This window comes from Atractosteus spatula, chromosome 8, assembly GCF_055471065.1.
Source record: "Atractosteus spatula isolate fAtrSpa1 chromosome 8, fAtrSpa1.hap1, whole genome shotgun sequence".
In the NCBI taxonomy this organism is placed as follows: Eukaryota; Metazoa; Chordata; class Actinopteri; order Semionotiformes; family Lepisosteidae; genus Atractosteus; species Atractosteus spatula.
The window spans coordinates 3,005,983-3,074,478 of NC_142713.1; the positions used below are offsets into that span (position 1 = coordinate 3,005,983).

At 52.9% G+C, this 68,496-nt stretch overlaps 5 protein-coding genes across 7 annotated transcripts in view; 3 read left to right on the forward strand and 2 right to left on the reverse strand.

The window, feature by feature from the left end:
* The first annotated feature begins 1,066 nt into the window (after nucleotides 1-1,066).
* On the forward strand, nucleotides 1,067-8,741 carry LOC148829083 (aldo-keto reductase family 1 member B1-like). The gene is made up of 10 exons (XM_088922735.1): nucleotides 1,067-1,132; nucleotides 2,437-2,604; nucleotides 3,376-3,492; nucleotides 3,684-3,761; nucleotides 4,050-4,172; nucleotides 5,088-5,194; nucleotides 6,463-6,544; nucleotides 7,159-7,242; nucleotides 8,128-8,210; nucleotides 8,699-8,741. The coding sequence occupies exons 1-10, from the start codon at nucleotides 1,067-1,069 to the stop codon at nucleotides 8,739-8,741; spliced, it is 951 nt and encodes a 316-aa protein (XP_088778861.1).
* Nucleotides 8,742-10,496: 1,755 nt separating this feature from the next.
* LOC148829084 (aldo-keto reductase family 1 member B1-like) lies at nucleotides 10,497-24,809 on the forward strand. Its single transcript, XM_088922733.1, has 10 exons — nucleotides 10,497-10,748; nucleotides 11,814-11,981; nucleotides 13,100-13,216; nucleotides 14,314-14,391; nucleotides 15,397-15,519; nucleotides 17,273-17,379; nucleotides 18,785-18,866; nucleotides 19,814-19,897; nucleotides 20,932-21,014; nucleotides 23,359-24,809. Exons 1-10 carry the CDS (start codon nucleotides 10,683-10,685, stop codon nucleotides 23,399-23,401), a joined length of 951 nt encoding a protein of 316 aa, XP_088778859.1. The 5' UTR covers nucleotides 10,497-10,682; the 3' UTR covers nucleotides 23,402-24,809.
* Nucleotides 24,810-27,529: 2,720 nt separating this feature from the next.
* prdm4 (PR domain containing 4) lies at nucleotides 27,530-45,175 on the reverse strand. Of its 2 annotated transcripts, XM_088922727.1 has the most exons (11): nucleotides 45,105-45,175; nucleotides 43,638-43,771; nucleotides 39,326-39,514; nucleotides 37,823-38,452; nucleotides 35,136-35,285; nucleotides 34,227-34,345; nucleotides 33,543-33,628; nucleotides 32,495-32,622; nucleotides 31,354-31,692; nucleotides 29,569-29,737; nucleotides 27,530-28,506 (listed from the first exon to the last, which is right to left on the reverse strand). In XM_088922727.1, exons 2-11 carry the CDS (start codon nucleotides 43,768-43,770, stop codon nucleotides 28,191-28,193), a joined length of 2,259 nt encoding a protein of 752 aa, XP_088778853.1. In that variant the 5' UTR covers nucleotide 43,771; nucleotides 45,105-45,175; the 3' UTR covers nucleotides 27,530-28,190. The 2 variants fall into 2 exon arrangements, with proteins under 2 accessions (XP_088778853.1, XP_088778852.1); XM_088922726.1 differs by lacking the exon at nucleotides 45,105-45,175 and having other exon boundaries at nucleotides 43,638-44,180.
* Nucleotides 45,176-46,604: 1,429 nt separating this feature from the next.
* On the forward strand, nucleotides 46,605-53,159 carry LOC148829086 (achaete-scute homolog 4-like). Of its 2 annotated transcripts, XM_088922751.1 has the most exons (3): nucleotides 47,837-48,125; nucleotides 48,271-48,425; nucleotides 50,866-53,159. In XM_088922751.1, the coding sequence occupies exon 3, from the start codon at nucleotides 50,962-50,964 to the stop codon at nucleotides 51,397-51,399; it is 438 nt and encodes a 145-aa protein (XP_088778877.1). In that variant the 5' UTR covers nucleotides 47,837-48,125; nucleotides 48,271-48,425; nucleotides 50,866-50,961; the 3' UTR covers nucleotides 51,400-53,159. The 2 variants fall into 2 exon arrangements, with proteins under 2 accessions (XP_088778876.1, XP_088778877.1); XM_088922750.1 differs by lacking the exon at nucleotides 48,271-48,425 and having other exon boundaries at nucleotides 46,605-48,125.
* Nucleotides 53,160-62,241: 9,082 nt separating this feature from the next.
* The window catches only part of smc1b (structural maintenance of chromosomes 1B), a 29,649-nt gene continuing 23,394 nt past the window's right edge, over nucleotides 62,242-68,496 (reverse strand). Inside the window, exons 17-25 of the mRNA XM_088922724.1 lie at nucleotides 67,816-67,961; nucleotides 66,643-66,796; nucleotides 66,422-66,520; nucleotides 66,156-66,312; nucleotides 64,915-65,069; nucleotides 63,472-63,623; nucleotides 63,020-63,089; nucleotides 62,410-62,520; nucleotides 62,242-62,325 (exon numbers count right to left, since the gene is read on the reverse strand). Coding sequence (XP_088778850.1) covers nucleotides 62,263-62,325; nucleotides 62,410-62,520; nucleotides 63,020-63,089; nucleotides 63,472-63,623; nucleotides 64,915-65,069; nucleotides 66,156-66,312; nucleotides 66,422-66,520; nucleotides 66,643-66,796; nucleotides 67,816-67,961 — 1,107 coding nt within the window. The 3' untranslated portion in view covers nucleotides 62,242-62,262. The remainder of the gene's footprint in view (nucleotides 62,326-62,409; nucleotides 62,521-63,019; nucleotides 63,090-63,471; nucleotides 63,624-64,914; nucleotides 65,070-66,155; nucleotides 66,313-66,421; nucleotides 66,521-66,642; nucleotides 66,797-67,815; nucleotides 67,962-68,496) is intronic.

Sequence of the window (68,496 nt, forward strand, 5' to 3'; positions counted from 1 at the left end):
CTGCTGCGCGACACGGGAGTCCCCTGAGCCCCCGTTGCGTTACTATATATATATACAGATCACAATACATGGGTCAAAGTTGCTTCACTCTGAATTCCACAGCCCTCTCAGATCTCGTGTACAGGGTCCAGTACTGATTCTCCACGAAAAAGCATCATTAATGATGGAAATAACACTCCTGAAATTTCCAGAATTCTGCAGGGGCTGATAACGCAGCTAATACAAATAAATGAAACAGCTTTGGATAATCATGTTTATTTTAAACATTCATACAATGACTTGATTTGGAATTATAGAGTAATCACTACATGTACATAAAACCAGGAAAGAGGTAAACAAATAAAATGTAACGATCTATTACATTGATATTATTTCGTATTTAAAAAAAAGATCCTGCAGCTTAATTATCAGTGTTTTTCTTCCCAGATGAATTACTTCAGATATAATTTCTTGCACTGTACTAATGCTCTAAATAGAGGTGTCCATCTTGACTCTTTGAATGTTAATAACGTAATCGATCCCGATGAATTGATTTGGCCTCTGTTTTATTAACAGCAGAGTTCGTCTTCATCATCAATGAGAAGTTAGAAGAAATAATTAAAAGAGCTATATGATGCAAGGGATTGTATTATTATTATTATCAACGATAATATTAATCTTCATTAGTGCTAATGGGTCGAATTAATCGCCTTAATCAGTCTTTGGGAAACCTGTAGCGTTTCTTTCTGTGCTTTCGAAGAGACAGCCTGCAGGATTCTGCACACTGAACAGCTGTTTCCGCTCAGCAGATCTCCTGGTATCCCCTGTACCCCTGTAATCATTTCTTGACGGCCGTCAGACGCCTCATTAAGTCGTCACGATTGGACCGCTCTGTCCTTGAGGGGCCACAGTCATTCCTGCCAATCAGAAGCCATCGTTGTCATTAAATCTCCACGCCGGTTCCCCCACTCGCTATCCTTCACGCACCGGCTCCACGACGGCCTCGAGACTTCAGCGGACCGGCGCCGGTTTCGAGTCTGATAAACGGGGGGGGGAAAACAATTGAGGTGCAAATCAGATATTTGCCATGGCAACGTGTGTGGAGCTCTATACCGGCGCCAAGATGCCCATCCTGGGTCTTGGGACGTGGAAGGTAGGAGAATATGAACTTTGACAACAGTTCGTAAGATCAACACAGCGGGGTGGGTTAAAAAAAACCAAAAAGCGACCGACAACAAAGGTCAGAATTTAAATATATATATATATAATTGCAGCTGTGCAATTGTCAAAATTGCACAGCTATTTTGCAATTTTGACCATTTAGCAATTGTGACGAGTGAGCGCTAGACAATGCCTGTCCCGTTGCTGTATCCCCAGATGGTGTGGCCCGGTTTCACGTTTCTGGGTATATCCCCAAAGAGATCGGACTCGCAGGACAGTGGAGGGCCTGCCGTTTATGGTCGAGTCCAGGGTGTCTTGTCGTGGCTGGACTCGGGCGCCTGCGACCTTTACGAACTGCTGTTCCACGTCAATTACAGTCTTAACGCCGTGGACATCCTGACGACTTGTGGTGTGAGGGGATTTAGACCTGGGCTGCTCTGTGACTTGAATTCAGTCTTGCATATCGGTTAGAAGATGAAATGGGTCTTCATCACTTTCATCTCGTTTACGACTGCTGCAGCTGCTTGCGAGCGATGTACTGTCGCAGCCCGTAATCCGTTAATCGGGTTCTGGGGGTTAAACGTGCTCCTTCTTACTTTTTTTTTTAACGTTTTCGTCCGAGTTGTAGCCACACCCCCCACCGGGCGTCATTTGCTGATCTGCTCGTCTGTCGTGGACGCGCTAGTTCAGCTCATCGATTAGCGCACAACTCATGCTCGGATGTAGGAATCGGACCCCTGAGCTGAGCTGAGCTGCGTGCCCGTCTGTTTAAACTCGTCAATTAAAAACGCATCTCGCAGTGGGTTTTTATGGATTGTTGCATTGAATCAACTGAAGTCTCCGTTCGTTTTTTTGGCCGTTTTCAATGCCCTATTCATCTCCCTTGCTGTTTTTTTTTCCCCTTTGAATTCTCCTTCTCCCTGTTCTAGTTGACCCGTTTTGGAATTATTGGGTAGGTCCTTGATACCCCTCTCCTTGAGATAACGCTCTCCTGTACAAGATGAGCTTCCGGCGGCCAGGAAAGCTGAGGCCTCTTTCAGGCAGCGCTGGTTTCCAGAGGGAGGGTGATGACGTCACCGTGCCCAAACTACAGTAGCTCCGCTACATGTGCGCTAGAAATCGTCCTGCTGAAGTAACAGACTTTAACGGGCTCATGCACTCAAAAGCACAAGATCTGACCTGGCGCTGGCTCGGGCAGACCCGGAGTGGACCGGGCTGCAGTCCAAGGGGATCTGTGTCCCCAGCTGGGACTGCACCATGGGGGTCAGATTTTATGGCACGTTCTCCCGTCGCTAGGCCAATCCGGGCGAGGTGGCCCAGGCGGTGAAGACCGCCATCGACGCCGGGTACCGGCATGTTGACTGCGCCCTGTTCTATGACAACGAGGGCGAGGTGGGAGAGGCCATTCAGCAGAAGATCCAGGAGGGCGTGGTGAAGAGAGAGGACCTCTTCATCGTCAGCAAGGTAGGAGTCAGCCTGGCCCGAGTGCATTTTAGACGGACCCCTGTTGGATGTGAGACTGAGAATACCTGAAAGACGGGGGGTAACCTTGTCAGAAACGGCCGTTGTGTGCGGAAGTATCTTGTGCAGGCCCTGATGCGCACACAACGGTCACTTCTGAACACCCACTCATGGTAGTAACAAGGTGATCTGGGGATGTGGGTGACCAGAGCTACACTTGGACAATAAACCTTGCAGAACTGCTTGGATTCAGAGCACCACAGGGGATGCATTCTGTGTCTCCAGTGTTCTCTGGAAATGGCCTTTTACCATCACAAATTTTAAAACTTGCAAATCTCTTGCATCTCTGCACTATTATGCCATTGAGGCAAAACGGCCCTACTTGATATTAAATTTATTTCTTAAAATTGTATAGCACTTTTCTGGACCCTCCACTCGCAGCTCTTTCCAGGTCAGGGGGAATCCCACTACCACCACCAGTGTGCAGCCCCACCAGCAGCAGCCTCAGCTTTCCCAGGAGTCTCCCCTCCAGGTACTGGCCAGGCTCACACCTGCTGGGCTCCAGTGGGGCTGGCAGCTTTGAAAACCCCCCAGAGAAGTGACCGATTTTGACGTTCTTGCCTCCAACCCCTCCTCCTCCACACGTCCAGCGTGGTCCAGATAGCAGGACCGGTTGGTGCGGTCCTTCCTGTATCGGGCTGATCTCTCCCCGCGTGATCCGACGGGCCAGCTGCCGGCCCCCTCTGACGCCCCCCCCCTGTCTCCTCTTCACAGCTGTGGTGCACCTTCCACGAGAAGCAGCTGGTGAAGGAGGGCTGTCAGAAGACGCTGGCCGACCTGAAGCTCGCCTACCTGGACCTGTACCTGGTTCACTGGCCCATGGGCTTCAAGGTGATCTACAGCCAGGCTGGCTCCACACATGCAGAACCGGTCCCAGTTTGAAAAAGGGTTGTGGCATCAAGTGACAGCCTGAGGAATGTGTGCACTAAAATGTGACCTACTTTGTCATTTCTGCAATTGCTCTGGCTGCTATCGGTTCGGTTTAAGTCTGCTCCGCGACTCCATTTTGCTTTTTGTCGTAGTCTGGTGGTGAGCTGTTACCTCTGGATGAGAACGGATTAGCCCTGCCAGACAACACTGACTTCTTGGACACCTGGGAGGTGAGATTGTGCTCAGAGCAGAAACAGGAGCCAAGCACTGTCTGAAGGAGGGGTGTAGAGTGGAGATGGTACAGTCCGTCAGAGGACTGTGACACTGGGAGGGGTGTAGAGTGGAGATGGTACAGTCCACCAGAGGACTGTGACACTGGGAGGGGTGTAGACTAGACATGGTACCATTTGGCCATAACCAAATGGGACGTACCAAGCTAATGCTAATCGTGGTTTTGGGGTTCAAACTCTGCTCCGACTGTCTGAGGAAGAGCATCACCCTGGAGTCTGTGTCCTCAGGGCATGGAGGAGCTGGTGGACGCTGGCCTGGTGAAGGCCATCGGAGTATCCAACTTCAACCACGATCAGATCGAGAGGTTGCTGAACAAGCCCGGCTTAAAGTATAAACCCGCCAACAACCAGGTAGGAGTCTTGTTCTGGGGTTTGGAGTTCTCCATTCTGGCAGTGTGCAGCGTATTATAACAGACAACAACAGGCAGGGAATAACCAAGCATTATGAAGAGCAGGTTTTGTGAATTTATTCGGTTCAGTTGAGAAGGCAAGCCCTGATCTGTCAAAGACAAACTGACAGTGTGCAACAACTACACTGACGTGCACAGAATGTGTGGGAGCCATAGTATTCTGCCCTTGGAATAGAGAAGTGCTTTTAATAGAAACATAAAGGATCATTCTGTGCTGAAAATATGAGGTGAAACGTTTCCTTATTTTCAGTGTGGGATGGACCTTGAGCTGTTCCTTCACATTCTTGTGCAGTGCTCTACTCAAGCTCAATAAAACTGTAGTTCTGTGTGCCATCTCCCTCCCTAAACACGGATTGGGGTATCCCACCAGTGAATGGGGACCGGTGCACGTTCAGAATCGAGAAATTGGTGACGGGAGTACGTGTTTAGCCCGAGGATTCGGCGCTCTCGTGTTTTGCTGAATCACAAGCTGCGAAGATAAGATCACTATAAAATCACTTTATTGGCCAGATAGTTTCTTGCATGAGGAATGTGTCTTCTCGCAGACCCCAGCTTGCTCTCCATGAGACACACAGACAGGGAGAGAAGCTGGGGGTCAGAGCGCAGGGTCGGCCATCTATACGGCGCCCCTGGAGCAGCTGGGGTGAAGGGCCTCGCTCAGGGGCCCCACGGAGTAGGATTCCACTGCCGGCCGCGGGATTCGAACCAGCAACCTCCCAGCCACAGGCGCAGATCCTGAGCCACAGAGCCACTACACCGCCTAGGAGACTGAAGCAGCTGGAAACCATCTATTTACACAAGCGTTTCCCCCCCCCCAACACAGTATCTAACAGATCACATGTTTCCTGTTCTGCAGATCGAGTCCCACCCCTACCTGACCCAGGAAAAGCTGATTGGCTACTGCCACTCCAAAGGCATCACTGTGACCGCGTACAGCCCCCTGGGCTCGCCTGCTAGACCATGGTGAGCTCCTCCGCTGCGATTTTGCCAGTGATCCCGAATATCCCTGGTAAAGCGGATTTTAACCAGATTTCCCATGAGGCTCACAGTAGACTTAGGGGCCTACAAAATTCTTAAAGGCCCACGCAGGAGGGAAACACGAGCGACTGATGAGAAACGAGCTGGAACAACAGGCTTGCGGTGGACTCCAGGTGCTCCAGACCAGTGATCGGACGCGGTCCAGCGGCTGTCCTAGAGACTGGAAGTGTCGAAGTGACGGGCGCTCGACTCGCTCCGTCAGTCGCGCGGTTTGGCACGAGAACAGTTCGAAGTGCGTCACGTCCGTCGACGCCGTTCAACTGGCGTTTCCCCCCTCTCTCTGCGCATGGCGGAGTGGAAGTGCCCGGGGGGCCTACGGACACCACAATCCGGCCCTGGTCATCATCGGTGCCTTCTTACGCTGGGCACATGCAGGCCGATCTCGAACGGGGGTGCCGGGTGTATTTCGTTGTTGGGGATACTCTAACCCTCCCATGCCTGCTGTGCTAGGCCATATCGATTCTTTTAAATGGGGGGGGGGGGATGTAGACTGGAAACCAGTAAGCCTTTTTCTAGTGTACAATACCTCCATCACAGAAATGTACACCCAATTACTTCATGTATAACCCTTGACTCCTTTATGCAGTTTTGAATGTGGGAGCGCCTGCTCTTCAGTTAAAACGAGTTGCCTTGCTGCGCTTCTCAGAGTGCGCTCTGGCGTTTTATTCTATCCAGACCGCGGGGTATCTAGATAATCCTCACGTACACCCGTTGGCTCTCAAATTCATCCTAGAACAGTTTGCACGTGTGGTTTCACGGGGAACCATTTTGGAAATAATGGTATTCATTGTTCGGAGCAGAACATGAGCCTTCAGTGCCTGTCGATTCTGCTCCTGTGGTCTTTGTGTAATTACATTCCATCCAGGGTGATGGCTTTTGTGTACTGTGCCGTAGGGCTTGGATGAAATCCTTTAACCTTGTTTACCAATTGCTAATGAGAAAGCTAATACAATTGCATTGTCTGACTGTGGTTTCTTGCTTCTATCCAGGGCAAAACCCAATATCTTGGTAATCTGCCACTGAGATTTCTAGAGTTTTTCATTACGGTCACTTGAGTTTTGTTCCACGTTTGGTGCGTGATGTCCAGTGCACTGAAAGAAAGGAGTTGAATCGCTTTTTTTTTAAAAATGTAAATACCGAGGCTTCGTGAAGCCCTGCGTGTCGACCGTGATCTGCGTTTGGGGTTCCCCCAGGGCGAAGCCAGATGACCCCTCTCTGCTGCAGGATCCAAAGCTACAGGTCATCGCGGAGAAGCACAAGAAGTCTACCGCTCAGGTGAAGGCAAACGTTTCCCCGAGCGTTGACGGAAATTGGACTATTGGGAGTTCAGGGGTCGGTGGGGAGAAGCAGGGAGAACACGTCTGGAAGCTGCGATGCCTTTGTGCGGCTCGGGGCACGTCTGGTGACTGATCCAGCGTCGCTGGTGTCAAGAGCTGTGGGCTACGTCCACCTTAGGACTGTGTCTTACTATAGGACTGGACTGATTCGTCAGTCACTATGGAGGAAATCGCAAGGAAATCTGTGGTCATCAAAAATCCCAGGGTGTCTCTCGACAAGAGTCGGGGTGTCACCCCGGTGTCCTGACCAAATTTCCCCCCTGGCCTTTACCCCTCATGGCCTCCTAATAACCCCCCTCTCTGAACTGGCTCCATCCCTCTGCTCTCCTCCCCACTGAGAGCTGGTGTGTGTGAGAGGACTGGAGCATCATCCAGGTGGGGCTGCACACTGGTGGGGGTAGTGGGATTCCCCCTGACCTGGGAAGAGCTCGGAGTGGAGGGTCCAGACAGGCGCTGTAGAAGTGTAGGGAATTATTATTATTAATGTTGGTGGGGGAGCATAACAGTTGCTTGAGAAGGAGTCCCAGATCGTTTCCGTTTTTGTCTCCTCAGGTGCTGATCCGCTTCCACATCCAGAGGAACGTCGCCCTTATTCCCAAGTCCAGCAACACGGAGCGCATCCGGCAGAATTTCCAGGTAACGATGCTGATAAGGCTGCGAGGATGAGAAAGCGAGGTGAAAAAGCCGAGTCTTAAGATGCTGTGGGGCAGGAATATCGGGGCTATTTTTCTTCCATCTTGTTCCGACCCAGTTGGGGGTTGCTCCTGGTTAACTGGACTCGCCACCCCACCTCTCGTGGGTGGAGGGGAAGAGGGGCCCGTGCTGTCACTCCTGTGATCTGCTGAGTGGCTGTTTTGACACCCTGGCAGTACTATAGAGCCTTACTGGGTTTTCTTTCTCATGAGGCTCAAACAGCGGTTGGGGCTCCTCTGGAGTTTGGGGGGGGCCAGGAGCTGGGATCCCTGATTGGACCAGAACCAGCAAATCTGGTGCAATACACCAACCCCACTCCTGACTACTGGGGAAAAAGAGGTCTCCCACATCCCGTATTTAGTGGGGCATCAGGTCAGGGTATCTGTGCCCAGCTGTAACCTCCACCCACCCACAGTGTTCAGCCACCTGCGTGGGAATCCTAGGCACAGACAGCTATGGATTAAAGCAGGAAACGGCTCCTCCTTTCCTCTGAACAAGAGGGGCTGTTGGGTGGAAGAGCAAGCGATCGGAAGTATTGAATTATCCTAGAGGTAGTCGGAGCATTATTCAGTGAAAGCAGAAAATTCTTGTTAGATTTTATTTTCGTTATGCCACTGACAAGGAAAAAAGAAATTCACTAAGCTTTTTGCGGTGGACTTGAACGGCCCATAACGTCACACCGGTGTACATCAAGCCTTATCCGTCCGCCAGACGAGCGCAGTCCTATAACCAGCAGACATTTGCATCACGGCATGCTCCCAAGTCCCACATGCTGCTGTGGGACCTGTCCCGCAGGGGCGCGGCTGAATTCTTCCTCTGGCGCGGCAGGTCTTTGATTTCGAGCTCGACGCGGAGGACATGAAGACCATCCTGAGCTTCGACAGAAACTGGAGGGCCTGTCCGTTGCACTGGTATGTGGAAAAGGGGGGTTTAGCGTCCCAGATCTTCAGGTTTATGGACTCCTACCACAGCCAGAGATTAGCTACTGCTGGTATAAAAGGCTTCCCCCCCCCCCGCCACACTCTAACGGGGTTGGTTATTTTGTTTGTGATAAACCCATTTGGCAGCTTAGAGCTGTTAAACTAGGGGATCAGTCTGATCTTAATGTTGGATCTTAAAGGTTTTAGTGACTTATTTATGGGGATGGTGGTTCTGTGTTGAACTGCAGTAGGCATTCAGGGTTTCTAGGGGATGAACTATCCCAGCTACCAGATGCTGGAAGAAATGGGTGGCCAAGCAGTTCATACGAGATGGGCAAGAAGATTTATTCCTTCTGTCCCGTTTTCAGGATCGCCCCATGCCCTGTTCCACCCACAATTCATGTGACATTTTGCTCACAGCTGAAACCTCTCTAGGATCCGCCCTGCGCCGGCCTCATCCTGCTTTGTTTTGTTTCCAGGGGTGTGAATCACAAGGACTATCCGTTCAACACGGAGTACTGAGCTGTGACAGTGCAGGATCTCTTCTCCCTGGGCCTTGGAGACCGATTCCTTTTCCTGCAGGCATAATGCTCAGGCTGTATTTCACGGTGTTGCAGGAGACCGCAGTATTGCGCGTTTCACTTCAGTAGTTTAGTTGAGGGTTGCACGCAGAAGATCCCAACTCGGACGTACTCTTGAACAAAGAATGGCCCCACTGGTTTTTTTTTTTCCTTCCTAATTCAAGGGTGGCTTTTAATTTAACTGAATCCAGCAGGGGGGGGAAATCTACACTGGGGGGTGTGGGCTGTGTCCTGGTTGCGAGGAAAGCTCATTTCATGCTGCTTTTGACCCCTGACTAGCGAGTCATGTGAGGAGGCTGTGATGTAGAATTGCACAAGGGGAGAGGAATTTCAGCAGCACCTCATTTAAAGTAGCACTTGTTTACAGCTCCCTACAGAGCATGGATCGGCACAGAAACCGTCCTGTGTGAAAAGCACTGTTGTGGAAATGTTTCTGTGCTCATTGAAATAAAAGCTGGGTTTCAAGCAGCCCTCTTGTGTGCTGTACCCCGTGTCCTGGAGTTTAGGGTGTGGTGAAGCTTTCCCATCCCTGACCTTCTGTTATAGGAGTTAGGCCCTGGATCTGAAGATCTCATCCAGCCATCTCTGGAAACGGATACGCTGGCTTCTTTCGAGCACCTGGCTGGGCGGCTTGTTCCATGCTCCCCCCCACCCTTTGCGTAAAGAATGTTGCGCAGGGGTAGCGTGGGCTCCCTTTGCGGTCTTCTCCATCCAGATGGGAAAATGGTTCAGCTCCTTCAGCTGCTCATGCGTGCTTCGAATGGTCTTGAAGACGCTACAACCCGCCGATCTGGGGAAAGCTGGTGTTCTGCTCAAATTAATCCTGTGAGGAGCTGTCAGGGTTAAATACCCATCTGGCCCAAAAACCACCCGATCTAAAATTTGGGGGGCTGGGGATCCTATGTTCCCCCCCCATTGCCATTACTGACACCCTTACACGCCTGGCCTACAACCCCAGCCTGGACCCCCAAGAACTCTACAAATGGGGAAATAAATTCCCCAGGACAGGTTCCTACAGGAGCCAGCTTTGTAACGAAGCCCCCTGATCTGTTTTCCACATGACCGCCACCCCTGATCTTCAGCCAGTCTGTTTTATTAATCGATACAGTTGGGGGGGGGGTCACGCACCCCTCAATTTAAAACCAACTAGGTGAACAGGAAGTAAGAGGGGTGACAGTTTCACCTCCTGCCTGATTCTTGACAATGGCATGTAAGAATACAAGGGGTGGGGGTAAGCTTTATCAGTCAAATTAGGAGCAAATAAGTTCACGTGTTTTTTTTTTGGAATATGCAGATCCATTGCTCAAGTGTGTAGTTTTTTTTTTCTCTTAGAGATTTGAGTAATGCGGTTTAGAAAGTTCAAACTGATTATTTTTTTTTTGTTCGAAAAAGTAATAAAGATCTCCCTCCCCCCCCACCGTCCTCTTTTTTTGAAAACCAAACTATGGTCACCCTACTTGATCAATTTGTGCGAAAGGGGTCATCTTCCGGTCTGCGTTTTGTTTTGTTTTTTAGCTTGGACCGCTGTTTCTGCTCAGTACTGTTGTGTATCGTCTTCTGTTTGTTTGTTTTTTAAATTTATTTCTGGGGGTGGGGGAAAAAAACACAACTTCATCTCTCATTGAGGTCGGGAGGGGCGGGGGGCGGCGGCGACCACCTTCGCCGTTTTCCACGCGTGGTTTGGCCCTGAGGGGCCACCGTCATACGAGTACCAATCCGCCCCGCCTGTCCTCATAAAAGCTCATCGGACTGGGTCCACTTTGGCACAGGGTGCAGAGATCGTCGGCAGTTCCCCTGGGTAGCCTCGCCATCTGTGGTGGGAAAAACCGGCGCAAAGCTGCTCGCCGGCAAATCTAAGCTTTAAAACTCGCTGCCTGAAACGATGGCGACCTGCGTGGAGCTGAACACGGGTGCGAAGATGCCCGTCCTGGGGCTGGGGACTTGGAAGGTACAGTAGGAGGGTGTTCGATCCGAAAACTTCGATTTTGGTTGCGTACGCAAGCAAGCATGCATGTGCGTTGACCTTAAAAAAAAATAATAAAAATAAAATCGCATCTGCTCCTGCGTGTATTTGGGTCATTCGAGTTCCGCTTGTGTCAGATGATCTTCGGTCTGACGTGTGCGGTTTTTTTTTTTTTCCGACTGCTGTTAAGACACTCGTGCATTGAGTTTCTTGACAGGCGGGTGATTGGGGAGGGGGGGGTGGGGTGTCATAGCTGTATGGTACTGGGGAGGGTTTCTGGTAACGTTCCCAAAACGTCCGAGCAGCTGCAGAAGGATCTGTACCGTTTCGAGTTCGGGGCGCGTCAGGGGAGGCAGATGTATGGGGGCTGCAAGTCGCTGTCGACGTGAACAGCGCTCCGGGGCTCGGACCCACACGAATGTTTTCTTTCTCTCTGGGGTGGGAAACCCCCCCCCCCAAGAAACACACACTATTCGGCACTAACACAGTAGACAATTTAGGGCCGGTACGACAATGTGTTGTGGTCTGAACGCCGTCTCGTCGGTGGATCTCTTAATCCCACGAACTGCTGAGATCATAAAATCAAACACCCAGCTCGGTCGAGCCAATATTTTGGGCTGGGTGCCACGGTCGCACGTGACCGTTGCCTCAAAAGCTCATTGGGGTGGGGGGGGTGTCTGGCTTCGAAGGGGGATCCTTCTGTGTGGAGCGCGCACGTTCTCCCAGTGTTAACCTGGGATCTTTTCCGGTTGCTCCCGGTTTTCTTCTTCCCACCTTTTTGAAGACATCCTCCCTGTGTGCCTTGTGAGTGGGTGCCGCCCCGTACAGGGTCTAAGCGCAGCCTGGAGGTATAGGCTCTGGGGCGCTGGGTTATGAAATTAGTCGGGACGGGCTCAGGCATGTTCTGAGAAGCGCAAGATCCAACCTGGCGCTGGCTCGGACAGCAGGTCAGACCCGGAGTGGACCGGGCTGCTGTCCAAGGGGATCCGTGTCCCCAGCTGGGACTGCACCACGGGGGTCAGATTTTACGGCACGTTCTCCTGTCGCTAGGCCAAGCCGGGCGAGGTGGGCCAGGCGGTGAAGAGCGCCATCGACGCCGGGTACCGGCACATTGACTGCGCCAGGGTGTACGAAAACGAGGGCGAGGTGGGAGAGGCCATTCAGCAGAAGATCCAGGAGGGCGTGGTGAAGAGAGAGGACCTCTTCATCGTCAGCAAGGTAGGAGACCTGGCCCGAGTGCATTTTAGACAGACCCCTGTTGTATGTGAGACTGAGAATACCTGAAAGAGTATCACCTGCGGAACAGGCCCCTCGATCGTGCCGACGAGAGACACGGTGCCTTCTAATAATAATATAATTATCTACTCCGAGCTCTGTCCAGGTCAGGGGGAATCCCACTACCCCCACCAGTGTGCAGCCCCACCTGGATGATGCTCCAGTCCTCTCACACACACCAGCTCTCAGTGGGGAGGAGAGCAGAGGGATGGAGCCAGTTCAGAGAGGGGGGTTATTAGGAGGCCATGAGGGGTAAAGTCCAGGGGGGAATTTGGCCAGGACACTGGGGTAACACCCCTACTCTTGTCGAGAGACACCCCGGGATTGTTAATGACCACAGAGAGTCAGGACCTCGGTTTTACGTCTCATCTGAAGGACGGCGCCTGTTTACAGTCTAGTGTCCCCGTCACTATACTGGGGCATGAGGACCCACACAGACCGCAGGGTGAGCGCCCCCTGCAGGCCCCACTAACACCTCTCCCAGCAGCAGCCTCAGCTTTCCCAGGAGTCTCCCCTCCAGGTACTGGCCAGGCTCACGCCTGCTGGGCTCCAGTGGGGTTTGTCAGTTGCAGGGGGATATACAGTAGCTGCTGGCTTATAACTTCATAGACTTCAAGATCTGGTCCAGTGCCAGTTGGTAAAATACGGCGCGGATCAGACTGCTATACAAGAGGGATCTTTGACACGCACGCACGCGCACAGTGTCTCCCCTGTGCTGCTCTGAACCCAAGCAGTCCTGGAGGAAGCTTGATAGTCTGAGTACAGCTCTGACCAGCCTCTGTTGTCACGGTGAGAGGGTGTTTAGAAGTGACCCATTTAAGCATGGATCAGAACCGTGCACGTTGTTTCAGTTATTTCCGAACTCTCGCGTTACAGCGGGCGTCTGTTATCTAAAAGGCACCCAGGCTGGGGCCGCGGATCGACACGGATCGGATCGGGTGTCGGCCGGCACCGCTGGGGGAGACGGCAGCTGGCTGGGCTCTTCTGCTTCGTCTCCCCGCGTGATCTGACGGGCCAGCCGCCGGCCCCCTCTGACGCCCCCCCCTGTCTCCTCTTCACAGCTGTGGTGCACCTTCCACGAGAAGCAGCTGGTGAAGGAGGGCTGTCAGAAGACGCTGGCCGACCTGAAGCTCGCCTACCTGGACCTGTACCTGGTTCACTGGCCCATGGGCTTCAAGGTGACGGGTCCGCCGCGACCTCTGACCTCGTAGCTGGACCTCGTTCTTCCAGGTCCACACCCCCAGGGGGGAAAAACCGCACCTTTCAAGCAGCGCCGTCCAGTCGAAGGCTAACGGTACCCGCGGCGTGACGGTGCTTGCTTGTTTTTGTAACGAAAGTTCAGGAGGGATGACAGCCGCTAAATTCAGTCGCGCTCAGCTGTCAGTAATCCGCCGTCGTCCTTTCGTCTCCTGAAACACTTATCAATACCGTACGAGATTCCCTTCTCTCCCTCGCACACGTCTCCTCCTCTGCAGCTGCCCCTGGGTCCCTCCTCTGCCCACGGGGGGGGGGGGGTCCCCCCAGCCTGCTTGAGGAGGTCGGCCCTCAGCCAAGAGAGTTCAGCCACACTCTGACTTAAAACGCTCCGTAGTCCCTTCAGTACACGGAGCTCTTGGGTGGTGTTATCCCTAGTGATCTAAAACGTGTGACGAGCTCAAGCCCAGTCGCTCCTGGTTGTCCTGGCTTGCACAGCGCCCTTTTCCCGGGACATGCTGAAAGACCAGGTCCTCTGCCCTGGCAGAGCTGTACACTGTCTAGAATGCGGGGTTGGTGATGATGTCACTCCTGTAACCGGCTCAGCGCGCGCTGAGCCCCGTTCCACGAGCAGATAAATCCATGAGGACGTCTGTCCCCCTGACACAGCCCCGCCGCACTCCCCTATCGGACGGGCCTCATTGCCCAGCGAGCGCGGGAGAGTCGATCACTTCGAGACGCACTTGAAATCCCCCCCTCGCGTTCACAGCGGAGAGCGCTGAGCCTGTGCTCAAGCAGACGGACAGATGGGGAGTCCCAGTGAGGGGAAGGATGCCAGGCTGGTGGAGCACATGTGCTCAGAGACACTTGCTGGACCGCAGATAACTCCTCCGCAGTGACTCAAGACTAGGCAGTTTTGCACAGTCCAGATTGCAGGATGGGATGGCGTTGGTTCTGTAACTGGCTCGGTGCACGAGGCCTCATAAAGATCTCAGAAAATGCCACTTACTTCACAGCTGTCTAACAGACGTTCGCTGGTGCCTGTTCTGTTCCATGACTCCAAGTTATTATGCTTTTGCAGGCCGGTTCAGGGGATTTTCCTATGGACAAGAATGGGCTGACCATTTCGGACAACTCCGACTTCGTGGACACTTGGGAGGTGGGATTCAGAAAGCTTTTTGGCCTGTGTCCCTACTTTGAGCGCGGTCCAAAGGAGGAGTATAAAATAGAGGTGGTACAGTCTGTCAGAGGACTGTGACGCTGGGAGGGGTGTAGAGTGGAGATGGTACAGTCCTTCAGAGGACCGTGATGCTGGCAGGGGTGTCGAGTGGAGATGGTACAGTCCTTCAGAGGGCCTTGATGCTGGCAGGGATGTAGAGAAGAGATGGTACAGTCCTTCAGAGGACTGTGATGCTGGGAGGGGTGTAGAGTAGAGATGATACAGTCTTTCAGAGGACCGTGATGCTGGCAGGGATGTAGAGAAGAGATGGTACAGTCCTTCAGAGGACTGTGACACTGGGAGGGGTGTAGAGTGGAGATGGTAGTCCACCAGAGGACTGTGACACTGGGATGGGTGTAGAGTAGAGATGATACAGTCTTTCAGAGGACCGTGATGCTGGCAGGGATGTAGAGAAGAGATGGTACAGTCCTTCAGAGGACTGTGACACTGGGAGGGGTGTAGAGTGGAGATGGTAGTCCACCAGAGGACTGTGACACTGGGAGGGGTGTAGAGTAGAGATGGTGCAGTCCACCAGAGGACCGTGACACTGGGAGAGGTGTAGAGTAGAGATGGTGCAGTCCACCAGAGGACTGTGATACTGGGAGGGGTGTAGAGTAGAGATGGTGCAGTCCACCAGAGGACTGTGACACTGGGAGGGGTGTAGAGTAGAGATGGTGCAGTCCACCAGAGGACTGTGACACTGGGAGGGGTGTAGAGTAGAGATGGTGCAGTCCACCAGAGGACTGTGACACTGGGAGGGGTGTAGAGTAGAGATGGTGCAGTCCACCAGAGGACTGTGACACTGGGAGGGGTGTAGACTAGACATGGTACCATTCGGCCATAACCAAATGGGACGTACCAAGCTAATGTTAATCATGGTTTTGGGGTTCAAACTCTGCTCCGACTGTCTGAGGAAGAGCATCACCCTGGAGTCTGTGTCCTCAGGGCATGGAGGAGCTGGTGGACGCTGGCCTGGTGAAGGCCATCGGAGTATCCAACTTCAACCACGATCAGATCGAGAGGTTGCTGAGCAAGCCCGGCTTAAAGTATAAACCCGCCAACAACCAGGTAGGAGTCTTGTTCTGGGGTTTGGAGTTCCTCATTCTGGCAGCGTGCAGCGTAAATTATAATAAAACTGAAAATTCAATTCCTGTCGTGTAGTAGAAATATTGCGTCCAGCTGGGGATCATTTAAAATGATTTTTAATCCCTGTGTCAAGAAGAAACGTTGCGGTTGTCGTGCAGCGATCGACTTGCTCTGTACAGAATCACGACACCTCGAACGTAAGATGACACGGGACCTCGCACAAGCACTCTGAGAGCCCTGGGGTGTCCCATTTGTGCAAAGACAGCATGTTTCATACCTGTTTTATTTTAAACGCGATATTAAGTTCAGAACTTCGATGCTTTACCTAAAGATGTCTAAGGAGTAAAAAAAAAAAGTCTTATTGAAAGTCACTGAAAACTAAAGGGGGGGGGGGGGGAATGTAAACGCTTGATTCAGAGCTCGACGTTTTCGTAACCATGGCAGCCGCAGGCCTTTGTTGGTTAAAGTCGCCTTCGGCTCCGCACACGTCTCGCCTAGAGAACACGGCCGCTTCCCGAAAAAAGTGTTTTGAGAGCCCCTCGGAGGCGTGTGTTCCCTGAGGTACCCGTAACTCATTCAGTTTAACGAGCCTTGGTGTCGCAGTCCCACGATGCTCGGCAAACCGCTGTGTCCCTGCCAGTCTGGAGTAATGAGCTAATAATGGCATTGGAACAGACAGCACTGTTTTATTTTCAGACAGGCACCAGGCAGTGCATTCCCCTCCTCCCCTCCCCCCCCCCCCCAACCAGCCACCAACAGTTTTCCGAAAGTAGGAGTATTTATTTCCTCTTGTCTGCTCCCGGCACTGTTAAATTTGACATGCTCGTTCCGGTTGTCTCAGGGGAGCAGTTTGTCATCGGCTCCTCCTGTTCCTTCATTTCTGATGTGTTGCGCTTCCCATGTGCTATACTGCTGTCTTAGCTCCTGGCGCTCGATCCTAATTAATCTGGGGTGGGGACGGCTTCAGAATTGGGGAGCCCTGCAGTTTCCCAGCAGCCTCGTTGCCCGTTTGCACACCTGCTGTCCGGGAGAGCAGTCACACGTTATTTCCCACAGTGCCTAACGAGCAGCGTCTACCGTCTGTGGGCCTAGAAACGTAGTTTTCTCCCCTTTGTAATGGAGAGGACCTGTTTTAATTGAAGTGTGGCGCACAGAATCTCCCTTCCTGAACCCAGATGCCCACCAGTGCGCGCGGGAGCCGGTTCCTTAACCCTCCAATGTGCGTCGCTCGTGCGAAGAGAACGTTTTTAGCCCGTGGGTTCCTCGTGTTTCACCGACTTGCGATTCAGCGGTGCGCTGGCGCTGTGGCTCAGGATCTGCGCCTGTGGCTGGGAGGTTGCCGGTTCGAATCCCGCGGCCGGCAGAGGAATCCTACTCCGTTGGGCCCCTGAGCGAGGCCCTTCACCCCAGCTGCTCCAGGGGTGCTGTATAAATGGCTGACCCTGCGCTCTGACCCCCAGCTTCTCTCCCTGTCTGTGTGTCTCATGGAGAGCGAGCTGGGGTCTGAGAAAAGACACATTCCTCATGCAAGAAACTGTATCTGGCCAATAAAGTGATCTGATCTTATCTTATCTCTCTTATCGGGTAAGAAGCCATCGCACGGCAGCTCTTAAGCCGTTTTTTTCTGCTTTTTCCTCCACAGGCGTGCGTTTTTTTTTGGTTTTGTTTCTGGCGATTTTTTGTTTTTTCCTGCAGCTGCAGTTCCCTGTATTCAAGGACATTCCCTGTGTTGCAGGTCGAGTGCCACCCCTACCTGACCCAGGAAAAGCTGATCGGCTACTGCCACTCCAAAGGCATCACTGTGACCGCGTACAGCCCCCTGGGCTCGCCTGACAGATCCTGGTGAGGACAGTGCCCCTGCGTGCCCTTGGGACGTGTGTTTGTTGTTGCTCCTGTTCTTCAAACCGCAGCAGTGCAATCCCAGCTTTATTATCGCCTGGGGGGGGGGGGGGCACTTTATTTCATGACACAGTCTAATCCAACATTGCAACAAGGAAGACAAACATTACCAACAGAGAACAAGTAATAGGTTTATTCCCTGCTGAAAAGAGAAGAAAGAAAACACAACGTTTCGGCCGTGGAGCCTTCTTCAGGTGAGAGAAAGACAGGGCAGTCAGCAGAGGTAATGTAGCGGGAGGACAAAAGCTGCGAGAGAGGAGGAGGAGGAGGAGGAGGAGGAGGTGGGAGCAGGGCTGGCCAATCAGGTAGCGTGAAGTCAGGATAGGTGAAGAGAGGTGTGAAATGAAACCGACAATGAAGAGAGAGAATTTAGAAGAAAAGTAGTCTGTCATTAATAATAATAATAATAATAATAATAATAATAATAATCCCTCACACTTCTACAGCCCCTGTCTGGACCCTCCACTCAGAGCTCTGTCCAGGTCAGGGGGAATCCCACTACCCCCACCAGTGTGCAGCCCCACCTGGATGATGCTCCAGTCCTCTCACACACACCAGCTCTCAGTGGGGAGGAGAGCAGAGGGATGGAGCCAGTTCAGAGAGGGGGGTTATTAGGAGGCCATGAGGGGTAAAGACCAGGGGGAAATTTGGCCAGGGCACTGGGGTAACACCCCTACTCTTGTCGAGAGACACCCTGGGATTTTTAATGACCACAGAGAGTCAGGACCTCGGTTTTACGTCTCATCCGAAGGACGGCGCCTGTTTACGGTAGAGTGTCCCCGTTAAGAGAAGGGGGAAGGTGTGATCCTAGCTGCAGGATCATTTTAGTTTCTGTCGTCTTTCTGATGTATGTACAACAGGGAAGACGGCACAGCAGTGTTACAGGAGAGGAGAGAAGAGAGCTACTTCACTTTTTTTTTGAGAGATCTAGCTGTGGGAAGGCAAGTCTGTTACCTCTACGCAGAAGGGAGGTGTATAGGCGGAAGAAACTCATGGACGGGGAAGTTCTGTTAAGTCTTCGAAGAAAAAAACCCTGTCGGAAGATAACCAAGGGACACAATGGAAATTTTGGAAACGGCACTGTGGTCTTAATGCTTCCTGGCGTTTTTAACCGAGGAGCACACATTTACAGGTTAAAAAAGCAACACGTTTCATTCATTCGCTCGTTAAACTTCTGCTCTTTGTGAGATTCTGAACTACGGGTGGGGAGGTGGGGTCGATTTTGTGTATTACTGTGTTGCTTTTCAACAAAGATATTGCCAGGGTCTTTTACATAGAAGAGATGGAAGGGTGGGCAGTACTGCTTCCATGAGATTACGCGACGGCTTCATGGCGATATTTCCCCCAGGGCCAAGCCAGATGACCCCTCTCTGCTGAAAGATCCGAAAATCCAGGTCATCGCAGAGAAGCACAAGAAGGCCCCTGCTCAGGTAAAAGCACATTTTCCCAAGCGTTGATGGAAATCGGACTAAGTTCAGGTGTCGGTGGGGAAAAGCAGGGAGAGCATGTCATGTAGTCGTCTGGAAGCTGCGATGCCTTTGTGCGGCTCGGGGCACGTCTGGTGACTGATCCAGACTCGCTGGTCTCAAGAGCTGTGGGCTACGTCCACCTTAGGACTGTGTGTTACTATAGGACTGGACAGCACTGGACTGATTGGCCAGTCACTATCATCCCCCTCCCCACCCCACCCCCCCTGCATTTTGCTGAGGATGTGAGTGGACGTGTCAAAAGCCTGGAGACTCTTTAAACTACCACACCCTCCACAGAGTGAGAGACCTGGAGCTCAATCTGCAGCCTGAGACGGCTGGTTCCTGCCCGCCTGCCTGTCTGGCACACGGGCTGGAGCGTGGCAGGGCATCGTCATGGGGGCGGTAGCTGGTACCCCTGTTGCCCCAGTGTCAGGTGCTCATTGCGTGTGAACCTGGAAAACTGTAGTGCTGGAGATGGAGGGCCTCGAGCTCTGAAGGGTGTGGTCAGGATGAACCGGGTTTCTTGGAAAGGTGTCAGAAACGGTCTCTGATGTATAGAGGGGGATCGCAGGCCTACGTCTCAGGGTCCACCAGCTGCACCCAGACCTGTGGCCCTATTGCTGTCATGGCGAGTTACTGTGTCCCGTGGAGAAAAAGTCCTGGGCCACAGAGGCGATTCCAGAGGGAATCGCATGGATAAGGGTCAGGCCAAGTCAGCTGAACACGAGCCTGCGATGATACTTCTGCAGGCTCCCAATTGGCCCGAGTTCTTTAACAAACGGTGTAGCGGTGTGTGTCTTTGGTACCGGTACGTATAGCGGGGTGAGGCCTGATGCCCCTGGACAGGTCAGTGGGGTGGTGTAGCAGTTCCGCGGGAGGGAGCCCCACAGCGTTTCCCGTCTCCTCAGGTGCTGATCCGTTTCCACATCCAGAGGAACGTCATCGTTATTCCCAAGTCCAGCAACCCCGAGCGCATCCGGGCGAATTTCCAGGTAATGGACTTCGTTGGGGGGGGGGGGGGGGTGGCACAGCGGTGCGGCGGTCGGTGGGGCCCCGGGTTCAATTCCAGAGCGGGGAGATGCTGTCTGGGGGGAGTTTGCATGTTCTCCCCTGGTCCATGTGGGTTTCCTCCGGGTGCTCCTAACCAGAAGGTTAACAGACTCGGCGCCAGGGCCAGAATTTTCCCAGAAGCCAGTGTGCCCATGCCCTGCAACAAGCTAGTGTCCTGTCCGGAATGTGTCTCGCACCAAAGACGCACGTAAGCATTATTGAATGGTTCAGTTCAGTTTGTCATCTGCACAAGTGCAATGAAAGGCTTATTTTCCTGTATCGGCTCCAATACAAAGACTTTAAAGGAATCACCAAAAACATCCACACAGGACAGCAGCAGCAACAACAGGTTAAGTAACATCCCATTTAAAACAAAAAAAGTCAGACTAGCAGCGTGAGGGGAAATAAAATCTCAGTGTGAGCCAGTGGTAGCGGTTCAGTAGTCTGACAGCTTGTGGGAATTTCTGAATTGGGAAGTTTGTGCCTTTATGCTCCTATAACGCTTCCCAGAGGGAGAGGGGGAGATAAGTTAATGGCAGAACTGAGTGAAAGTAGAAAAGTATCTTGTTCATCTGGTTAAATATTTTATGCAACTGTGTCGAATTGCTTTTCACCATGTTTCCAAACTTTTACCGGTGTGTTTGAGCTACTCATAACGTCACACCAGTGCACGTCTAGCCTTATCTGTCAGCCAGACTAACACATTTCTGTAACGAGTAGAGATTTACATCAACGGCATGGGAATCCAGTCATTATAGACTAATGCAAACACGCATGAAGCCAGTTACTGCAAGGCAACTGAAACTGGGATCTTAAGATCTGGAGAAGCAGGGCTCTCCCAAGTCTCAGATTCTGCAGCTGGACAGCAAGTCAAGTCACCGGAGCCCAGCTGGGCCCAGTGACTGGTTCTCGTTTCCCAGCGTGAAGCGCCCCTGTCCCGCAGGGGCGCGAGTGAATTCTTCCTCTGGTGCGGCAGGTCTTTGATTTCGAGCTCGACGCGGAGGACATGAAGACCATGCTGAGCCTGAACAGGAACTGGAGGGCCTGTCCGATGCAGTGGTAAGTGGGGAGATGTTCTCCAGGCCAGGGCAGGGTGCTGGATTTGCAGCAGTTTGGGTCTTACCCATGGAGTGAGGAAGGAGCTATTGCTGATCTGTCAAAATGGCGTTTCGGATTCAGGCGGGATAGGTTGCTCTAATGTGGCAGCCCAGAGCTGTGAAACTGGGTGACCAGACTGGACTGAACTGTCCCCTGTTAGATTATCATGCTCCATCAGATCTCTATACCTCTTTTGCAGTCCCATTGCTGACTGATTAAATTAAATGCATCTTAAGGGCTTCTTGGGTGGAGTTCAGCGGTTGTGATGCAGGGATCCATTTTGGGGGTCTTTTCTTCCTGATCTACAGTGCCTGTAGGATCACACACTCTTTCCAAAGTAACAGTCTTGTAGCCTGCCAACCTGAAGGCAAGATGCAGTAGGTCTGGAATTTTTATTTTATTTGTGATAACGTTTGGCACCTCCCACCTTCCAAGTGCAAAAAGAGGTGCTCAGTCATTTTGGAAAGTCATCACAGATGAAAACCTAGAAAAACAGGTTGCATACAGGGTGTATATCCACAGCCCTTAGTGAGTACATTGTGGAAACAACTTTTGCTTGAATTACGTCCATAATTCTGTGTGGATCGGTCTATACAAAGGATAATAATTGCCGACTCTTACATAGCACTCTTCTGGAAACTCCACCTGGATGATGCTCCAGTCCTCTCACACACACCAGCTCTCAGTGGGGAGGAGAGCAGAGGGGTGAAGCCAGTTCAGAGAGGGGGGTTATTAGGAGGCCATGAGGGGTAATGGCCAGGGGGGGAATTTGGCCAGGACACTGGGGTAACACCCCTACTCTTGTCGAGAGACACCCTGGGATTTTTAATGACCACAGGGAGTCAGGACCTCGGTTTTACGTCTCATCTGAAGGACGGCGCCTGTTTACAGTCTAGTGTCCCCCGTCACTATACTGGGGCATGAGGACCCACACAGACCGCAGGGCGAGCGCCCCCTGCTGGCCCCACTCACACCTCTCCCAGCAGCAGCCTCAGCTCTCCCAGGAGTCTCCCCTCCAGGTACTGGCCAGGCTCACACCTGCTGGGCTCCAGTGGGGCTGGGGGCTGGGAGCTGCAGAGGGACACGGCTGCTGACATAACGTCTCACACCTAGATTTGGCAGTGTTCGCTCGATCCTCCTTACTGAACGTTTGGCCTTTCTACAGGCTCTGTGCTGTATATCGGCAGTCTAAATCCTGATAAAGAGCCCTGTTTTCTGTGCACGGCAAAGCTTGCAGCCCAGATTCAGATATGCCAAATCTACACTTTAGCTGGGAGCCCAAGCCTTCTGCTTGCTTTTTTTAATTACACCCCTCTTGTCGTCATGATGACGACGATACACAAGGTTGAATCAGAAAACTTCTACTGGCTCTGGCAGAGCAGACTGCTGCTAGATATGTTTTTATTTGTGAAATAACACACAAAGAATCACACAGCCCTTGCATTTAAGGTTACATCCAGAAACGAGCACAGAATTGTGCAGGACTGCTGACACAGAGTATTTCAAGTTGCAGAAGGCCTTACAGAGCACTGTCTGTGCTGCACCCCCGCTGTCCAGCAAACTGCTACTAATTTCAGCGAAGCGGCTGGTGTGTTTTTATAAAAGTACGGCATTACTCCCCTCTCCGTTTCTTAACGTTTGGTGGCAGGATGTGAAGATAGAGCTCGATTGTGAGGTTCCAGGCTTGCACCTGTGGGCGTGCTGGAAAGCCGGTGATAAGAAGGGGGAGGGGCCATCGGCAACCGTGGCACAGGAAGTGCAGGGTCGAGTCTCTGATGACACTGCCGATCAGTCAGTGCAGCGTGTTAAAAGGAACGTGCGTTCTGCACTCGACGCCTCACCAGCCGAAGAGATCTGGGGGGGGGGGTTTGCGCAGAACCTTGCGTATCGTCGTCATCACGATGACAAGGGGGGGGTGGGAGGCGATTAAAAAAAAAACCAACAAAAGCAAGCAGAAGGCCTGGGCTCCCAGCAGAAAGTGTAGAATTGGCGAACGCACAGAGAACAGGGCTGTGAAAGAACGCGCATCAATTGAAGATCCGATGAAAGAGTTTGATGCGTGCCGACGATGGCTGGCGCTTGGAGCCCGAGATGCTCCGAAGCTTGCGCCTTGGGGTTTGTGGATTTCCTAGAAATCTTCACGGCCAGTTGCCTGGGAGAATGGGAGTCGCATAAACTTGGGGCAACGATGTCGATCCTCTGCGTCCTGTGTATTGTAAAGAGAATCCACTTTTAAGGATCCCACGCGTTTTCCGGTAGAGGTGTTGATGGTGAGCTCTTCTTTTTCCTTTTTGTTTTGTTCCAGGGCTGTGAACCACAAGGACTATCCATTTAACGCCGAGTATTGAGGAGGAGGGAGAGTGGTTTCCCCACAGTCTGCCCCCCGACTCCAGTGTAGAGGGGGATTCTGTTGCCGCCATGATGCTGCCGTATTGCATAAGACAGCCCAGCTCAGTCACTTCGCCGAACCCTTCATTGACCTCATAATAACAGGATTCTTTTGAACTGTTTAACTCATTTCAGCTCTTAAACGCTCACACTTCTATAGCACTTTTCCAGACTCTCCACTCCGAGCTCTTCCCAGGTCAGGGGGAATCCCACTACCGCCACCAGTGTGCAGCCCCACCTGGATGATGCTCCAGTCCTCTCACACACACCAGCTCTCAGTGGGGAGGAGAGCAGAGGGATGGAGCCAGTTCAGAGAGGGGGGGTTATTAGGAGGCCATGAGGGTTAAAGGCCAGGGGGAACGTTCAGTTACCTGCTGAGCTTCAAAATTCCAGAAGTTGATAAATTCCCAAATTTTTTAGTAGAAATAAGTCTTTCAGTCATGCAGTTTGTTTGCTCAATTAAGGCTTTGCTTAGGTAATTATGAGCACCTGGAATGCAGTCTGAAGAGGATTAGGAACCCCTGTCATGAGGCACTTTGGGAGTGAGTTCAAAGTTTATTTTAATTTTTTTTATAGCCATCCACTTAACCAGAGCAAGTTCAGCATTCCAGTGTAGAAGGCGTTTCAAGCCACACTCCATGTTGACATTTAGAAAAAATGCGGCGACTGTATTTTTTTCCCCCGAGGTAGTTTGCTGTTGGCGTTTAGGAAACTGCAGTTCGCTAGGGCTCAAGCAGAATTCGATTCAGTTTGTTTTTATATAGCGCCTTTCACAACAAAGTGGCCCCAAGACGCTTAACAAAGCAAGTGACCCTACCTGCTGTGAATACAGGACAGAAGAGCTGAGCTGGTAGCAGATCGCTTGTGCGTGCCTCTACCACTTCCCAGTTTCTGGCCTTTGCTAGATATGTTTTTATTTGTGAAATAACCCACAAGGACTTCATTACAGAGCACGATCTGTACCGCACCCCTGCTGTCCAGCAAACTGCTACTAATTTCAACGAAGCGGCTGGTGTGTTTTTATGAAAGTACTGCATTACTCCCCTCTCCGTTTCTTAACCTGTGGCGGCAGGCTGTGCAACTCAGAGTAGAACTTCTGCTCGGAGTAAATTCAGTAGCCAAACTGCAGTTTGAGTAAAACGCGATTGTGAGGTCCAGGCTTGCACCTGTCGACATGTTGGAAACTCTCTGGTGTTTTTTTTTTTAATTTGGGGCTTAAAACCCATTAATCTGCATTTTACTGAGATGGCAAAAAGCACTTCCGATTTCCTTCAGCGTGATAAGCTCCTACCTGTCCCAACACTCCTGCGTGAAAGTACTGAGACAAACATGTCTACATTTTGTCTAAATAAAACTGGGCTTAAAGCACTTGTTTTGCGTCGTCTCTGTGTTTTAGAGTGTAGGGTCTGGTGAATAACTGGAGTCTCCGATCCCTGCTTTTGTTGGTTTTAGTTAGTAGCTAATTGATTCAAGGCTTTCACCCACTGGCTGGGCAGCTTGTTCCACACCCCCGCCACCCTTTGTGTAAAGACGTACCTGCTGTCCTGACTGGCAGATCTCACTCAGCTGCGTCTTAAAGGCAGGATACACCCTGGGTGGGATGTCAGTCCATTGCAGGGCAAACGCGCGCGCACGCACGCACGCACGCACACACACACACACACACCAAGGCCAGTTAGCCCACCAGCATAAATCCAGCCTGCGGGAGAAAAACGGAGCATCCGGAGGAACGTGCAAACTCCACACAGACAGCATCCCGGGGCCCCAGCACTGTGAGGCGGCAATGCCGTTCTTCCCGATAGTCGTCCTGTGTCTGGCGCTCCTCCCCCCCCAAAAACAACTTAACAATTACACGCATTTCCTACAGCTACAGGGTATCGATCGGAGCAATTCAGGTGAGGCGCCTCGCCCGGGATTCGAACCCGCGACCTTCCAGGTTCGAACGAGCCCGCAAACCGGCCCGCCCCTCTCCTCTCTGTCCGCGGCGCAGAAATACGGCGTTCAATGTTATTCTCAGCTGGGGGCCGTGCCTCCCCCCCTTCCCTGTCCTCACGTAATAAAACAGGTCACACAGCGTCCCTTTGAACAGGTGTTTTAATACAGATTTAAAACAAAACAAAACCAAAAAAAAAACCCACCAGGAACAGAATCAAGGGGAAAAAAATGCGCGATTCTGTGAGCCGAGAAATGTCAGAAGCCACCTTGTGGGGGGGGGGAGGGGAGGGCTCAGCCTACCCGCACAACGCCTGGCACCCCCTCACCCGTCTCTCACACACACACACTCGCTGTGGCTACGCTTGTACGGGCGCGTACTGCTGCCAGGAAGGAGAAAAACCACCACCAACAACAACAACAAAAAAATGCGTCACCTCGTATAATAATACTCAAGTACGACTTGGCACATCGTGGCGCGCTCTCCACGGGACCAGCCCGCGATGGCACCCCCTGTCGCACCGGGCGATTCCTACAGGGGTCACTCGTTGACTTGCAGTTGGGGTTTTTTCCCCCCCCCCAGCGGTGGGTGGAATCGCACGGAGCGCGACTAAACCGTGATTAAACCCGCGGAGGGAGAGCCGGACAGTCGCGCACAGCCCCGGCTGGGCTCCCGGGAGCTCGGTGCGTCATGGTTAATTCACACCCCCACCCCAATGGACCATTGCATCTCTTATAATTACTTGCCCCGACCCGCGCTTTTAGTTGATGCTGGCTGGCTGGCAGCAGTGCGCTTCCCTGTGACAAGTGGAGGACGATATTGTCCTTTTTTTTGTCCCCCGTGACCCGGAGGCGCTAAACTCGCCCCCTCCCCTCCCTCCCTCTCTCTGTCTCTCTCCCTCCCTCTCTCTCTCTGTCTGTCTCCCTCCCTCCCTCTCTCCCCCCTCTCTCTCTGTCTCCCTCCCTCCCTCTCTCTCTCTCTCCCTCCCTCCCTCTCTCTCTCCCTCTCTCTCTCTGTCTATCTCCCTCTCTCTCTCTGTCTGTCTCCCTCCCTCCCTCTCTCTCTCTCTGTCTCCCTCCCTCCCTCTCTCTCTCCCCTCTCTCTCTCCGTCTGTCTCCCTCCCTCCCTCTCTCTCTCTCTCCCTCCCTCCCTCTCTCTCTCCCTCTCTCTCTCTGTCTATCTCCCTCTCTCTCTCTGTCTGTCTCCCTCCCTCTCTCTCTCCCCTCTCTCTCTCTGTCTGTCTCCCTCTCCCTCTCCTCACCTCTCTCTCTCTCTCTCTGTCTCCCTCTCCCCCCCCCCCCTCTCTCTCTGTCTCCCTCCCTCCATCTCTCTCTCCCTCTCTGTCTCTGTCTCCCTCTCCCCCCTCTACCCCGTCTCCGTCTCTGTCTCTGTCTCTGTCTCCGTCTCCGGGACCCGGCGTGCGAGTGCAACACGGCGGGACAGGAACCACACCGCTTCTCCGGCCGCCCGGACGCCGGCGCAGAACCTCCCCGGCGTGCGAGTCCCACCGGGGACCCGATACTCCTCGACCCCGTTACTCGGGTTTGCAGACGGGAGACCGACACCGGCTCAGCGCCTCGGCTCAAAATAAGACCCATCCCGGCCGGACTCGTTTGTCCTTGAAGCGCAAGCGACTAAGGCGCCGATTTCCATTCCAATCAAACCCCCTACGTCGATTTTTTTTTTAAAAAGAATTACGTTTCCAGGGAGTTGTCGGCGGATGCGGGTCCGGAAAAACTCCTCTCGCAAGCTCAAAAGGCAGCTGAGCCCCCATAATACACGATTTATCCTCGCAAAGCGGATATATATATATAAAAAAAAAACCAAACACATCCAGCATTTACACCCAATGAGCGACACCAATATGCTCGGTGTCGTGCAAGGCGACGCATGGTCCCCGCATTTTCAAAACGGCGAAAGCCGGCAAGGAGCTACAGGTGGAGAATTCAGACGGCTAAACAGCTCAGTCCCGCAGTAACACGTGTTTTCTCACGGCGACGGATTTTTTTTTTCTCCAAAATCGCTACTGCTATTTTTTCTTTTTTACAACCCAGTGGTCCCAGCTAGTCCGACTCCCTCTCTCTCTCGCTCTCGCTCTCTGCATTTCCATGCTTTTGGATGAGAGAAAGCCTTTCAAGCGGGTCAATAATATCCCCGTTAAAACACCTCCCCTCCGTACAACGACGCAGAAGAAGCGACCCGAGGCATAACGCGACGACACCGAGCGCGGTCTCCCTCACTCCCAGTGAATCAACTGTTGTAAACAAAAAAAAAAACTCGAGTGTCTGGGTTTTTTTTTTTTTGGTGCAAAACTACCGCGTTAATACGGGCCGCCAACCTGCTGTCGCGACAGCAGGCCCAGAACGACTCGGTCTGGACCCTTCACCGACCCCATGAGTCGCGCCGGCCGCAGGTGCTCATGCAGGGGGGGGGGGGGGGGGGGGACAGACAGACAGACTGCGCCCCAGCACAAGCCAAAACCCTCCTTGCGTCCCCAAATATTGGACCCCCATCCCCCCCAAAAAGGTAGTAAGGTAGTAAGATTACCACCCCCCCATAACGCATCAAGCCACGCAGGCAGGGGTGACGTTTTCTTGGGAGGCAAAAGCAGTAACAACTGTTCCTACTTGAGCGACCCCCCCCGGGGGTCTCACAACGGCAGGACAGCTCCGTTTTAGCGCGGACTGGTTTCTGCGAGAGCCCACCCCCCCCCAGCAAGGTCTCGGAGCCCAGTTTATCCCACCCCCCTCCTCCCCCAGGCCTGGAAACCAGTTAGCCGGTCAGTCAAGAGCAACACGACGCAAATAGGGGGGCGCTCAGTCCCGGCTGTGGTTCTGTCCGCGCTGCTGCTGCTGTCCGCGGCCGGCCCGATCGCCCTCCTCCTCCTCCTCCTCCTCCTCCTCGTCTTCCTCCTCCTCCTCCTCCTCCTCCTCCAGGCCCGGTGCGGGCCGGCCCGCCTTGGGCCCCTTGCAGATCTTCAGGTGCCGGGTGAGGTGGTACTTGGTGAGGAAGGCCTTGGTGCACTTCTCGCACACGTAGTCTCTCCGGCCCTCGTGGGAGTTCAGGTGCTTCTTCAGGTGGTTGGTCCGCCAGAAAAGCTTGTCGCACCTGGGGCACTTCTTCTGGCGCTCCCTGGAACGAGCGTTTCGCAGCGTCAATCTCTGCCCACGCTGGCCCTGCCCGCGTCTGCCCTTCCCCCCCCCAACACTGCCACTCGCTGGCCCTGCCCCGAACCTCGCCTTGAGAGGGGCGGTCCTTTTCCTGGGACTTCTGAAACGGCAGCTTGTATTCCCAGTTATATAGGTCAATACTGCCAAACAGCCCAAGAGTTGACCTCCAGTTTTTTCCAAATAAAGGTCTTTCAGGGAGCTCCCGGCAGACAGACATTCGGACTGCCCGACTAGCACAGCTGTGACTCTTAATCTGGGGGGTTGCGGGTTCGAGCCCGCACGTTGAGTGGTTCAGATATTCTCATTATAAAGAAGGTTCCGGTTCATCCTTGACCTCCTGACCCCCCCCCCCCCCCTCCCCACAATGGTATTTAATGCGACGTCATGATGGGAAACTGATTCAGATACTACCGAAGTTCACCAGCGCTAGAGAACTTAATTCACTCTTGCCACGTAGTCTTTGAAAAAGACCTGAGTTTTGCACACCCCCCTGAGGACTGAGTCACTCATTTAATTGAGGTTTCTGGTTCGTGTTGCTTTTAAGTAGGCTAATTTGTTTTTTCTAGGTTTCTTAATTATTTTTTTTTTGCTGTGTGAGCCTGGTCAAAATCATTTGGGGTTTTTTTTTTTTAACGTTTTCTTAAATACCATTCCGGAGCTGCGATCTAGATGTTGTCTGTGCCTTTTCCCCCAGCCTGATTTAACGATTAATGAGCCGATCGGAGCTGTATTAATTAAAGGCTCTAGGGGTTCACTCTATAGTCGCTGGAAAGGAACAAGATTTATTCCGCGCTGGAAAAGGCTCTTACTGCAGTAACACTCCGCTGTTTCGGCACAGTAAAACCTCACTCTTTGCAAAACGAGGTGCACGGTGCCCTGCTTGGCCAGCGGAAACGCCAGGCACGAGCCGGCGCCCCAGACCAGCTGCAGCAAGGCCTTCGCCGACCCCAGACAACCCGGGCGTACGCCCAGCACCCGGGACGGGCTGCGGAGAGAGAGAGAGAGGGGAGAGAGGCGCTCTTACTGGGTGTGGGTCAGCGCGTGCTGCCTCAGGTCCTGGCGCCGCATGAACATCCGGTCGCAGTGCTCACACTTCAGGTCCCGGGCGCCCGTGTGGATGATCATGTGGGACGCCAGGTGGGCCTTCTGGGTGAAGGACTTCTCGCACACCGAGCAGCGGTAGTTCTTCTGGCCTGCGGGCGCAAGGGGAGGACACACCGGTCAGGGAAGGAAGGAAGGAGGATTGATAGAACGCCAGCAGCCGTATCGCCCTGCAGCTCCCAGCTGGCAGCCCCTACTGGAGCCCAGCAGGCGTGAGCCTGGCCAGTACCTGGAGGGGAGACTCCTGGGAAAGCTGAGGCTGCTGCTGGGAGAGGTGTGAGTGGGGCCAGCAGGGGGCGCTCACCCTGCGGTCTGTGTGGGTCCTCATGCCACTGAGGTCCTGACTCTCTGTGGTCATTAAAAATCCTTCTCGACAAGAGTAGGGGTGTCACCCCAGTGTCCTGGCCCAATCTCCCCCCCTGGCCTTTACCCCTCATGGCCTCCTAATAACCCCCCTCTCTGAACTGGCTCCATCCCTCTGCTCTCCTCCCCATTGAGAGCTGGTGTGTGTGAGAGGACTGGAGCATCATCCAGGTGGGGCTGCACACTGGTGGGGGTAGTGGGATTCCCCCTGACCTGGGAAGAGCTCGGAGTGGAGGGTCCAGAAAGGAATAAGGAATTATTATTGAAAACAACAAGCGCTGTTCTACTCTGCCCCCTGGTGGTAGAGGGGTTCAATTGCAGACAGAGCACCGCTCCCCTAGATAGTGGGGGACCCCGCTGTGCTGCAAAGACCAAGATCTGGGGGGGGGGGGGGGGCATCTGCAGGCTTAAGCCCCCATTTCACTGCGCTGTAGCTGAGCAGGCCAGTCTGGCTGAGCCCAGCTGCAGGACAGCTTTCTCTCAGCCAAGCCGGTACGTATAGCTGGAGAAAGATACCGTTTTTCTTCGCTTAACGGGGCTTTTGAGCAACAGCAGAAGCAACAAAAAGCAGAAGCCCATCTTGACATCCACACCATGTCATAAACAAAACACTGAACCTATCTGAAATGCCACATACAAAACACACTACAGTACCCTGTTAAAAACATTTCCAGCTTCCTCCCACTCGACAGACATTATTAATACAGCACGGGCTCAAAATCAGCAAAATGAATCTAAAGCTTTATCAACATACTGCAATAACAGTCCTCAGGCCGTTTATTATATGATTAAGGCAATACAGGGATGATTTCTGTAAAGCGCATCTAAATATATACACTTTAAAAGCAACAGGGCACCGGAAATAATCTTGTCTTCAGTGTGGTAACCAATATGAGCCACACGTGTTTCACACTTGGAAAGTGTCTTTACTGTGCCTACACAGTGCAGAATACAGGCAGCCAGCTGGACTGAGAAAAGGAAATATCCAGACTACAGGTCGGCAAGCAGCAGATACTGAAGTTCAAAGGACATCCATTTCAGTGTTGAGGGGGAGCCGGAGCCTATCCCAGCATGCAACATACACAAGGCAGGATACACCCTGCATGGGACGCCAGTCCATCACAGGACACACACACACACACACACACACACACACACACACACACACACTCTCACACCAGGGCCAGTCCATCACAGGACACACTCACACACTCACACCAGGGCCAGTCCATTACAGGACACACTCACACTCACACTCACATAATAAGCTCCGTCCAAACAAGGAGAGAACATGCAGACTCCACACAGACAGTGCTCTGGGAGCTGAACCCGCGGGCCCGGGTACCTGTGTGGATCTTCAGGTGCGTGCGCAGGTTGCTGGGGTCGCTGAAGGCCTTGCTGCAGAACTCGCACTTGTGCGGCTTCATGCCCACGTGCCCCATGATGTGCACGTTCAGCTTGGTGGAGGAGGTGAACGCCCGCGAGCACATGCTGCACTTGAACTTCTTCTCCCTGGCGTGGCCCGGCCAGTGGGGGGCGCCGCCGCCGCCACCCAGCTTGGCGCCGGGGCCCGGCGGGGGGCTGTGCACCTGGCTGTGGCTGCCCAGGTGGGGCTTCGGGTCCGAGTAGGAGGAGCACTCCTTCCGGCAGTGACACACCTGGGCGTCCGGGACCTCGGGGACACCTGGGAACGAGAACCACGGACAGGGACGGCTGTGAAAAACCGCACGCACGCACCACCTGGTCCCGAAACGTTCTCTCCCAGCGGTCGCACGCTGGTCTTCGTCCATTCATCCATTCGCTAAACACAGCATCCCGTACAGGGCCCTGGGGGAGCTGGAGTCTATCCCAGCAAGCAACAGGCACAAGGCAGGGTACACCCTGGACAGGACACCAGTCCATCACAGGACACACACACTCACACACTCACACCAGGGCCAGTCCATCACAGGACACACACACACACACACACACACACACACACACACACACACACACACACTGCGCCACCGCTGTTACTTAGCTGACAAAACACAGCTGAAGTCATAGAAACAATACAAACAATACAAATGCTTTCCTGAAGCATAACAATAATAATCCCTCACACTTATACAGCACCTGTCTGGACCCTCCACTCCGAGCTCTTCCCAGGTCAGGGGGAATCCCACTACCCCCACCAGTGTGCAGCCCCACCTGGATGATGCTCCAGTCCTCTCACACACACCAGCTCTCAGTGGGGAGGAGAGCAGAGGGATGAAGCCAGTTCAGAGAGGGGGGTTATTAGGAGGCCATGACACCAGGGTAACACGTGGGGAGAGGACTGGCGCATCATCCAGATGGGGGCGACACACTGCTGGTGGCAGTGGGATTCCCCCTGACCTGGAAAGGGCTTTGAGTGGAGGGTCCAGGAAAGAGCTGGTTAAGCGTGGAGAGCGATTATTGTTTCATTTATTGAAACGAAACTGCAGGCAGGCGACCTCACTCACCGATCTGCCGGGCGTAGTCGCGGCTGTAGTAGTAGAGCAGCTCGTGGTCGGGGGGGATGTCCCTCGAGGAGCAGAAGTACAGCTTCCCGCTGTGGGGGTAGGCCACCAGGTTCTGCTCCTCCCCGGTGCTGCGCGGGAAAGACGACGGGGGTCGCCGGATGAGTGAGCTGCCCCCTCTGGCTGCAGGGCCTGTGAGTCGCCCAGAACCCCCCCCCCCCCCCCCACGGCACAGCAGTAGATCCTACAATCCAGCCATCTATCAATCCATCCATCCAATTAATCCATCAATCCATCCATCTATCTATCAATCCATCCATCCAATTAATCCATCAATCCATCCGTCCATCAATTAATCAATCCATCCATCATCCATCAATTAATCAATCATCCATCCATCAATCAATCCATCAATCCATTCATCATCCATCAATTAATCTATCCATCCATTAATCCATCAATCTATCATCCATTAATTAATCCATCCATCCATCAATTAATCCATCCATCAATCCATCCATCATCCATCAATCAATCCATCATCCATCAATTCATCCATCATCCATCAATTAATCTATCCATCCATTAATCCATCAATCTATCATCCATTAATTAATCCATCCATCCATCCATCCATCCATCAATTAATCCATCCATCCATTAATCCGTCAATCCAATTAACCCATCCATCCGTCATCCATCAATTAATCAATCCATCTATCATCCATCCATTAATCATTCCATCTATCAATTAATCCACCAATCAATCCATCCATCCATCAATCCATCCATCCATCAAATCAATCAATCCATCAATCCATCAATCAATCCCCACTGTGTACGCAGCTCTGTTATCTCTCTGTTATCTCCACCAGCAGCCATATCACCCTGCAACTCCCAACTGGCAACTCCCCCCCCCCCCACCCCAGCCTTTACCAGTCATGGCCTCTATGAAACGAATGCCTTGAATCACAGCGCACTACAGACCATCATCTTCTTGCTTCAGTTGCACTGCATGGGGCCTGTGATCCAGGCGGTGGCTAGAACTTGCCTTGCCTTGCGCACAAACATCATCCAGTTGCATTCGTTCTCGTCCGTGGTGACAATGCAGAACTCCAGCACGTTGTTGTGGAACATCTGAAACGGAGCACGCACGGAGGAGTGAAATTCACAGCGCGGGCCCCCCTTCACCCCGAGCACCGGACATGTGGCGAGAGAAGTTCTGGCGCAGCTCGGACGTCACTGTTATCACAGGCACCACCTCGTTCCACGACATCTGCCGACCCATCAACAACCCAGTCGGCCTCCCGGTTGTCTCAGGGACCCCCAGCTTCTCTGAACCCGGGATGACAGCTTAAACAATTTGGATTATTATTAGTTTCCTCCCACAGTCCAAAGACCTGCTGGTGGGCTAATTGGCTTCTGGGAAAATTAATCCTGGTGAGTGAGTGTGAGTGAGTGTGAGTGAGTGTGAGTGAGTGTGATGGACTGGTCCTGGTGTGAGTGTGTGTGTGTGTCCTGTGATGGACTGGCCCTGGTGTGAGTGTGTGTGTGTCTGTGTGTGTCCTGTGATGGACTGGCCCTGGTGTGAGTGTGTATGTCTGTGTGTGTTTCCTGTGATGGACTGGTCCTGGTGTGAGTGTCTGTGTGTGTCCTGTGATGGACTGACCTTGGTCAGGACTCCCTTGTGACACTACAGGGCCTGCTGTAATACAAGGGGATTAACGCTTCTCACCTTCCAGACGTTAGTGGGAGTCTTATCCGACCAGTTGGACACGTCTAAAGTGCTGCAGTGCTGCCCCACCAGTGGTCCAAAGCAGGTCCTCACAGGGATGGCTTCTCGTGCAAACACACCTGGAGACAGACAAGCATGGTCATCCCACACACAATTTCCTCCACACAGTGTACTTCCATCCACCTCATCTCTATCCGCTTCATCCAGTACAGGACTGCGGGTTGCAGGAGAGCCGGAGCCGATCCCAGCAAGCAACAGGCGCAAGGCAGGGCACACCCTGGCTGGGACACCAGTCCATCACAGGACACACTCACACACACACTCACACACTCACACACTCACACACTCACACACTCACACACTCACACCAGGGCCAGTCCATCACAGGAGACACACACACACACTCACACCAGGGCCAGTCCATCACAGGAGACACACACACACACTCACACCAGGGCCAGTCCATCACAGGAGACACACACACACACTCACACCAGGGCCAGTCCATCACAGGACACACACACACAGACATACACACACACTCACACCAGGGCCAGTTTTCCTAGAAGCCAGTTAACCCACCAGCATGACTTTGGACTGTGGGAGGAATCCCCACATGAACACGGGGAGAACATGCAAACTCCACCCAGACAGCACCCCAGGGATCGAACCCAGGGCCCCAGCGCTGCGAGGCAGCAATGCCGACCCCTGCACCGCTCTGCTGCCCTCCAAAAACATCCAAAAAAACGCATAACACCATAAAAAGGACATATATTCGTTAATAAGCCTCACAAGTCTCCAGCGGTAGAAGCCACATTATTAACCACAGAAAGACTGCAGGACTGTTTTTCACAGCTCCGAGGACGAAGCGTCAGACCGGGATCAGAGGAGGAGGAGGGCGGGCCGTACCGAGGTCCTGCCCCGTGACGGACGTCCTCAGGGAGAGCTGCCGGGGCAGAGACAGGCGGGCGCGGCTGTCGAGCGGGGTGTCCGGGATGAAGGTGACCGGTCCGTGCTCGGGGCAGTCCGACGGGTACGACCGGTCGCACAGCGTGCACCCTAGGCGAGAGCAGCCTGTTAAAACGGAGTCCTCCGCAGGGAGAACTGGGGTGAAACGTCATGCCCAGGGGTATGCGTCCTTCGGATGAGACGTAAAACCGAGGTCCTGACTCTCTGTGGTCATTAAAAATCCCAGGGCGTCTCTCGACAAGAATAGAGGTGTTGCCCAGGTGTAAAAAAGTGGGCTGGGAAAGCCAGGGCTCCTGCAGTCAGGGCCGAATTCCCTCTGGGTGAAAACTTTCAAAACCAATGTCCCAGTGTGGTGACTGGGTGCGCTGCACTGTAGGGAATGTCATCCTGCAGATATTTAATCTGAGGTGCTGGCAGCTTGCTGATGTAAAATTCCAGGACACTGTTTTTGAGTGACTAAGAGTAAGAGTGCTAACCCTTTTGTCCCTGCTAAACTCCACTCTGAGCTTGAACATCCTAGTCTACATATTCTGGTGCAGAACGGCCACTGTGCGTCTCCCAGGTGGGGTTACTGGAGCACAATGATCACTGTGCGTCTCCCAGGTGGGGTTACTGGCGCAGAATGATCACTGTGCGTCTCCCAGGTGGGGTCACTGGCGCAGAATGATCACTGTGCGTCTCCCAGGTGGGGTCACTGGCGCAGGATGATCACTGTGCGTCTCCCAGGTGGGGTTACTGGCGCAGGATGATCACTGTGCGTCTCCCAGGTGGGGTTACTGGCGCAGGATGATCACTGTGCGTCTCCCAGGTGGGGTTACTGGCGCAGGATGATCACTGTGCGTCTCCCAGGTGGGGCCGCTGGCGCACGATGATCACTGTGCGTCTCCCAGGTGGGGCCGCTGGCGCACGATGATCACTGTGCGTCTCCCAGGTGGGGCCGCTGGCGCACAATGATCACTGTGCGTCTCCCAGGTGGGGCCGCTGGCGCAGAATGATCACTGTGCGTCTCCCAGGTGGGGACGCTGGCGCAGAATGATCACTGTGCGTCTCCCAGGTGGGGACGCTGGAGCACAATGATCACTGTGCGTCTCCCAGGTGGGGACGCTGGAGCACAATGATCACTGTGCGTCTCCCAGGTGGGGACGCTGGAGCACAATGATCACTGTGCGTCTCCCAGGTGGGGACGCTGGAGCACAATGATCACTGTGCGTCTCCCAGGTGGAGCCGCTGGAGCACAATGATCACTGTGCGTCTCCCAGGTGGAGCCGCTGGAGCACAATGATCACTGTGCGTCTCCCAGGTGGAGCCGCTGGAGCACAATGATCACTGTGCGTCTCCCAGGTGGGGCCGCTGGAGCACAATGATCACTGTGCGTCTCCCAGGTGTGGCCGCTGGCGCACAATGATCACTGTGCGTCTCCCAGGTGCGGCCGCTGGCGCAGAATGATCACTGTGCGTCTCCCAGGTGGGGCCACTGGCGCAGAATGATCACTGTGCGTCTCCCAGGTGGGGCCACTGGCGCAGAATGATCACTGTGCGTCTCCCAGGTGGGGCCACAGAATGATCACTGTGCGTCTCCCAGGTGGGGACACTGGCGCAGAATGATCACTGTGCGTCTCCCAGGTGTGGCCGCTGGCGCAGAATGATCACTGTGCGTCTCCCAGGTGGGGTTCCTGGCGCAGAATGATCACTGTGCGTCTCCCAAGTGGGGACGCTGGAGCACAATGATCACTGTGCGTCTCCCAGGTGGGGCCGCTGGAGCACAATGATCACTGTGCGTCTCCCAGGTTGGGCCGCTGGAGCACAATGATCACTGTGCGTCTCCCAGGTGGGGCCGCTGGCGCACAATGATCACTGTGCGTCTCCCAGGTGGGGCCGCTGGCGCACAATGATCACTGTGCGTCTCCCAGGTGGGGTTACTGGCGCAGAATGATCACTGTGCGTCTCCCAGGTGGGGTTACTGGTGCAGAATGATCACTGTGCGTCTCCCAGGTGGGGCCGCTGGAGCACAATGATCACTGTGCGTCTCCCAGGTGGGGCCACTGGCGCAGAATGATCACTGTGCGTCTCCCAGGTGGGGTTACTGGCGCAGAATGATCACTGTGCGTCTCCCAGGTGGGGTCACTGGCGCAGGATGATCACTGTGCGTCTCCCAGGTGGGGTCACTGGCGCAGGATGATCACTGTGCGTCTCCCAGGTGGGGTCACTGGCGCAGGATGATCACTGTGCGTCTCCCAGGTGGGGCCACTGGCGCAGGATGATCACTGTGCGTCTCCCAGGTGGGGCCACTGGCGCAGAATGATCACTGTGCGTCTCCCAGGTGGGGCCACTGGCGCAGAATGATCACTGTGCGTCTCCCAGGTGGGGCCACTGGCGCAGAATGATCACTGTGCGTCTCCCAGGTGGGGACGCTGGCGCACAATGATCACTGTGCGTCTCCCAGGTGGGGACACTGGCCCAGAATGATCACTGTGCGTCTCCCAGGTGGGGACGCTGGTGCACAATGATCACTGTGCGTCTCCCAGGTGGGGACGCTGGTGCACAATGATCACTGTGCGTCTCCCAGGTGGGGACGCTGGTGCACAATGATCACTGTGCGTCTCGGCGATCCCGGCGGCCGGCACTCACAGATGGTGAAGGCGGAGGCCAGGTTCTCCTTGTTGGAGTTGGAGTCCTCCAGCTGGAGCACGGACGGGACCAGCACCAGGTTCTCGGGCCCCAGGGGCACCTCGGTGCCGGCGGCGGCGGCGGCGGCGGCCGGCTCCAGGCCCATGCCGGCGGGCTCCAGGGGGGCGATGGGGTGGGACAGCACCACGCTGACCGAGCCGGAGCTCATCCCGGCCGAGTGCAGCTCGGGCTCCAGGACCACGGGCAGCTCCAGCCCCGCGCCCGCGTGCAGGGGCATCACCCCGGCGCCCGCGTCCACCGCCATGCCCTCGTGGCTCCGGGCCGGCTCCTCGCCCATGCCGTCCGGGGAGATGGGGCTGCTCACGCGGGCGGGCTCCATCGACAGGCCCGCGTCCAGGGGCACCTCGTGGGCGCCGCCCTGGTGGAGCCCCCCGGCGCCGTGCCCCCCCACCTGCTGCCGCGAGTCCAGGGCCACCATGCCGGGCTCCAGCCCCACCGCCCCCCCAGGCTGGTAGGGGTCCAGGGAGGAGGGGTTGCTGGGCACGGAGAGGGGCGCGCCGGCGTCCATGTTGAGGCTGCTGGGGTGGATGTACTGAGGGGGCGGCCGGTCGGCCAGATACGACAGGATACCTACAGCGATCAAGCACGAGAACGAACACAGGAAGGGTTACAAACAGGACCCGTCTAGCAACATCGGCAGTTAGTAACTAATCGATCCGGTTGTTTCCTGAACAAAACCAGGGCATCATGGGTTCCTTCCTTACTTACGTTACTCCCACATGGGGCGTTTGCTTTGCACGCAGGTACAAAGACACGACGCAGTTCGGAATACGTTTAGTGAACCCATCCGTGCGCTCTCTCATCGCTCTGCCCAATTCAGTGTCGCAGGGGGAGGCTGCAAGCCTGTGACCCAGCTAGTGCCAGCCACAAGGCAGGGTACATCCTGGGCAGGACGCCAGTCCGTCACAGCACACACAGACACAGACACAGACACAGACACAGACACAGACACAGACACACACCAGGGCCAGTCCATCACAGGACACGCACAGATACACACACACACACTCACGCCAGGGCCAGTCCATCACGGGACACACACACACACACACACACACACACACACACACACACCAGGGCCAGTCCAACACAGGACACACACACAGGAGAACATGCAAACTCCACACAGACAACACCCTAGCTCAAGAAACAAACCAGGGGTTCCAGATTTCTTCCGGAAACTCTGGTTGATTTGTAAACTTCAGGGAAAACTGCCCCTGGTGTGGGTGAGTGTGTGTCCTGTGATGGACTGGTGTCCTGCCCAGGGTGTACCCTGCCTTGTTCTTGTTGCTTGCTGGGATAGACTCCGGCTCCCCCATGACACTGTACAGGATAAAACGGTTAGAAAATAGAGGAGTAACCATGCCATTTCACTTAAGAAACAACCCAGATCCCACAAGTAAGGAAGAAAAAGTGTGTTCAATGACTCTCGTCTCGACCTACCGGGCAGGATGTGTCTGAAGTAGCTGCTCTCCAGGTGAGGGTATGGGGGAGGGGGCAGGGTGTAATTTCTCTCCAGGGTGCCACACATCACACCCCTGTCTCCGATCGGACCCATGGGCAGCATGAGGGAGAGGGCGGAGGGCAAGGACCCCAGGGAAGGACCCAGGTTAGGGATGGCCACCGGCATGCCTGAGGAGAGACCAGAACAAGGCCACTGACCAACGCCTTTAATGGGCATGATGCAGAGCGGATCAGTGATAGCTGAACGTTCAGTCGGACGTCGCGTCTGACGAGTGGATCGCGAGGAGATTCAGTAATGTGAGCAGGAAAAAAGAACAACAGTTCAGTGGCAGAGTCCAGGGATTTGAACCAGGAGCTCAGTGAACTGCAGTGATGGAGCTGTGTGCTCAGTGCTGACCTGTTGCAATGATGGAGCTGTGTGCTCAGTGCTGACCCGGCACAGTGATGGAGCTGTGTGCTCAGTGCTGACCTGGTGCAGTGACAGAGCTGTGTGCTCGGCGCAGGGCAGTGATGGAGACGTGTGCTCAGGGCAGTGCAGTGCGGTGATTAAGCTGTGTGCTCAGCGCAGTGGTGGAGCTATGTGCTCGGCACAGGGCGGTGATGGAGCTGTGTGCTCGGGGCAGTGCAGGGCGGTGATGGAGCTGTGTGCTTGGCGCAGGGCAGTGATGGAGCAGTGTGCTCGGTGCAGGGCAGCGCGGTGATGGAGCTGTGTGCTTGGCGCAGGGCAGTGATGGAGCAGTGTGCTCGGTGCAGGGCAGTGATGGAGCCGTGTGCTTGGCGCAGGGCAGTGATGGAGCCGTGTGCTCGGCGCTGACCTGGTGCAGTGATGGAGCCGTGTGCTCGGGGCAGTGTGGTGATGGAGCTGTGTAGTGATGGGGCCCTGTGCTCGGGGCAGCGCGGTGATGGAGCTGTGTGGTGATGGAGCTGTGTGGTGATGGGGCCCTGTGCTCGGGGCAGTGTGGTGATGGAGCTGTGTGGTGATGGGGCCCTGTGCTTGGGGCAGTGTGGTGATGGAGCTGTGTGGTGATGGAGCCCTGTGCTCGGGGCAGTGCGGTGATGGGGCCCTGTGCTCGGGGCAGTGTGGTGATGGAGCTGTGTGGTGATGGGGCCCTGTGCTCGGGGCAGTGTGGTGATGGAGCTGTGTGGTGATGGAGCCCTGTGCTCGGGGCAGTGTGGTGATGGAGCTGTGTGGTGATGGGGCCCTGTGCTCGGGGCAGTGTGGTGATGGAGCTGTGTGGTGATGGAGCTGTGTGGTCAGTGCTGACCTGGTGCAGTGATGAAGCTGTGTGGTGATGGAGCCCTGTGCTCGGGGCAGTGTGGTGATGGAGCTGTGTGGTGATGGGGCCCTGTGCTCGGGGCAGTGTGGTGATGGAGCTGTGTGGTGATGGGGCCCTGTGCTCGGGGCAGTGTGGTGATGGAGCCATGTGCTCGGGGCAGTGTGGTGATGGAGCTGTGTGGTGATGGGGCCCTGTGCTCGGGGCAGTGTGGTGATGGAGCTGTGTGGTGATGGAGCCCTGTGCTCGGGGCAGTGTGGTGATGGAGCTGTGTGGTGATGGGGCCCTGTGCTCGGGGCAGTGTGGTGATGGAGCTGTGTGCTCAGTGCTGACCTGGTGCAGTGATGGAGCTGTGTGGTGATGGAGCCCTGTGCTCGGGGCAGTGTGGTGATGGAGCTGTGTGGTGATGGAGCCCTGTGCTCGGGGCAGTGTGGTGATGGAGCTGTGTGGTGATGGAGCCCTGTGCTCGGGGCAGTGTGATGATGGAGCTGTGTGGTGATGGGGCCCTGTGCTCGGGGCAGTGTGGTGATGGAGCTGTGTGGTGATGGAGCTGTGTGCTCAGTGCTGACCTGGTGCAGTGATGAAGCTGTGTGGTGATGGAGCCCTGTGCTCGGGGCAGTGTGGTGATGGAGCTGTGTGGTGATGGGGCCCTGTGCTCGGGGCAGTGTGGTGATGGAGCTGTGTGGTGATGGGGCCCTGTGCTCGGGGCAGTGTGGTGATGGAGCTGTGTGGTGATGGAGCTGTGTGCTCAGTGCTGACCTGGTGCAGTGATGAAGCTGTGTGGTGATGGAGCCCTGTGCTCGGGGCAGTGTGGTGATGGAGCTGTGTGGTGATGGGGCCCTGTGCTCGGGGCAGTGTGGTGATGGAGCTGTGTGGTGATGGAGCCCTGTGCTCGGGGCAGTGTGGTGATGGAGCTGTGTGGTGATGGAGCTGTGTGGTGATGGAGCCCTGTGCTTGGCGCAGGGCAGTGATGGAGCCCTGTGCTCGGGGCAGTGTGGTGATGGAGCTGTGTGGTGATGGGGCCCTGTGCTCGGGGCAGTGTGGTGATGGGGCCCTGTGCTCGGGGCAGTGTGGTGATGGAGCTGTGTGGTGATGGAGCCCTGTGCTCGGGGCAGTGTGGTGATGGAGCCATGTGCTCGGGGCAGTGTGGTGATGGAGCTGTGTGGTGATGGAGCCCTGTGCTCGGGGCAGTGTGGTGATGGAGCTGTGTGGTGATGGAGCCCTGTGCTCAGGGCAGTGTGGTGATGGAGCCATGTGCTCGGGGCAGTGTGGTGATGGAGCTGTGTGGTGATGGGGCCCTGTGCTCGGGGCAGTGTGGTGATGGAGCTGTGTGGTGATGGAGCCCTGTGCTCGGGGCAGTGTGGTGATGGAGCTGTGTGGTGATGGGGCCCTGTGCTCGGGGCAGTGTGGTGATGGAGCTGTGTGGTGATGGAGCCCTGTGCTCGGGGCAGTGTGGTGATGGAGCTGTGTGGTGATGGAGCTGTGTGGTGATGGAGCCCTGTGCTTGGCGCAGGGCAGTGATGGAGCCCTGTGCTCGGGGCAGTGTGGTGATGGAGCTGTGTGGTGATGGAGCCCTGTGCTCAGGGCAGTGTGGTGATGGAGCCATGTGCTCGGGGCAGTGTGGTGATGGAGCTGTGTGGTGATGGAGCTGTGTGCTCAGTGCTGACCTGGTGCAGTGATGAAGCTGTGTGGTGATGGAGCCCTGTGCTCGGGGCAGTGTGGTGATGGAGCTGTGTGGTGATGGGGCCCTGTGCTCGGGGCAGTGTGGTGATGGAGCTGTGTGGTGATGGAGCCCTGTGCTCGGGGCAGTGTGGTGATGGAGCTGTGTGGTGATGGAGCTGTGTGGTGATGGAGCCCTGTGCTTGGCGCAGGGCAGTGATGGAGCCCTGTGCTCGGGGCAGTGTGGTGATGGAGCTGTGTGGTGATGGGGCCCTGTGCTCGGGGCAGTGTGGTGATGGGGCCCTGTGCTCGGGGCAGTGTGGTGATGGAGCTGTGTGGTGATGGAGCCCTGTGCTCGGGGCAGTGTGGTGATGGAGCCATGTGCTCGGGGCAATGTGGTGATGGAGCTGTGTGGTGATGGAGCCCTGTGCTCGGGGCAGTGTGGTGATGGAGCTGTGTGGTGATGGAGCCCTGTGCTCAGGGCAGTGTGGTGATGGAGCCATGTGCTCGGGGCAGTGTGGTGATGGAGCTGTGTGGTGATGGGGCCCTGTGCTCGGGGCAGTGTGGTGATGGAGCTGTGTGGTGATGGGGCCCTGTGCTCGGGGCAGTGTGGTGATGGAGCTGTGTGGTGATGGAGCCCTGTGCTCGGGGCAGTGTGGTGATGGAGCTGTGTGGTGATGGAGCCCTGTGCTCGGGGCAGTGTGGTGATGGAGCCCTGTGCTCGGGGCAGTGTGGTGATGGAGCTGTGTGGTGATGGAGCCCTGTGCTCGGGGCAGTGTGGTGATGGAGCTGTGTGGTGATGGGGCCCTGTGCTCGGGGCAGTGTGGTGATGGAGCTGTGTGGTGATGGGGCCCTGTGCTCGGGGCAGTGTGGTGATGGAGCTGTGTGGTGATGGAGCCCTGTGCTCGGGGCAGTGTGGTGATGGAGCTGTGTGGTGATGGGGCCCTGTGCTCGGGGCAGTGTGGTGATGGAGCTGTGTGGTGATGGAGCCCTGTGCTCGGGGCAGTGTGGTGATGGAGCCCTGTGCTCGGGGCAGTGTGGTGATGGAGCTGTGTGGTGATGGGGCCCTGTGCTCGGGGCAGTGTGGTGATGGAGCTGTGTGGTGATGGAGCCCTGTGCTCGGGGCAGTGTGGTGATGGAGCCATGTGCTCGGGGCAGTGTGGTGATGGAGCTGTGTGGTGATGGGGCCCTGTGCTCGGGGCAGTGTGGTGATGGAGCTGTGTGGTGATGGAGCCCTGTGCTCAGGGCAGTGTGGTGATGGAGCCATGTGCTCGGGGCAGTGTGGTGATGGAGCTGTGTGGTGATGGAGCCCTGTGCTTGGCGCAGGGCCGTGATGGAGCCCTGTGCTCGGCACTGACCTGGAGCAGTGATGGAGCTGTGCGGGGGAGATGTCGGAAGGCCCAGGTGTCCTCCGCTCACAGGAATGGCTCCGCTCACAGAGGGGACACTCAGCTGGTCCATCCCCACTGGACTCAGGTTCATGTCATTCATGCTGGGAGCAGGAACACTGCAGGGTCACCAGCAGCAGCAGCGTGTTCAGGACAACACACTCATCTGCAGCTGCATCCCGACCTCCTTTCCAGCTGAAAGCCGAGACCCTGAGCGGGACTGCGGTTGTGACGGTCCAGGGAGAGGAATCCACCACTCACAGGACAGCCCCCCCCAACACACATCGCTCCTGCCTCCTTATCAAGAGCCAGGGCGATGAGAAACACACTTCAGGATTTCAATAATATTTATTATAATAATTGCTTACACTTATATAGCGCTTCTCTGGACACTCCACTCAAAGCGCTTTACAGGTAATGGGGATCCCACTGCCAACACCAATGTGCAGCCCCACCTGGATTTCAAGTCGTCAGGAAGACGTCACCCGTGCCCCCCCGCCCCCTTGCTACAGTTCACGGTCTTGCAAAAGCAGGGTCGCTCAGTCTGTGAGCGGTCTACAGGTATGTCTACACGGAGGGGCGCCGTGTGGGAGTGCTCCTGCTGTTGGGGAGCACAGTTTACCCCCCCCACAACCCGCTGACCCCCTCCTTCTCAGTCCGAAGAGGGGGACACGGACACGAAATCGACCACAGCGACGACGACTGTGACGACGTGTTGAAAAGACGCGTCAACGAAGACAGCGGTTTGTCTTTTTTTTTTCCCCTTCCCACGACATAAATGTACCCTCGTGTTTTGATCGCCTGCTCTCCCCCCCCCCAGTAGGCGCTCAGTATTACAAACAGATCGGACCCGAATGTGGCGAGCAAAGCGCATCTCAGCTCCGTCTTCTCATCGCCAGCCGAGAGAAGCCCCAGAGGCAGAGACTCTCCTCTCCCACCGGTGGGCTTGTGCGACGCAGCGTAGCCGCGGGGGACCCACGGGGCGTGAATCCGACAGCGAGACGGACAACGGACTGACTTGGACGACGTACGTACTTCTCACACATTAAAAAAAAAAGCACGACACGGTTCAAACCCCGATGAAATGCACATTTCGTGCCGGCAGAGAGCCGAAACACAGTCCCTACAGTCTATCCACGCAAAGGATCCCCTGAGATGCCGCGTACTAACCCACGAGCCTCCGGTTAAAGGGTACGATATTATAGCCCGGCCCCGCACCATGCAAAATAAATAAATTGCAACGGATACCCCCAAAAGTGTCTTAAGTTAGCAGAAACCACAAAAAGCAACAAGACTGCAGTCCAGGGCTGACTCCGCACTTAAGAGAAAATCGGGTCTTCTCGCGTTCTCATTTTACCTACGGACTTCTCTTTCAACGCACCACAGCAGACACGACATTCTGCATATATATATATAAAAAAAACCCCAAATGCCTACCCTTTCTCTTATATATTCGGCTTGGGAGCGAGTATCCCGAACAGCGCCTGCTATCATTGTTGAGAGCGCTGCTTCTGAGCATGCCCACGCACAGGGATTGGGGTCAGTTTGCCTTGCATTTTAGCAAACGAACAAAAGGGGGAATTTGCTATTATGATGACTGTACTGCACGGTAAGCTCTTGCACAGGTTATTTTAAAAGTCTCTTCTTCTCCCTTAAGCGTTTCTGTGTTTTTTGTCCCCTCGCATACTGAAAAATAAAGCCATTACGTGTTTTTTTTAAGTAAGAATTTGTAGACGAGCCCTTACCTGCTCAAATCCCACCCATTAAAATGGAATAGGTTTGACGTCATGCCACTGGGAGTGACGATTGCCTGTTTTGCTCTCCGGAACCCCAGACACTGCCTCACAAGCAAGGTTCAAGGAACGACTTCTGAAGTTGTTCGTGATTTTTTTTTATCACGTTAAAAACTAACACTCTCCAGATTCAAACACGAACAGCGCGATGCGTGCGTGTTTTGTAAAGCTGGAAAAGAAACTCATTTATTTGTTACCCGTTGTATTGGATAGACTTTGATAATATATGTATACTTGTTATATATTATTATACAGTTTGTAACACGTAATATGGAAAAAATATTATTTAGTTGTATCATATGCAGAAAACAAAAAAAAATGCAGAATGAATTTCAATTTTTAATTTATATTTTAATTTTTTGTGTTCTGGATTGTAATTCCCTCTGGACGCGAAGTGTTTTGTGATTTTTGTGTTCACTTATCTTTGATTGGATACCTTTTTCTCATTTGTTTGTTTATTTAGTGTTTCATACAAGTTTGAAAAAAGTGTTAAAATATCTCGCTGTAATGAGCTTTCATATACAGTATAAACTGGTAGGATCCGTACGTTTCTTGTGCCGAATTTCAGCGGCAGGGTAAAATATAAAAACAGCAGGTTGAGTACTTAAGCTAGCCATCTGAAACCGTCGGTTAATTGTGTATTAAAATATAATACTTTTTAAAACATTAATATGTGAATTATGTCACTGTGAACAGCTGATAATTCAGGCTCCACGACGGGCAGATGACACACTGCACCGCTATACCTACATTTTTAAAAACAAATGTTATTAAAACGTATACGATCATTTACGAAATCTGTAGTAGCAGTAGTGAGCAGAAAACATACATAAAAACTGTGTGAAACTGGATGTAATTTATTCAACACTTCAGATAAATGACTGAAGACTGCTTGGTTAGGGAGGAAAAAATCATGTTACAACTCCTGTGAAGACACGACCGGCCAAGATTTGCACAACCTGCGCTACAAATCAAACATAGTATTAATCACTTACATTGAAAAGTACGAAGGGATACACGTTACAGCGTACTCCATAAGTGTCACCCGTCACATAAATAACATCCAAATCCTTTTTTGTCATCCCGGTTTAAAAAATAAAAAAGGAAATACATTGAAATATCCCTCACACGCTCTCTTTCCAAGAACATCCCAGGAATTGAAAGAAGAACTTGCTCACTTTAAGTAATTCACAAAATGTCTCCTTTGGGATAGATTTTCAAATAGACGGTCGTCTACAATTTATTTATTCAGTTATTCGCTGCTTAACGTGCTGTCGTAGCTACAGATTTAGGACAAACGGGATCCTAATAAGCTGGTGTTGTCGGATGTTTTTTTTTTTGTTAAGGCAGCGGAATAACAGCACGGAACTTTGAAATCCTTGTAGTTGTAAATCGTTGAATTACCTGTCATGTTACTTCGAGTAATTCTATAAGCCCTTGCTGACTGTTTTATTAGAGTAGGGACATCGGGTCATCAAGGCATTGCTCTAGCTGATAAAAAATATATATATATAAGGATTGTGCGGTTAAACTGGGCTGATTTCAAAACGAGGAAATTCCGCGCCAATCGCCCCTCTGAAACGGCAGTAAGGTGGTCCGTTTGGAGTGGAAAGTATGGGAACCGGCTCCGTTTGTGAAGGCCGGTGAGCCGAGGTGCTCCAAAGCAAAGGGTATCTGCTCTTGGGACGACGCTGTTGAGTTAGAATCTGCGCCACCGCCAACCCCACTGTTGGGTGTTGTGTGCCTGGTATTGAGGTATAGGTTTTGGTTCCCACCCAGTGTGTTGGGGTCCGTTATCTCCCCTCAGGGCAGCGTGGTGAGCGATATCTGCTCCTAAGCTATACTAATGCTCCTAAGCGTTAAAGGCACGGATGATCACCCAGGAGGTTAAACGGAGATGTCATGACCGGCAAGCAACGAGCGCAAGGGCAGGGTACACCTTGGACGGGGCGCCAGTCCATCGCAGGGGCCGGTGCAAGCCCATCGTACATGGGTACAATTTGGAGGCCACGGTAAAGATAACCCCCTACTCTTCTCGAGAAATGCCCGGGGATCTTAAATGAGCACTGAGAGTCAGGACCTCGGTTTGACGTCTCATCCGAAGGACGGCGTCTTTTTACAGTCTAGTGTCCCCGTCACTATACTGGGGCATGAGGACCCGCACAGACCGCAGGGTGAGCGCCCCCTGCTGGCCCCACTCACACCTCTCCCAGCAGCAGCCTCAGCTCTCCCAGGAGTCTCCCCTCCAGGTACTGGCCAGGCTCACACCTGCTGGGCTCCAGTGGGGTTTGTCAGCCGGGAGCTGCAGGGGGACACGGCTGCCGGCTCGAACCCACTTCTTTTTAAAAAAAAAAAAAAGTGAATGTGAGAGGAGGGCACAACCAACCCAAACCAAACAGGGCACAGTAACCGTCCTCCTGCTACAGCGTCAGCGGCACGGAGGCGCCTGAAAAAGCGCTCTGACTGACTGAGAGGCTGGAGGGGGGAGGCGGGGAGACACGGCGCCCGGTCTTGCTTCTTCCCGGAACCTGGAATTCCAGAACTTTTGTTCTTTTTGCACACCCAGGAGGGTGCCGTCAGCCTGCCCTCCTCGTCCGCGGTCTTCGACGGGATTATACGGCTCGCTGAAGGAGTGGAAGCGCTCTGGGGGGGGGACGTCCGACCGGTAGGTACTGTCGATCCCCAGTTCCAACATGAGTTTGAAAAAGCTCCTTTTCGCGCTGCGCGTCCTAAGCTTTGTCTTAGCTGGGACGGCAAAGAAAAGCTTTTATTATTATTATTATTATTATTATTATTATTATTATTATTAGCACCTTTGGAGAGGGAGCAAAGGGCGTGTTGCGGTGAGGGGACAGGGGTGAATACGCGCTCAGCCGGACATCTGGACACCTGGACATTGTCCAGACAAGGGCTCTGGGCTCGCCAGCAGAAGATCTCAAGGTCGCGGTGTCGTAGAACTGTCAAGGTGAGACACAAATTACCATATTCTCTAAAGGATCGCCCTTTTCAACCCCTTCCAGTACATTTTCACCTTTGATGCAACTATCTCTTTTTATCGAAGAACACACACACACACACACACACACACACACAAACAAAAACACAAACAGCGAATTCCAGTCTATGTCGGGCTCCCCGCGACCCTGAACTGGATGGAAGTCGGTAGAAAAATGCAGAGATATAACAGGAAAAAAAACAACAACATGCAATATCTTTCACTTTTCGGTTTTGCGTTTTACAAAACAAATCGCAAGAGGAAGCCACACAGACTAACCTGTGGAGGCAAGATAATATTCTGTGACTACAACACCAGAACAGTGAATACATCCAGTCATACTGCAGATTCCTTGGTATTCCAAGGACCTGGATTTCGGGATTACTCTTGGATCTTTTATTGTAAGAGATAAATCTTTCGTCATTCGTTTCCCAGCCGTGGAAGTTTTACACGGAACTTACAGGCTCCGCTTTTTTTGTGTAGAATCCACAAACACGAAAACCCAAACACGACAGTCTCACCTATCGACGGCGAGACGCCACAAAGATAAATAAATATAGGATGTCAGAATCCAGGTTTTCAATATCCATGCCAACATCACACACGAGGCACTGAACCTGATTTTTTACAGTGTCGGACCAAAGAGATCTTGTTTTCTTGGCGAGTCCATAGACATAAGCGAACGTAACAAAGGTGTCAGACCCGACAAACGCAATCTGCCGGGTTTGGCAACTGGTGGGTATTTGCAGTCGTGTTCTGAGAGGGGTGTCCAGTCTGAGTCCTGGAGCGCTGGTGTTTGTGCAGGTGCCCTCTATCTCTTTCAAGCAGCAGTTCACGAAGAGCTTGCAAACGCTGTTCAGTCGGTCCAGTTTAACCCGTAGCCAGCTCTCCCAGGTCATTCTTATCCCAGCTGGACTGAATACTTGTAGACACACTGACTGGCCCTCCAGGACCAGGACTGGACACCCCTGTCCTAGAGCCAGGACCCTGCCTGGAGGCTCTGATTGGCTCATGAAGGAGTGAAGACCTGCAGACACACTGACTGACCCTGCAGGAGCAGGACTGGACACCCCTGTCCTAGAGCCAGGACCCTGCCTGGAGGCTCCGATTGGCTCATGAAGGAGTGAAGACCTGCAGACACACTGACTGACCCTGCAGGACCAGGACTGGACACCCCTGTCCTAGAGCCAGGACCCTGCCTGGAGGCTCCGATTGGCTCATGAAGGAGTGAAGACCTGCAGACACACTGACTGACCCTGCAGGACCAGGACTGGACACCCCTGTCCTAGAGCCAGGACCCTGCCTGGAGGCTCTGATTGGCTCATGAAGGAGTGAAGACCCGTAGAGACACTGACTGACCCTGCAGGAGCAGGACTGGACACCCCTGGTCTAATGTCCAGAGTTGTTTTTTTCCCAACCCAACACTAAACACCAATTCCAGAGTCCTGGTAATAAAGGACCAGGGTGCCTGCAGATTTACCTACATGGAGAAGGCAGTACTCCAGTCTAGTTAAGACAATAACCTGGGTAAACTGGGCTGCATGAGGATAAAATCCCACAGGCACACTGAGCCTCCAGGACCAGGACTGAACACACGGGCCACTCTGTGAGTTCAGGTACTCACAACAGATTCACACATTTCTCAAGAGAGAAAAATATGAGTATTTAAATGATGCTTGTTTATCGGTGAAATCGCTCGTCGGTTTGTTAAGCACGCTGTCACCCTAACCATTGAAGGTTATATACTTTGACAAATTAGCTAATTTGAGACACCAGGAACAATAGTTTTATACACCGTATTGAAAATATCCCATATTTATGTCGGCAGCTGCATGTAAATCGTAAACTCGCGGCTTGTTTCTTAGGATTCATTTAGTGTATTTTACGATTTATGATTTACGTTTTATTTTAAAATCGAGTTTGGCGATTCACAGGTGAAGTTTCAGATTCGTAATGCTCTCCTGCCAGGTGAAACTATTAGTAACTTTTTGTGTGTGTGTGTGCGTTAATGATAAAGTGTATTTTTTTTTAGGGTAAAGAAGATGTTGTTTTCTTTTTAAAAAAAAGTATTTTGATCTCAGGTTTGGCCTCTTCTTTCGTCGTTAAACAGGTCGGGGGCTGAGGGAGTATGATTTTCACCCAGCCTTTTTTTTTTTTAAATGTACTCATTTAACTGTGTTTGGAACTATTCCAAAATAATCAATAAAAAGAAAATTACTGTTTTGTTTTGTTTTTTAAAAAGGGGCACAGTGGCACATAGGAAACATTTCAATCGTGCAATTGGCTTGGGAAAACGCTTTAGTTTAATCTTCTTTTCTCTCTCTCTCCTCCCCCTCCTGATTCACGTAGGACCTTAACTGTCTGGTCCCTTTTAAAAGATTGTTGTTGTTTTGTTTTGTTTTTTTGACAGGATTGTACAATTTGTTAATTAAGGCCAGCGGACGGGACGGAGCGGTTCTTCCCCGACTCGGTTCCGAAGCCCGGACGCGTGCCGCCCCGTCTCACGATGGACCAGTTCGGGGCGGCGCTCGGGCTGCCGTTCCGCTTCGGCGCCTCCTGCCTGGACCTGGTGGGGGGGCACCCAGGGTGTCCGACGTGCGTGTCCTACGGGCCCTTCCGGGGCCACCTGGGCCTCTGCGACCCGAACCAGCCGCCGGCCTTCGTCCGGAAGCGCAACGACCGCGAGAGGCAGCGGGTGCGCTGCGTGAACGAGGGCTACGCGCGCCTCCGCCGGCACCTGCCCCCCGGGGTCGCGGACGGGCGGCTGAGCAAGGCGGAGACGCTGCGGGCGGCCATCGCCTACATCCGCCACCTCCAGCGCCTGCTGCGCCTGCCCCCCGCCGAGCCGCCCGGCCCCGCCGGCGCCCCGCCGCGGAGAGCGGACTGCAGCAGCGACGGGGAGTCGGGGGCGAGCTGCGGCGACCGCGGGGAAGTCAGCAACTAGGCGGAGTTGTGTGTGTGTGTGTGTGTGTGTGTGTGTGTGTGTGTGTGTGGTGGAAAAGGCCAATTCGGTAGACGAAACAGTAGCCACGGCCTGTCCTTTCGTGTTCCAGACCCTTGCATGTATACAGATAATGCTGATTCTACATGTACGCAAGTCGTGGGGCGCCAGTCCGTCTCAGAGCACACTCACACCACGGCCAGTTTTCCCGGAGGCCAACTGACAACTTGGACCGTGGAAAGGACATGCGAACTCCAGGGACTGGACCAGCCCGTGAATTAGACACGATCCTCCAGACTTCTCTTCCCCGCGAACTTGTTTTATATCTTCCTCTACTTTATAAAAATTAGGCTGTGGTCCGCTTCTGGTTATGCACCCCACCTGTGCGGACATGCGGTGTGACCGTGTGGCCACGCAGGCGCGCCGTCCGGATCTCCGTCACGGTTTCGCTCAGACGGGATCCGGTCCAGTTCAACACCGACACGGAGATCCTGGCTCCCCTCCCCTCTCCAAAACTCGCAATGCGCCGGGAGGTGCAGTCGTATCGCCCTGCAGCTCCCAGCTGGCAGCCCCCCCCCCCCACTCCCACTGGAGCCCAGCAGGGGTGAGCCTGGCCAGTACCTGGAGGGGAGACTCCTGGGAAAGCTGAGGCTGCTGCTGGGGAGAGGTGTCAGTGGGGCCAGCAGGGGGCGCTCACCCTGCGGTCTGTGTGGGTCCTCATGCCCCAGTATAGTGACGGGGACACTAGACTGTAAACAGGCGCCGTCCTTCAGATGAGACGTAAAACCGAGGTCCTGACTCTCTGTGGTCATTAACAATCCCAGGGTGTCTCTCGACAAGAGTAGGGGTGTCACCCCAGTGTCCTGGCCAAATTTCCCCCCCTGGCCTTTACCCCTCATGGCCTCCTAATAACCCCCATCTTCTGGTAATATACAGTAATACCAGGCGTATACAGGACTCATAAGAAACGGTTTAAGTCAAATGAAAAAAAAAACCTACGCCTTCATGCTGTAGAGAGGAGGGTACGAGCTAGATGCCGCTGAGCTACGGGAACTGTAAGGGTGAACTCGGCACCGGAGTTGGGTCAGAAGCGAATGAGCCAGCGGGACGGGCGATTCGTACACTTTCAGGACAAGTTTTGTCGGAACCGCCCCCTCACTCCTGCGAGGACTGAGTTAGGGATTGCCTGTGAGGGTGTGGAGAGGCTGGCAGGAGGGGTACGAGAAAGATAGGCAGAGCGAGAATTATATACTGTACTGTACATAGCCGAGACGAGGGTCTGACCTCTTTCCCTGACTTCTGTTAGAAACTCCATTTCCTACTTGGTTACAGCTTAGTAGTTCATTAGTATATTTCACAAGGTGAATGGACAGACGTACCGTATACACTGTACATAGGCATACCTTCAATTCTATGCAAATATGTATGGAGAATATGATTAAATACCGAATTGTATACGCAGACTTATATACTGTACGTCGCGTTATGTACGCGGGCGAGAGATCTGCAAAACTTTCCCGATAACATTTCACTGTCAAAGTTAGATTCAAGGCGTTTGGCGTATTTGCAAGATGTAATATGGAAGAGGAACGTGTATTCATCATTAATCTGTTAGTAATACTGGGTAGATACCACATTCACAAAAACCGGTCTAACGGTACTTGCTACGTTAACGCTTGTGAGCTGGAAATGCAGTGTTACTTAAACGCCATGAAAAAGTCGAACAATAAAAAAGCAATAAATACAACTGATGTATGCAAAAATGTTAAATTATTGTGTTCGGATTTGTAAATACCCCTGGCAGGATTGTTTTGCGTGTGTGTGTGTGTGTGTTTTGTTCATTTATTTTTGGATACCTTTTTTCCCTTTGCACTATTTGATGTTCAGTAAAACTAAATAAAAAAATATTTACGTAGGCGAGCGGATGTGTGCAAGATTAGGATCTAACCTTCCTCCCGAAGTACCGTCATAAAAACTCCATGAATGGGGCTGAAATTAAATATAATTGCTATTATTACTAGATATTCCGAAACAAAAATAATAACAAAGCAGAGAAAGAAAGACTGAATGAATAGCCAGTGCAATTAAAAACTACACAGAGCAGACAGGAACTGTAATAATCTGTAATAACCGAGTCGTGTTATACGTGAATTGATATTTATTCCATTTGTAACCTTTTTTCCTCAAAAGAAATTAAAAAAACGGCCCCAGTCTGCGTTCTCTGTAATTATGGATGCTGAAAGGCAAGAAGAAAAAAAGATAATTAATACCATCACCTAAATAACGAGGTAAGAAAAGTCAAAAAGTTTCACACCACCCAAAGGAGATTAAAAAAAAAACAACTCGCGTCAAAGTATATGAAAAAAATATCGATTTTTGACCAGCTGTTGTGCTGACGAAAACAACCGCTTCACCTTTCCTGTATGACTACATTACATCTACACAATATTTTATAACCAATATGATATAATCTGGTGTCCTATCAAGCAGTGTGTAGCCTAATTTTACAGCACGATCTGATCTAATACAATACCGAGCGTCACCTAATTTAACATCGTAAGCTGATGTAACACAAATCACAGCCTAATGTCATATCATAACCTCATATAGCAGTGTAACCTAGTTTCAGACTACAATGGACGGAATTATCCAGATCGATCTCATGGATAATGGATCGATCTAATCGCGCTTTTCCACGTCAGTTCCGTCCGGAGGGGAGGGCCGTGCTGTCGTGCGGCGGGTGTGTTTCGTGACAGAAAGGGAAATGGGGGGTCAGAAAGCGACCTGGGGGGGGGGGGGGACTTGTCTGGCTCAGTCCTCGGGAGGCGTGCAGGGACACGACAGGCACTTCCGATTTCGTCCCGCCCCGTCCAAAAGAACAAGGCGTGACGTTCCCCCACACAAAAGCTGTTTTGCCTCCGCGGCGAGAATGAATGGGAGACGCTAATGAGCTATTTACAGGAACCCGGGTTTTTTTTTGTGATGGTTCAGTTCACCTCCTTTCTGAAAAGCACTCCGAGCGCCACCATGAAGGCCCGGTCGTGACTGCGCGCTGCGCTGACAAGAGATCCTTATCCGGCACACGGTGCTGAAATTCCTCACCTGCAGCCGCTCCCGGGCGACTGGGATCTCTTATCTGGATCAGGAGATGTGGAGAAACAGTAGCAGTCCCACCGCCCGCCGCTGGAGAGCTTTCCACACACGCGGTTTCGCGCATGACTGCGCGGGTCTCCGCTGCGAATCGGCTCGTATCGTGTGCTGTCGTTGTCTTGTAGGATTCTCAGTCGTACTCGGGAAAACACAGAAACAGGGTGGGGGGGGGGGGTTGAGGACAGCACGGTGGCGCGGTGTTTAGCGCCGGTGTCAGTTCAAGACCTGGGGGTGCAGTGTGTGTGTGTGTGTGTGTGTGTGTGTGTGTGTGTGGAGTCTGCATGTTCTCCTCGCGATGCCGCGGGTTTTCCTCCCGCTGTCCAAAGGCTCTGAGTTCAATGGCTTCTGGCAGAACTGTTCGTCTTAAACTGACCAAATGACAGGGCGGATTAGCGCGCCCTTGGCTGACAGGGCTGTCCGGACGCTGTGGGCGATTTCGGGGGGGGGGGGGGGGGCGGACACGTCTGACCTCGCCGTTGGAGGAAAAGGAAAATAATGGAGTGGGAAACCAGGGCCGGATTGTGGTGTCCGTAGGCCCCCGGGCACTTCCACTCCGCCATGCGCAGAGAGAGGGGGGAAACGCCAGTTGAACGGCGTCGACGGACGTGACGCACTTCGAACTGTTCTCATGCCAAACTGCGTGACTGACGGAGCGAGTCGAGCGACCGTCACTTCGACACTTCCAGTCTCTAGGACAGCCGCTGGACAGCGCCTGATCACTGGTCTGGAGCACCTGGAGTCCACCGCAAGCCTGTTGTTCCAGCTCGTTTCTCGTCAGTCGCTCGTGTTTCCCTCCTGCGTGGGCCCCTGGGGACTGTAGGGAAATTCGGCACTAACTGGTGGACATATTTAATAATGATAATAATAATAATAATCCTTACATGTATATTATTGTATATATAATGTATGTATATTACATTATTTAGTGCTTCTCTGGACCCTCCACTCAGAGCTCTGTCCAGGTCAGGGGGAATCCCACTACCCCCACCAGTGTGCAGCCCCACCTGGATGATGCTCCAGTCCTCTCACACACACCAGCTCTCAGTGGGGAGGAGAGCAGAGGGATGGAGCCAGTTCAGAGAGGGGGGTTATTAGGAGGCCATGAGGGGTAAAGGCCAGGGGGGACATTTGGCCAGGACACTGGGGTGACACCCCTACTCTTGTCGAGAGACACCCTGGGATTGTTAATGACCACAGAGAGTCAGGACCTCGGTTTTACGTCTCATCCGAAGGACGAGACGGCTCTTCCGATGCTGTTGCTGTTGCTGTCCTTCCTCCCTGATGCGGCGTGCGTCCACACGTTACAAAGAGAGATTTTGTCTGATTGTGCTGATTGTGTCTGGGGACTAAAAGCCTCCAGGAGGAGGGAATGGAGGCGGGTGGCGGGCTGTGTGTGTGTGTGTGGGTGGGGTAACTCGTAAGTGTGTTTATGTTTCGGAGGATCAAAGCCCTGCTCGGGGCCGCTCGCTCGGCCTGTGCCGGCGAGGGGAGAGATGATACGCTATCAGGGCCGAAGAGAAGCACTGCAGGCGTGGCGTGTCCCCGCGGTGCCCCGGCCCCCTAGTCACACGCGCGAACGGCACGCGTGGGGGGGGGGGGGGGGGGGGAGAGAGAGAGAGAGAGAGAGAGGGAGAGGAGCTGGCGAGGCAAACGCAAGCAAAGCCTTCAGCGAGCGACTACCTACACCTCCCAGCGGCGGCGTGGGCATGAATGCGTCCTAGTAAGATCATACAGCGCACTAGACGCGTTCGAGGCGGGAGCTGGGTCAGCGTGGGTGGGCCGCAGGGGCACAAGGAGGGGTTTATTCCAGGCTGGAAGGAGAAGGGAAGAGACACGACGTTTCGGCTGTGGAGCCTTCTTCGCGCGTGCGAAGAAGAGCCTGGAGAGGGCTCCACAGCCGAAACGCCGTGTCTCTTCCCTTCTCCTTCCAGAAACCAATTTCTCTTTCCTTGTCATGGCATTGGAACAATGATCCGACATTGAACTCGGGACGGCGCAGGGCTCAACATGGCTGCCTCGCAGCCAGGAGTTGATTTTGGGGTGAGCCTGTGCAAAAAAAAGGGTGGGTCCGGGCTCTAACTGACCGTCCTGCCAGCATTGGGGCACCCCTCCAATTTACAATGCAATCCTCGAGCGGTATAATCAAAGAGCAGAATTAGATCTCTCTCTCTCTCTCTCTCTCTCTCTCAGGTTAAGCAACAATTACCTGGGCTGCCGAACGCTACCGAGCCACGGCGGACACGCACACACACAAAAACAGTCGGTGCCTGCCTCTGTTGTGAGGTTTTGGCCTTCTAGACCAGACGGAGGCTCGGAATTGAATCTGACGATAATCACTGTCTAGAGAGTCGGCAAGCTACTGCTCAAATGACAGCTAGTTTGCAAAGGTCTCTCATGTGTCTTTAGCTAAAGAAAAGCTGCAAGAGCTCATTTTCACCTGTTGCTTGTAAAAGTTCTAAGTATTTCGTATTTCGTATGCCTGCTTTTAGACTGTTCAGTAGCTTTACGAGTTACTCTGAAGTTCATGTTTTATTACAAAACATCATGAACACAACTCAAAACGCAAGATTCAGATCCGTCCGAAACATCATATTTAAAATACCCTGCAGAGTTTACCTTGAGCCCGGTGAAGTTGGCCCTCCTACAGACAGCAGAAACGATGAAACCCACCGCAATCGTTAGTGCTGCGTTTGTGCCGGTTTGTGTCGCTGTAAGTAGCGTTTGAGCTGCTTTCGTTTTCGAGATATAGCGCCTTTTTTTCCGGGTAATCACGTAGCTATCTACAAGGAAGTTTACAGGTACCAACAAACACGTAACTTGAACTCCTGATTGTGATGAGAACAATGGGGGAAATTTGTTTCCCGGGTCTGTCTGGTCGGGTGCGGTGGACGTTTCAATATAGCGCCTTCTTTTCCTGGCTGTGACGTCACTCTGTGACGTACAAAACAGCAAAGTCACGACCACCAGATCTTTCAGTTGTGATCTTTTGATCAGTTGACCCCAGACTTTGCAGCCTTTATGCGAATAAACAGTCTTACATTTAGGGAGGAGTTACTATGTTAGTTTATTGGATTAGGTGTTTTCTTTTAATTTTTAACCTTGCTCTCGAAAATGTATTGCTGGCGTACTCCTTTCACTGGTGAAGAGTCACCAGTTTCCAAATTACCGCTGGTACAACACGAGAGCCCACATTCACATGTATCAGTTTCAAGATCGATATAATTTAACAAAAAACAAAATTGAAAGCACGAGCATAATAATATAATGATCATAGACTTTACATTTCTATTCATTTCTGAAGTACAAAGCAGAATGTCTTTCCCCTACCTTAAATATACGATTAAAATTGTTCAAATACCACGTATTCATTACAGAAAGCAGCGGAGACAGTTATATTGCAAATAAAAAAATTATTTAATTCGAAGAGTACGGGACATTGTGAATCAATAAAGACGTTAAAACATAAGCCTATGTAGTTATATTGCAAATAAGTAAAGCATTTTAAAAATAGATTCTCATCGACAGTAAACAAGGCGATCCACCTGGCGCTGCTGGCTTGAACAGCTCTCAGAGCCGTGATTGGCTAAACCCCCGAACAGCTCGGGCCGCGATTGGGTGAGAGTGAGAATCGATACTCTGATTGGGTACAGCGCCACAGCGGAAGTTCCGAGAACATGTAGACACACAGGTGATGGATGTTCTTCTTGGTCCAAATACTGTAGCCGCGGTTAACTGTGTGTGGTGGATGAGCACGCTGGATATACAGTAACACATCCATTGGTTTCCAATTACTGATCAATCAAAGAGAAGTCGCACTGAGGTCAAAACTGAATAGCAGACAAAGAATGTCATGGCATCCACATCCACTCACGATAGGAGTGCGCGCATCACGATCACATCGTGACACCCATTGCAACTGGCGCACCACTGTCCATATATTGCAATATGACATACCCCGACAAAACGCCCCCGCCCCCATGTCGCAACATGGAGCCCGCATATCGCGATATGGCCCACCCCATGTCACTACACGGAGTCCACATATCGCGATATGACAGACGCCCTCGTGCCCGTGTCGCGACATGAAGCGCGCATATCGCGATATGAAATACCCCGACAAAATGCCCCGCCCCCATGTCGCGACATGAAGCCCGTATATCGCGATATGAAAGACCCCGTCAAAATGCCCCGCCCCATGTCGCGACATGAAAGCCCATATATCGCGATATGAAATACCCCGACAAAATGCCCCGCCCCCATGTCGCGACATGAAGCCCGTATATCGCGATATAAAATACCCCGACAAAAATGCCCCGCCCCATGTCGCGACATGAAGCCCCTATATCGCGATATGAAAGACCCCGTCAAAATGCCCCGCCCCCATGTCGCGACATGAAGCCCGCATATCGCGATATAAAATACCCCGTCAAAAATGCCCTACCCCAATGTCGCGACATGGAGCCCATATGTTGCGACAGCGGTGCCAGGGTGGCATGGAAGCAAGGCGCCAGTCGTGATATCTACTGCCGCGATATACATGCGTTATACATGCGGTCCCTGTCATGACATGCTGAGGAGGTCTTGTCGCGATGGTATCCCACAGTTACGCGTTTGGCAACAGCGTGTCACGGTAGGGAAAGAAAAGGAAAACGTGCCTTAGAAAATACATTCAGTGATCTTACAATCACGGTGATTTTACATAAATTACAACCACAGGTTCATGTCATAGATGGTTAACTTGTTGGCATACGTCATGTTAGTATTATTCACATCCAAGGAGGCTCATATGTTTATAGATATTGATTGTCTTGACAATGTTAAGGGTACGAGCTAAACTGTAACAGAGCGCTTGAACTCGGCAGACGGGGTCCCTGGAGGTCAAAGTCACCGTGCACGGTCACGCGATCACCGGAAAAACAAGGCGCTATATCTCGGGAACGAAAGCAGCACAAACGCTACTTTCAACGGCACAAACGCAGCTCTAACGAATGAGGTGGGTTTCATCGTTTGTGCTGTCTGTAGGGGGGCCAGCTTCACGGAGCTTTTACCTGCCTTTAAATATTCAGCGGACCTGAGTATAACATACCCGAAGAACGTGCAGGCAGGTAGGGGTTTCAGAGGTCGGATGAAACGCATCGCCCCGGGGGTACTACCGAGTGAGGCGCCACGAGAATAAAAACTGCGAAGGTATTAAAATATTAAGTTCGGAAGATCTTGTTCGATCCTTCACGATGCTTTGAAACTTGTCTGAAACCCACGAAAGCAGTATTCTATTTCCGATGCCAGAAGACACCGAATTTGGAAATTCGTGACTGCCCACAAGACTTGACACTGAATTGTTACAGTCGCATTACAGTGCTAACCAACTCATCGTACCTTTAATTGCACCAATGGTCGGCTAATAAAAGCGCCGAATACGTACTTCGGATGTGTTTTAGCTCTGTAAACGTCGTTCACTTAACAATACTGCAGGGCATTTAGAGGCGATCTGAATAGCTATCTGTAAAATGCGCACTCGCCTCTCTCCGTCAATACCATCTTAATATTATTCATGCTTCCCAAAGCTTGTGATTTGACGTCACAATCGCTGTCACGGCCTGTCGCGATTTGTCGCGACTCCTATCAAATTTGAGTTTTATTCACAAAGCGAGCTTTTTTTGTTGTGTGCGTGCGTGTGAGCAGACGGCACAAAATATTACTATCGCCGGAAGAAAAAATGTTGGCCGGGACTAAGAAAGCTGGAGAAGTGAGATTTCTATCTTTATTATAAATTATAGATGACTGTATCGCGGGATATGAAGGTGAATGTCGTAGCGTTTTTAAGGTACAGCTTTCATCTATCTGTATGATATATTTCCTCGGTTAGGATTTAAAAACGCGGCCCGTTGGAAAGATGACCTTTTGAATTTTATCTTTGTGTGGAAAACATGTACATATATCTGTCAATACAGAATGATTTTTCTATACGTACTATATTTCCCTGGCATTATTTAAAAATACTTTCTGGTGTGGATTTTAACGTACTGTACAATAGATGGCACAACGCTATATAGTGATTACTATGCACATCGTAATATCCTTGGGTTTGTCTCGTTATGTAAAAGTCTTAGTAGTAGTATTTAATACTACTAGGGGCAGCAAACATGGATGACGATATTGAGAAAAAAAAATCTTAACAGGCTTAACATGTGCGTGATAGGAATACCGACATATTTAATTCCAGTTGTACATTGTACTACTATTAAATCCGATCAATCTCATACTATACATCTGTCACCTCAAGGCCTCATGGCCTCCTAATAACCCCCCTCTCTGAACTGGCTCCATCCCTCTGCTCTCCTCCCCACTGAGAGCTGGTGTGTGTGAGAGGACTGGAGCATCATCCAGGTGGGGCTGCACACTGGTGGGGGTAGTGGGATTCCCCCTGACCTGGACAGAGCTCTGAGTGGAGGGTCCAGACAGGCGCTATATAAGTGTAAGGATTCTTCCTGCGGGGATGCTACCTCCTGTGTAAGAGACTGTCCCCAATAAATCCTAGGTACATGATTCTGATGTGAAAGGACAGGTTCTTCCTCGATCAAAATGCATCCTACCGCATGTTTCAAATGCTTTTTTTTTTTTTTTTTTTTTTTTACTGCTAACAGTCACGAGGATCTACAGGGAGAGAGAGGGCAGGTCTGGGGCACCGTTTCGTTGCGGTAGTTACAAGAGATGTAGGATAAGCTCGCGGACGGAGACTCCCCAGGCTGGCTCCGCGCTGGCCCGAGGAAGAGTTAGCACCGTTTCAGCTGGCGCTCATTTTGTTCCGGGCTAATCCCGACATGTTCCGACGAACGTGTTTTTTCTCCAGTCTGTCAGTGTTTCTCCCCTCTTTGTTCTCCTGTGTCTCGATTAACTGAGAAACAGTCATGTAATTAGTACACAGTCATGTCTACTGTCACAGGCCACAGCCACTCCTGTCAGAAATGCACGTGGGCTTGTCTTTCTGGACTTGCTTTTGCGTTCTCCCTCTGTCGGGGTGGGGTCTTACCATTTAGTAAGAGAGCTTGACTGCTTTTCGGGTACCTTTGTAAATGTCAGTCTTGAGCTCAGAGGTGGTGGCTGAGAACAGAGAGGAGCAGCTCCTGGGCTTCAGTCCGCAATCTCTCAATCATCAAAATAAGATGAGAACAACACCTTACTGAGTGGGGAAACAAACAAGTTTATTTGTTAATGAGCCAGACTAGAATACCAAGGTCCTGCTGTGTCCGGTTCACATATCTGCAGGACTACGGTTTCTCCACCCAACACCCCTTCAATCAGTGGACTGGAAAACACAATTTCGGAACTAAAGCCGACACAGAAGAACTGACTTTGGTGTCCAAGACAAAACAGAACAACTTGCTGGCACCCGACACCGAACGAGAACGAACTTATGGAAAACCTCATTAACAACAACAACAACAACAACAACACATGGGTCGAAACACAGGAATACGTTACGTTTCTGAACGTAACAAAACAAAAACAAAGACGACTTCAACAAGAAAATGCAAGCGGGGCCATTTTTAACACCCGTTTGTTCGAACTCCGTAAGGCAACCAGTTGAAAGATATGGGCAGAACAATTTAACAGAAAAAGGGCGAGATGCCACTGAGAGAGAACAGAACAGAACACAAAAGCAACCAGGGCATGCCCCAGGCCGGAGAACGTCCTGTCAGCTGGCTACTCTTCCCTCTAAGTAAGTGGAAAGGGGGTGAGGTCCAGGCTCAGAATATGGCTGCACATGCCGCCATCGAACTGCAAGGGAAAGCAAGATCCTCTCAGAACAGGAGCGAGGGCTGGAGGGGTCAGGGGTCAGGGGGTCAGGGAGGGCGCCCTTACCTCCGGGTATACCCCTAGCAGGGAGTCGGCCTGGGAGTAGAACTCCTCCTTCAGGGAGATGACGATCATCTGGAAGTCCTCCCTGGATTGCTCTCTGATGTAGCTGGTGACCTGCAGGGGGGGGGGGGGACGCTGGCACACGTGAGGATCTCACAGCGCGTTTGGCCGCACCCTGCTGGGAGGCCGCGAGAGCGCACCCTGGTGGCTGTTACTCTTCAGCAGTGTTTTATTTATTCCACTAGTCCTGTAGGTCTCTGGGCGGCTTGGCGGCGCTGCACTGCTGCCTCGCGGCACTGGGGCCCTGGGGTGCCGTCTGTGTGGAGTTTGCATGGGCTTCCTCCCACCGTCCGAATGCATGCTGGGAGGTGGACTGGCTTTTGGGTAAAATAGGCTCTGGTCTGAGTGGCTGTGTGTGTGTGAGTGAGTGTGAGTGTGTGGGTGGGTGTCCTGTGATGGATTGGTGTCCTGTCCAGGGTGTACCCTGCCTTGAACCCACTGCTTGCTGGGATAGACTCCAGCTCCCCCCCCAGACCCTGAATTTGGATGAAGCGGTCAGAAAACGGACGGATGGATGGAAACCAATGAAAGATTCTGCTGAAAAGCTCCTTACCTTCCCAATGTTGGTGTTGTCCAGAGCAGCATCAACTTCATCCATGACAAAGAAGGGAGCAGGTCGGTAGCTGCGCAAATCCCGAGATGACGACACATGAAGCGAAAGAACATATAATAATAATAATAATAATTATTATTAACACTTATACAGCACTTTTCTGGACACTCCACTCAGAGAATCCCACTACCGCCACCAGTGTGCAGCCCCACCTGGATGATGCTCCAGTCCTCTCGCACACACCAGCTCTCAGTGGGGAGGAGAGCAGAGGGATGAAGCCAGTTCAGAGACGGGGATCATCAGTAGGCCACGATTTGGCCAGGACACCTGGATTTATACCCCTAATCTTTTCAAGAAATTCCTTTGGATGTTGGGGGAATGACAGCACTGTCCGGGGCGTACCAAAAATACCTTTGAAAGTGGAAAGATCTGACAGGCGGGTCCGACTCTACCTGTTGATAGCGAAGACCAGGGCCAGGGCAGCGATGGACTTCTCTCCCCCCGACAGGTTGTCCATGGGCATGAAGCGCTTGCCCGGGGAGACGCAGTTGTAGTTGATGCCCTCGAGGTAGGGCTCCTCGGGGTTCTCGGGGCTGAGGAAAGCCTGGCCCGACGGACAGGGACGACGCGGTTAAGACATATACAACGGGGCAGGTCGCCGATCCGTGCGGCTTTCGCAGCGGATCGGTTACCCGCCGGGCGACGGTGGCCATAGGAGACGCCAGAGCGCGTGCTCTGGAGCTGCCCCCTTCGCCAAAGAGGCGAGAGGCAGAAACGGACAAACACTCTGCAACGCCTGGGAGCAGGAGCGGTGCTCAGTTACCAGCGCACCCTGCTGGGGCTGGACATCAGGTGACTGATCATTATCAGGGTGGACCGGGACCCGGACCCGGACCGGACTGGACAAGGGGACGGCGGTAGTCGCTTCGGCCGCTGGTGTCCCCAGTAAAACTGCGGAAGGCGAGGAAGACTCTTATCCGGCACAACGCAGAGCAGGGAGCGAGGGAGCCGGAGGAGAGGGTCCTTGCGGACCTCAGAGGGGACGAAGAAGCTCGACGTCGCCAAATGGGGCTTCTCCGCGGCGAGGGGGCGCCGGGAGGGACTGTGGGCCCTGTACAGGGACTAAAGAGGAAACCCCTGTTCCCTGAGCTCCTGCGGAGGACCGGACGGAGGACCGAGGTGGGACAGGGACATGGCACGGACAACAGCAAGTGGCAGGGCCTGGAGGGACTCTTTCACTGTGCAGGTCCGGCCCCATCGTCCACTTGCACTGACTGATAATGGACAGTCACCTGATTCAGAAAGTTTTGAAAGAAATAGTGTGATCTATTTATTAGTGTGATGTATTTATTGCGAGATGTTTTCTGCGAAATAAAGTTTATTTGGATAGAAAAAAAACAGTTTTACTCTTCTGACACCTGAAGAAGGCTCCACAGCCAAAACGTTGCGTCTCTTTTCTTCTCCTTTCAGCCTGGAATAAACCTATATTCCTATTCCTATATTACGTACGGTATAACCTTCACCCAAGACCTAATTTCATTCTATGAAAGACGACAAAGCAATGTTTTTGTGCGGATCATTAGCTGTTTGTTTGTTGTGTTTTTACATTTATTTCCACAGGTAACCTCCCATCTATGCTGGCACAATGGAAGTAGTGCATCACATATAAAAACAACTGTGGAATGAAAGATGAGAGCAGGATGTTACTTTGTTATTTAGTATAAGTTCTTATCTGTAAACCCATTCATCGATAGATGCAGTCTAGATCCCAGTTAATTCGCCAGTGTCAGGCGAGAGGAAGACAAACCCCACCAGATGCTAAGTGAGGCTGGGTCCGCTCACTCCCCAGACGAGACATCTCCGAGCGACTGCTCTGTAGAACGCCGTCTCCTCACCTGGGCGCTGGTGTTGCGACACAGCTTTTTGTAGATCTGATCGATGGCGACGCAGACGTGCTCGAAGCACTGGCTGAAGAGCTGGTACCGCCGGGCTTTCACCTGCTCGAACTCCAGACGGGCCTTGTTCGCTGCTCTCCTGCTGGCCTCAAACTCTTTATCGGATAGATAGATACTTTATTGATCCCGTGAGGGAAACTGCAGTGCGACAGCAACTTAACACGGACAACACAGACACAGTGCAACGAATGATACAATGACAATAATACAATACAACCAGTACAGTGAGAAGTGCACTAAGAAGAGTTGCTCACAGTCCAGAACACACAAAGAACAAACCAGAACAGAACAGGACACAAAAAAGTCATATTGCACAATATGAACATAAATATAAATGTATTGCACAGGTCCCTGGCATATATTGCACAAAAAACGGTTGTAAACGGGAAAAGAAAAAGAGCAGATGTATCAGTTTGCTGTTCAGTCCAGAAACAGGTCACTGTCCGTGTTGCCTCTGCCCAGACGCAAGGTGGAGGTGTTGAACTGTCTTATGGCAGAAGGCAAGAAAGCAAGAAAACGCAACAAAAGCACAAGGCGTGCAAGAGCAAGCCTTCAGCAACAAGACCGAAATACACACAGCGCGCTGCCAGTCAGCGGATATTTTAGAATTATCCAGGTTAAATTTAGCTCAGAACATCAGGCAGGTTGCAAAGGAGTGGAGACCGTCTGGATGCTTTTCAGCAACTCCCGTCGATATAAAATCAAAATATCACAGCTGGACATAACTGTATTAACACTAGCAAAAGAGTTTTTGAGGTTATGGCTCAAGTGTAAAAAGCAGACTTTCGGGTCAACTGGACAATCCCCTGTGCCTTTAGACCAGATCCACTGTGAGACTGGAAGTCTTACACACTACTGAGCTGGACTGGGAGGAGAAAGTTTTCATACACAGAGATCTTTCAGGCCCTCCACTTAGCGGCCTACATTGTCCCGAGAGTAAAGACCACTAACATCCCGTACTGCAGGAGGAGTCCAAACCGTTTTAGGTATCCGGGGATCTTCCTTGTTACCGTCCCAGGTTTCTGTACTTCGAGTACTCTTTGAGCACAGAGAGCTTGAGCGCCCAGTGCTCAGCTCTGTGAGACATGGCGAGGAAGAAAGGGGAAGAACTGGACGGGAGAGAGAGGGAGGGGACAGAGACGCCGCCGCTATCGGCAAGCGAGCGTCTGAACTGTTCGTACCGTGGGCGACTTCCTGGAACTTCCCCTGCACCCTGGACATCTTCTCCAGCACCTTCAGATTGGGAGCGGTGGACCTCTTGAGGACGTCCTCCTGCGCCCGGGCCGTCTGCTCCAGCCTCTCCAGCTGCGCCTGAATCTCCTTCTCGTCTTCGAGCCCCTGTTGGGAACCCAGCGGCTGAGGGCCGGCTCTCGATCAGGCGAACCGAAGGGATGCCGCCGCCACCGCCGCCGACGGAGACGGGGATCGATTTTTCCGCCCCCCTCACCTGGAGGTCGTCTTCCAGCGCGCTGAAGTCGATCAGCAGCTGTCCCTCGCGCTCGTAGATATCCGCTGTGGTGGCCACGCTCTCCATCTCCGAGTCGAGCTGCGCAGACCAGACACACACCGACGTTCAGCCTTTTTTTTTCTCCCCAGGGATGACGCGGAAAAACCGGGCCGCCGGTTTCTCGCGCCGCACAGAGGGGGTCGACCGCTTTGCGCCCTCACCTGCACCTCGCTGATGTCGTCCAGGGACCCCGACAGGAAGGGGATCGGCAGCCCCAGGATCTTGCAGGAGAGCAGGATGTTGTGTCTCTCCATCTTCTTCTGCTCCACAGAGGTTTCGAGGGACAAGACATCCTTCTGCATCCTCCCGAGCTGCCTGCAGGGGTTGCGCCCAGAGGACAGCAGGTCACTGACGATCATTTAAAGAGCAAAGAACTGCTGAATAACTATTAATCTGACCGAAGACGTCTTTAACCACCCCCCCCCAGGCACTCCCCCTGGGGCGTGGGGTTCCCAGGGTGACCTGCCGGGAAAGACGGGGCTCAGTTTTCCCAGAACGTGGCTTCACTCCAACACCTCCATACCGGCACACCTTCTGGGGAATCCATAAAGACTTGTTTTGGAGCGCGCCCATCCCTGGATTGATTTAATGTCATTCGCTTCTTGAAAAGAGTTCAAAAAGGCGAACATTCGGAAACCAAAAATGGTATTCCCACTACTTTACGTACAAACTTTCCGATTTCTTTTCTACCCCCCTAGGTGTAGAAAATCGCCCAGCATGACTAATTACCCATATAGAGCCCGGACCCGTCAAAAGACGGAACACTGAAGTTTGTTTAAAAAATATACACATCTAGCTCTCGCTGCAGCGAAAATCAGGTCTTGAATGCACGCTTCGTTCAAGCAAAAATGAACCGTACATTACGGGATAAGTGTACCGATGACCCATCATGACCTGTGGGTGTTTACACTAGGCTTCTAAACTGTTCGTGATCCAAAAAAAGTCTCCTACTGCAGCACCATACATAGCTACAGCATTAACCTACTGTCACGACTCGTACCTTCTCTCGTAAACGCCCTGGCGTTCCCACGTGTACTAGATTCCAGGCACGCCCATCCAGGAACTAATTATCCAACCACGTCTCTCTCTCGTCGATATTTAAACACTCTTCACCGGCTTAGCTGCAGTCACTACTGAGAAGTCTTCCACAGCTCTCTCGTCTTCCCGACCTGGTGCTCCTGATTTCGACTTCGCTCTTGCCCAGCGACTTGGGTCTGGCCTACTGGATTTGCTTTTGCTCGAACCCTCTTCCTCGCGGCTTCGCGCCGGGGTCCAACAACTCGCCTCTTTCAGAAACCCCGACACCCGCGAAGTCACCGCTCCCCCACGCTAACCTGGAGACCTCCTGCAGACCCTTGACCCTCCTCTCGGCCTCCTCCTTGGCGCTGTTCACTTCCGCGGTCTTAGCCAGCAGCCTGTTCTTCAGGTCCAGCAGGGCGGCCATGGCCTCGTCAACAGCTCTCAACAGGTCGTCTTCCACCTGGGAGGAAGACAAATGGTTACCGGCCGCGTGGTGCGTCTGTGCGGGGGTCCCTGACCAGGTGAACACCCCAATATCCATCCCTTTCCCTACCATTTTATCCAGTCCGGGCTCACGGGAGAAGCCGAAGCCTATCCTGGTAGGGAATGGGAGCAAGGTAGGACACACCCTGGAAGGCACGCTCGTCCGTCACAGGACACACACACACACACACACACACACACACACACACACACACACACACACACACACACACACACACACACACACACCAGGGCCAATTTTCCCAGAAGCCAATTAACCCACCATCTTGTCTTTGGACTGTGGGAGGAAACTGGAGCGCCTTGAGACAGGAGAACATGCAAACTCCACACAGACAGCACACCCCGGGTCCAGAATAGAGCCCAGGGCCTCAGCACTGCAAGGCAGCGATGCTGACCACTGTCCCCATGGTCCGCTCACCTCCCTAACATGTTTTCCTAATACGATGCAGACCAAAATGGTGCAACTATTATCAGCGATGCAGTTTTTAACG

Excerpts from the sequence above, each read along its gene's own strand:
- LOC148829083 (XM_088922735.1), top strand. The coding sequence starts at position 1,067 with ATGGCAACGTGTGTGGAGCTCTATACCGGCGCCAAGATGCCCATCCTG. Across the intron at positions 1,133-2,436 it reads TGGGTCTTGGGACGTGGAAG|GCCAATCCGGGCGAGGTGGC; the intron begins GTAGGAGAATAT and ends TCCCGTCGCTAG. Across the intron at positions 5,195-6,462 it reads GGCTCGCCTGCTAGACCATG|GGCGAAGCCAGATGACCCCT; the intron begins GTGAGCTCCTCC and ends GGGTTCCCCCAG.
- LOC148829086 (XM_088922750.1), top strand. The coding sequence starts at position 50,962 with ATGGACCAGTTCGGGGCGGCGCTCGGGCTGCCGTTCCGCTTCGGCGCC.
- prdm4 (XM_088922727.1), bottom strand. The coding sequence starts at position 43,770 with ATGAATGACATGAACCTGAGTCCAGTGGGGATGGACCAGCTGAGTGTC. Across the intron at positions 38,453-39,325 it reads CTTCAGACACATCCTGCCCG|GTATCCTGTCGTATCTGGCC; the intron begins GTAGGTCGAGAC and ends TGATCGCTGTAG. Across the intron at positions 29,738-31,353 it reads GCACCTGAAGATCCACACAG|GCCAGAAGAACTACCGCTGC; the intron begins GTACCCGGGCCC and ends TTGCGCCCGCAG.
- LOC148829084 (XM_088922733.1), top strand. The coding sequence starts at position 10,683 with ATGGCGACCTGCGTGGAGCTGAACACGGGTGCGAAGATGCCCGTCCTG. Across the intron at positions 18,867-19,813 it reads ACAAGAAGGCCCCTGCTCAG|GTGCTGATCCGTTTCCACAT; the intron begins GTAAAAGCACAT and ends CCGTCTCCTCAG. Across the intron at positions 21,015-23,358 it reads AGGGCCTGTCCGATGCAGTG|GGCTGTGAACCACAAGGACT; the intron begins GTAAGTGGGGAG and ends GTTTTGTTCCAG.